Source organism: Cnephaeus nilssonii (assembly GCF_951640355.1).
Source record: "Cnephaeus nilssonii genome assembly, chromosome: 6".
NCBI classification, from domain to species: Eukaryota; Metazoa; Chordata; class Mammalia; order Chiroptera; family Vespertilionidae; genus Cnephaeus; species Cnephaeus nilssonii.
In genome coordinates, this window is record NC_137077.1 from 5,523,761 (window position 1) to 5,594,085 (window position 70,325).

Genomic DNA, 70,325 nt, shown 5'->3' on the forward strand with positions numbered 1-70,325 from the left:
CAAGTCTCCAACCCAGAAGGCCTGAGGCAGGGAAGGGAGGGGAGGACACACCCACCCCTCCTCTGTCCTCAGGGGGCCTCCCCCGGCACAGAGCCACAGAACCAAGCTAAGGCTGGAAAGCTTGGTTCCATGCATTGCGTCCTGGGGCGTCGGGGTGGGGAGCGCCCCCACGCGGAGTGAAGGCAAAGATTGGTTGTCGCGCTCCCATGGACACTTCCCCTTGCGTACCGGGTGGCAGGTGGTGGATACACCTGTGGACTGAGGCCGAGTGTCTGCTGGGGTAAGGGAGACAGAGGGCCAGACCACAGGGAGGGCCGGGGCCTGCACTCTAGCCGGTTTCCGTCCTGCCTGGGACCCTCCGCTGCAAAATGAGGCACAAAGACCTCACTCAAATTGTTCCAACAACCTCAGCTGATGACCGTGACCTGAGCCTGACACCCAGCGACGCTTGGACAACTTCGGGAATTTCCAGCATTCCTCCTTTTGGGCCCCATTAGCGATGTAACCATCCACTCAGCCGCACACCCCAGGAATCCCCCGCCTCGATGACCCCGCACACCTATCACCTAGCCCTGTTGATTCCATGTCCTATACTTTTCAAACCCACCCCCTCCCAGGGCCACTGTCCCATGCTGGCTGCACCAGCATCAGCGCTCACCTGGACAGCACAGCGGCCTCAGCCTCATCCCCTTCAGCCAAGGAACCACCGAATCTGACGCTGCCCCTCCCACCTTGGAACTCATCCCTCAGGATAAAGTCCAAATCCTCCAGGAGGCTAAAGCTGGTGTATAATCTTACACCCCTGTCCCATGCCTGTCTCAGGAGGGGTCAGCTGACCTGCACGTCCTCCAGGGCTCCCTGGACCTGCTTTGGAGACCCTGGCCTGCACCCCCAGCATCCCTCACTGCACACGGAGGCTGCGCTGCCCAAGTTTCCTGGGTTGCCCCAGCCTGACACAAAGGAGGTGTCAACCTGTTTGTTGAATGAATAGATGACTCTCCCCCAAATCCACCCATCTGTACCTTTCAGTATACTGCTGGCCTCTCAGGCCTGGTCTGGGGCTTCGAAAAGTGTGACCTGCAGTGTGACATGGGCTCACACCCTCCAAAGAGCTGGCTCATCTCCATAAATTCCCAAGGTCCCTTCCAGTGTGTGTGTGTGGCGGAGGGGGGGGGGAGAGGGAGAGTGGTGAGGGGAATGAAATGACTCCAGCCTCCAGCCTCCAGCAAGAACTTGACCCCCTCCCAGCATATTTGCTGAGACATAAAGGGAGGCTGGTAAGACCCATCAACAGGGCCCGCAAAGGGATTTGGGGAGGTAACGAGCTGCTTCTGGCCCAGAGCCTGCAGCTCTGGGATCTGGGAACCTGAGCGCCACAATTAACCTTCGGCTGGGAGCGGTCTGGATGGGGCAGGTGCACAGCTGGTTGGCTCTGCACTCTGGGCACCTAGCGAGCCTCCACGGAGCTGGAACAATGACCCCTTTCTCTTTCCCTCCCCAGTTACTTACTCTCTGCCCACCCCGCCTGTGAGGGCAGCAGCCCCCGGGAGTAAGGACCTGACTGTCTCCCCTGGGGACACTCAGTAGGTCCTCACCACGTAGCAGGAACACCACGCAGGGCTCCGGGGCTGGGCCTCTGCTCCTGAATATCATGGGAGCCACCAATGTGCGCTGGCTCCGCTAATTACTTAGTCCTAGCCACCTGCTGCATCCAGTGTTCCCCAACAGGCCCCGATGGCTCAAACGTCCACCGACTGTGGGGAAGGAGAGGGAAAGGAGACGGCAGCGACAAAGCCTCCCACAAGGTGAGGTCCAGGAGTCCGGTGGCCAGGGTCCTAGTCTCAGCGGCCTCCGGGGAGGCCAGGGCTCCAAGAGCAGTGCCCCTTCCCAAGTCTGTGCTCCATCTCAGCTCAGCCCCATGGCCCCACTTCACAGATGAGGAAACCGAGGCTTGGAGCGGGGGCATGACTTGCAAGGTCAGGCACCAGTGGGCCTGGCTCAGTGGAGACCACGAGTGACTGCTGCTCCCCAAAGCTCAGGCCCCGCCCCACTCTGCACGGCTGGTAGACAGAGGTCCATGTTCCAGAAGGCCCCCGTCCAGAAGGCCTCCACTTCGCCCTCCAGTTCTGTATTCCAGCTTCTCTGGTCTGAATCAAGGGGTTCTACTTTCCAGGTGCTGTGTTCTGGTGTCCGGTCCCAGGTTCTTCTTTCATAGGAAGCTCTGCTCCTGGACTCTCCAGCCTGCCCACGGGTTCCGTATTCAGTTCTCCAGCTAATACGCTTCCTCTTCAGGGCACTGCATTCTCCTCCAGCCTCCCCCAGGGCTCACAGCCACTGCTCCGTCAGCTTCAGGGGCGTATCCAGCAGCAAGGAGGGCTGGCCCAGGGTGCCCGGGGTGGGGGGCATAGCCCACAGGATGCTCTTCTCCACTTTTCTCCCCTGTGCCCCCAGGATGCCATTCTGACTACCCCCACCTCTGCTGGCCCTTGCCCTCAACAGTCTGCATTGTAACCGCCTCATGAGATGAGCGCTTCCCAAGAGCAGAGGGTATTTCCTTCAGGGTCAGGGCCTGGCACCTCCTTGGCAGGCAGTGGATTAACACTTGCTGAATGAATTAACCAGGAATGCCCAAGGTACTAGCAGGAATGCACGTGGGCACAGCCTGAGGGACACGCATTTATATGTGATGGAGATGCTCGGCTGTGTTCATGTGCAAGTGAAGTGCACAAAACGCATGCAGGGAAACACAGACAGTCACACCCTGAAGTGGGCAGATCTGTGCCCCTGGCACCTAGCTCGGCCCCTGGCACACAGTGGACACTCAGTGAATAATCACTGAATGAATGAATGAATGAATGAGTGCTCTGTATCAGGCAGAGTCAGGGCCATGGGCAAGACAGAGATTGAGTCCCTCTCCCCCCCACCCCCCAAAATCAGGGCTCAGCTGTGATGACAAACACCATCACCACAGGGAGAGCTTGCCCACGCTGTGGGAGGGCCTCCGGAAAGGCACTTCAAGCTGCGTCAGTAAGAAAGGCAGTCAACAGAGACCCACACCCCCTGGGCACCGGGGTGGGGTGGGTGGGGTGGGGTGAGGTCCAGGAGTCCGGTGGCCAGGGTCCTAGTCTCAGCAGCCTCCTGGGAGGCCCTGGGCTCCAAGAGCAGTGCCCCTTCCCAAGTCCGTGCTCCATCTCAGCTCAGCCTCATGGCCCCACTTCACAGATGAGGAAACCAAGGCTTGGAGAGGGGACATGACTTGCAAGGTCAGGCACCAGTGGGCCTGGCTCAGCGGAGACCACGAGAGTGACTACTGCTCAGCAAAGCTCAGAGCCCTGGGGCCACCGCTGGCTGGGAGGGGCAGGAATGGCTTCCCTGGAGGATGGCAACACCAGGTAGAGGGCTGGCTTTCCAGGTAGAGGGCCTGGCACAGCGAAGGCCAGAGGTGGGCAAAAGAGGACCGTGTGCAGAGAACAGCAACGGTCCCAAGGCTGGAATGTGGGGCGCATGGGGGGAGAGGAGCAAAGGCCAGAGCAGCGCCAGAGAAAGGAGGTCAGAGGTTTGGACTGAATTCAAGCAGAACTGCACCCCAGTAGCCCCAGAGTGGACACTCACTGACCCAATTTCCAGGACGAGAGACATGCAATTGACACGCAAGCTGTTTGCAGCAGGTGCACCCGCTCGGGGGGATGTGCCGGGGGCTAGACAACGCCCACTGGTGAGGCCCAGCACCGGTGGTGACTCCAGAATCGGACGAATGGTGAGCGGGCTGTTCTCAGAGCACCTCTCTTACCTCTCTCCTTTAAAATATAACTTCATCCTTTTGGTTATAAAAGTTTATCAGACATTCTAGAAAATCTGGAAACCACAGTGAAAGAAACAGGACAATATCACGCACCATCCTGCCACCGCTCAGGCTAACATTTTGGTCTAAGCGCTCACAGATTTCCCCCCCAGTGTTACCTTTTGCTGGGATGAATTATCAACATGGATTTCTGCCAGCTTTTGGGCGACATGCACTTTCTCTAAGGAGCCATGTCCACCACACTGGGGACCTGAGCCCTGGGACTTGGCTCTTTCCAGCTCCTTCCATCCCCTCCACAGACCTGACCTGGATCCCGCTGAGAACGGCTGCAGCTTGGGACCGGAGTGGGGGTGGAGCGCAGCCGGGCTCCCCTCCTACACACCACGAAGGGGACCTCGCCACTCCCCGTGACACTCTGGGTCAGTCCCAAGTGCCCCAGACCTCAATGTTTCCTTTGTGGGAGGGGTGGCGTCAGCTGGCCACGTGGCCTCAAGGCTCCCAGCCGGGCCCCTCTCTGAATTGAGGGGATGGTCACCTGGGCTGGGCAGCACCTTACAGCTGCTTCTTAGAACCTCCCAGGAGGCCCTTGGTCTTTCACAGACTCCATCCCTGTGTCACCCAGGCAGAAGGGATGGCACAGTACGCTCTATGGACGGCCTGAGTGACCGCCCGAGTCCCCCCGACCCAGTCCTCTCCCTCACTCCACTGGCATGTCCTACCAGGCCCTCATCACACCGGCCTTGCCCCCAGGTGCTCACATCCCCTTGGGATGAGCCTCAGGCATGGCTCCTGGAAGGACCTTCAAGGACGAGCCAGGAGTGGAGGGAAGGGCATTCCGGACAGAGGAACAGCACCTGCAAAGGCCCCAGGGAAAGCCAGCGCCTGGACTTTGGTCTGGATGAGGGTGCTGGTGCATCGCCCCACCCCACATGCCAGAGCTACAGGCAGCAACCGGGGGTTCAGTCACATGCCGCCTAGTGGAAGCCAAAGGGCCATGGCCTGTGCTCACGTGTGGCCCCAAACACTTCTGACAACCTAGAGGTCCCTGGGCACCCGTAGAAGGGCGTCTGCCTGGGTGCCCTTTAGGGCCAGTCCCATTGGTTAGTGAATCTAACGGTGGTCATTCTGCGGAGCCAAACCCACCTGCCAGGTGTCCCAGACCTCCCGGCGCGGCAGAGCATCACACTCTCTGGTCCTCACCTGGGGCTGGAGGCTGTTACCTCGGACCAGTCACCCACACTCTGTGGGCCTCGGCTTAGACCGCAGACTGTTCTGGGCTCTTCCGAGGACCAGATGGGACCACCCTGTGCGCCAGCCTGAGCTCAGGCCTGGCTCTGCCCCCACTGGCCACGTGATGCCCCCCACCAGCCTGGGCAGAGGCTCTCCTCTCCCCTGCGCCCCTGAAGACGCGGTGTGCCCTCGGGTGCGGGTCTTCTGAGCAGAGACATGGGCAGAGGTGAAAGAGGAGGGTCACGCCTCGAGCCACATGAGGACTGAGGGAGGCGATGGGTGTGAAGGTGCTTTCTGAACTGCAGGTGCCACGCAGGCTCATTCACACTTTAGCCAGCCGGGCAGACTCTGACCTGAAGACCCACCTCCTGACATTGTGACCCTGGCAAGTCACCTTCCCTGTCTGGGACTCAGTTTCCATACGATGGCATGGGGAGTACTCGGGCACCACTGCCCCTAAAACACGGAAATGAAATCACACAAGACAGCGCCCGCATCTCGTGGGGAAGGCGCCTCTTCCACCTTTCACCTAACCCAGCCACCCTGCCTTGTTTCCAGAAGTGGCCCTCACCCGCCACTCTCACAATCACCATTCAGCAAATACCGGAAATGCGGATCGATGCTTTCTGTGTCAGGAATGGTGCCAGCCCCCAGCGCGTGCCCGTGTGCCCAGCCCGGGAGCCCACCCTTCTCGTCATTGGCAGCTCTCCTTGCTCCCCTTCCCTGGCACCATCATTCACCAGCCGCGACCCGCACAGGCAGCACGAGGGCAGCCACTAGGGACTTACCCAGAGCATCAGGCAAGCTCTGGGGGCCCACGGAGCAGCAGGTGCTCCTGGGAAAAGGCAACAGGGGCAGCAGGTGGGGGGTCGTCATGGCGTGTGCAGAGCTAGTGGGTGGGGGGAGCAGGAAGTCTCACAAGGCAGTCTGGACTCCATGGGGCCAGGCAGTGGCTCTTGGAGCCCACAGGCCTCTACATCCCCAGGGCAGCATCTTACAAACGGGGCTCCCACCCTCCCTCCTATGTTGGACCAGTCACCCACACTCTGTGGGCCTCGGCTTAGAGACCGCAGACTGTCCTGGGCTCTTCCGAGGACCAGATGGGACCACACTGTGCGCCGGCCTGGAAAATAGATCCTGTCCCCAAGCCGCCCAGGTGAGGCTGAGCCAGGCTTCCCGAGGCAGGGCCCCGGGACCATGGGGAGACTGGAGTGACACCAGGGCCCGGAGGAGGGTGACCCGGAGGCCAGGACACGGGTGAGGCAGCTGTTTCCTTCTAAGCCTCAGAGCGGTCCCCTCTGGGTGACCCAGGGGACCTAGATAGGCAGCCCTGTCTGGGGTCCTACAGGCTGGTGACAATCCCAGCCCACCACTTCCCAGCCCTGAGCCCTGGGCCCCAGGCCCCCTCAGATTGCCAAAGAGGGATAAATAACAGTACCTCCGTCCCCGGAAACTAGGACAGCTCTATGGGATAATGAAGACAAAGTGCTCGGCCCAGCGACTAGCACATAGTAAGTGCTCACCAAATAGCAGCGTACGATCATGACCGGAACGTCGAGGTGGGAGAACAGCCTGCACAGTCATCTATCGTGGGCCTCTGTCAACCAGAAGCCGGGAGCCTGCCTCTGCCCCCACCTCCCCTCACCCCCACTGCTCAGGCGCTGTGTGCTCCCTCTGGGACGCCTGGGAGGCCTGCCCTAAAGGGCAGCTGGAGGGCAGGCCCTGAGGCCCCAGGGTCAGCCAGCTCCAGCATCCAGGCCTGGCCCTAACCCTGGCCCACCCACACCCCAGGCATTTCCCCTTCAGTGGGAACCAAAGTCTTGAGCCAAAAAGCTCTAAATTCCTAAAATAACAAAGTAATTAGGTGTGTACATGATCCCTATTGTTCCAATTTTATTTTTAGAGAAAAGATCAAAATAAGTGAGGGATTTTGATTTCAGGGACCCTGTTAACTTCTGAAAGTAAGTGAGAAATTTCCATTCCAACAGGGAAATTTCCATTTCAGGGACGCCTTTAACCTCCTGGATTATGGGCAAGGCCTTGGGCCCCCTGCGGGCTCCCTTCTAGGCCACAGGAGGGCGCTCCACTACCCTTCCTCCAGGCCTGCTTCCAGCTGGAGGGAGGCTCTCAGCCCCTCCAGAAACCTCACTTTCCCCTTCTGGGAGGTGGGGACCGGACCAGCAGGGTCCCTGTGACCATCCCGCCATAGCCCTGAGGCCACCCTCGGAAGGGTCAGTCTCCTCCATCAGGGATGGAGAAAGAGGGTAATGGACAGAAGAGCAGGGCTGCTCGTGTGGGCTGAGAATCATTCACCCACTCATTTGAGGTCTGTGGAACTCACAGTGCAAGCATGTCAAACTCACTGCCCACAATGAATATTTTTTGCGGCCCAGCCAATACAACAGTATGTAAAAAAACGTTTTAATAAAAAATTCGTAACTTAATTTTTACAATATCCTGTTATACATAATTATTAATAACGGAACTACAGCGTTCGCTAATGACTGATTACTATAATCGTGCTGCATTCACTTCCCTTACTCGCAGGCGCACCATTTCTCTCCACTAATACCAGCAGCGAATATTTTAGCAGCCGATGGCCACGTCATTAGTCTTATACTGACTTGTTTGGTGTGCACAACAGGAATATTTCGTTTTTGGAGAACAAGAAAAATAGGTTTATTTGTGTCACGCTTATTAATTTGTGCAGTTATTCAGTGTCTGGTAAGTTAATGTCCAAGAAAAAATATTAATTTTTATTAAAATGTTCTATTATTTTATGTTAATGATTCATTTATTTCAGCCCTTTGCATTCAGCATGTCTCTATCGAAATAAACCTACGTTTCTATGAAAATTGAAGCTTTTGTTGTTTTGCGGCCCACATAAACTTAAACCTTGTTTATTCGGCCCGTGTTAGCCTTTGAGTTTGACATGCTTGGTCTAGCGGGAACTGTGTGATAACAAGCAAGTACAGATACAGGGAGGTTGCTCTGTGGGGCCCACAGCAAAGGGATCAGGACTCACATAAGCTTCCCTACACGAGTGATGCTCAATCAAGCTAAGATGTGAAGGACGGGTCAACGCTAACAAGACACACTGCCTCAACTTTCCCATCTGCAAAGAGGATTATCATGGTACCGTTGTCATGGATTGCTGTAGAGATGCAATAAATGTTAGTTATTAACATTTTTAACATATTTTTACTGATTTTAGAGAGGAAGGGAAAGGGAGAGAGATAGAAACATCAATGATGAGAATCTTGATCAGCTACCTCCTGCACGCCCCCTACCAGGCATCCAGCTCACAACCTGAGCATGTGCCCTTGACCGGAATTGAACCTGGGACCCTTCAGTCTGCAGGCTGATGCTCTATCCACTGAGCCAAACTGGCTAGGGCACTTGTTAATATTTTTATGGCCCAGCCGGCATGGCTCAGTGGTTGAGCATCAATTTATGAACCAGGAGGTTGAAGTTTGATTCCTGGTCGGGGCACATGCCCAGGTTGCAGGCTCGATCCCGATCCCCAGTGTGGGGAAGGCAGGCAGCTCCAGTACAGCATGGCCCAGCAGCTCCCCAAAACAAGGAAGGGCTTAGCATAGAAGCAGCAACAGGAGAGCCCAGGCTGGGCTGCTTTGGCTCACTGGGAAGTCAGAGAAAAGGGGGCCTTGGAGACAGGTCCAGGGGGTTAGCTTGATACAAGCTGCCGCTGCCCACTGCTCCCCTAGTTGTGCGGCTTTGGGGTCCCTTAGAGTTTAGGAGATGCGTGTCTGTGGGGGAAGAAGGAAAAGAGAAAGGCATGGGTTTGCTCCCAGGAGGGAGGGAGAGCATGCCCTGGGTCTTCTGGGTCCTTTGTTTTGAAGCTTTTATCTCTCTTTTTTAAGAAAGAATAGTTTATTATTTTGAGAGAGAAAGGAAGGGAGAGGGACAGAGAGAGAAACAGCAATGTGAGAGTGCTGCCTCCTGCATGCCCCCTACCAGAGATCAAGCCCGCAACCCGGGCAAGTGCCCTGACTGGATTCGAAACAGCAACCTCTTGGTGCACAGAAAATGCCCAACTCACTGAGCCACGCTGGCCAGGGCTTTTCTCTCTCTCTTGCAGATGGGAACTTTAGGGGAGGTCTCAGAGGAGGGTTTCAGCAGAATATTCTTCCGTTTTCCAGTTGTGACTTTCAAGATTGTGGTTTCTACTGATTGGTCAGTGCCAGGACAGGGGGTCATTAGTCACGGCAGCTGGTCCTGGCACCCCCCACCTGGCTTTGCTGCTTTTCTGGGCCTGGAGCGGAAATGCAGCTGAGGCCTAGATGTTGTCTCTAGGGAGGCAACCTTCTGTATCTGGCTGTAAATTGCTTGGCCAGTGTCTTCATCTATCTGTCTCCATTTCCCCATTCTACTCGCCAAGAAAAATTTCCCAGCTTCTTACTATCCTGCTCAGATGGAAGAGACACTCAGGTAGAGGGAACAGCAAAAGCAAAGGAAAAGAATTTGAGGCTTGGGACCTCTTTGAGAGAGCTCTGTTAAGCTAAAGCTTGGGGCCCAGCAAGGCCATTCTGTGCAAGCCCCAAGGCCAGGCCAAGCTCAAGGGGAGTTCCTGGGAGAAGGGGTAATGCAAGAGTGAGGCAGGGTTAGAGGTGTGGAGCCCCAGGAAAGGAAGACATCAGCCCTCCATTCCCTCTGCTCTCAGTCCTACTTCGGGTACTTATTCAGGGTGGTCCCTGGCCCCACCCTCCGCCTGTCTAATGCCAACCCCTGAAAGCCCTTCTCCAGTCCAGCATGGCCTGGCAGCTCCCCAAATCCATCTGACCGACGGCGCCTGAGGCCTTTCCTTCTTGTTCAACCATCACTTATTAAGCACCTACTAAATGCCTGGGTGCTGAAGCTAGCATGTCCCTGATTCCATTATGAGATCGTTAAGCTGTTGGCAGCTTGAAATGGACCCTGCCGGGAAGATTTACACCACAGAAATGGGCCAGCACTGCTCATCAGAGAGCCAGCTGCCAGCGTACCCCCGCCCCCTGCCCAAGCCACGGACACAGAAGGGCAGGCCCTGCCTAAGGGGACTCACAGACAGAAGAAGACAACAGGGATGTGGACTACACATGCACTGGGGCAGGCTGGGTAGTCTCTGAGGAGGGAGGGGTGGGAACAGGGAGATGCATTCTAGAAGGAGAGTAGTGAACACCCACCAGAAACTGAACCAAGCTGTTCAAATAGCAATAGTGTGTACCGTCCCCATTTTATAGTGTGTCCCGTCCCCATTCTATAAACAGACAGGAAGAGGCAGGGTTACTTGTCCTCAGTCACAGAACAGTAATGGGAGGCCCAGGACTTGAAGCTGGGCCATTGGACCCGGAAGCCTTTTTCATCTTCCGCATTTGACTGCCCCATGGTGCAATGACTGCGACTCTCTCTGCCCCTCCGCAGACAGCGCGGGGCTGGGTAGACTGTGGGTGCCCAGTGATGTCTGCTGCCCAACTGGATTCTAATCTCCTGAGGGCACAGCCTGCATCCTCCCCACCTGGCCGCCTGGCACCGTGCCCCTCACAGGAGGACATCGTGTTTGTTGACCTGAATGTCTGAAGAAACTTCTGGAAAGGAGCCCTGGTCCCCACGTGGTGGACTAGAGCTGGCTGGGAGGGGTGCACCGTGCAGAAAGGGGAACAAAGAGGCTTTGGCCTTGGAGAGCACAGCAGGGTCCCTGAATGCCGTGGCTGGGGGCCAGAAGGTGGTGCCGGCCCAGAGGGGCAAGAAGAGGCTGTCTGTGAGGGCTCCCCTGCCCCCAGCCGCTCCTCGCTGCTCTCTCCTCTCCTCCTAGAAGGAGGCCGTGGGCACTCAGTCCCCCCAGCCTCTGGCTCCCTCCCAGTCACATCCGCCCTCACATGATCCTCCCTGCCACCCGGTGAAGTGCGCCTGGCCTGCCAGCTGGCATCGATGTCCTCGTTTTACAGGTAAAAATACCAACGCAGCAGCCAGTCACTTCCCAAGTTCCTTCTCAGGTGCCAGGCGCATCACCGCATGCAGTCCTCTCCCCAACCGCGTGGAAGGTTCTCCCCATTTGACAGACGTGGGAAATGAGACTCACTACCACAGAAAAGGGGTCACCAGTGAGGGTCACACAGCCCTGACTGCATCAGGGCAGACCCTCAGATGGGGGGGGGGGGGGTGCGGAGCCAGCCAGCATCACTCCCAGCCCTCAGGACAGAGTTCCAGCCCAGCTATGACCCACCACCTCTCTCCACCTGGCCCTCCTTCCCCGCCTTGGCTCCTTTTGGCCACTGGCAGAGCTTGACCCTCCCCCACCTCCATCTCTCCACACACACCAGGCACTCACATCCCTAAGCCTTTGCTCAAGCCATTCCCTCCACCAGAATGCCCTTCCCACGTTCTCCATCCAGTGAACACCCTCCTCCAGCTTCCTATGAGCATCTCTTCCAGCAAGTTCGCTCTCCCCCTGGGGCTGGCAGCCCCTTTCAAACTTTCCCAGGACCCCGGCTCTGTCCCCAGCACTGGGAAGCATTGATGACTCCACAGAATCGCCAGCTGGGGGTGGGGGAGGAGCTGTCTTGCTCTTCCCTCCATCCTCAGCTTGGCCCCGTGCCCGGATCTTTAGTAACTGCCCCTGGAGGTGACACACCAGAGCCCACAACTCCCCCATCAAGGCAGAGCCTGACTGGTGTCCCAGGAGTGAGGGAGAGTGCTGTGGGGATGCGGAGAGCCAGTTCTGGGGGACCATGGAGGGGTCTCACTGGGGTAGTGCTCCTGCCCGCACCCCTTCTGGCCAGAGCTAGGAGAGTCACCCGACCTCGGGCCACCAAGGCCGGCTGAGACCCACCTCGGCTTCTCCGGGCACCCCAGCTCAGGCACTCCCCACCCCCCATACACCCAGACTCGCTCCCCTCCCCACCCCAGGTTCCAGAACTCACTGTGTGCAGATATTTATAGCGCCCTCCCCCGGCCAGGTTCCCTTCCCAGCCCTGGGCAGCGCAGTGGAAAATGCGGGAGCCCACCCTCAACGGTTGGGGTTCTCTTCCCATTCCCCTCTACTAGGTCCCCACAGTCCCGCCCCCGCCCAGCACCCCGACTGCGCCTGGGCCTCCACCTCCGCTGCCGCAGACCCAGGTTGAGGGGGGGAGACGCGGGGAGGCGGGCGCTAAGGCCTCCCACTCCCCGCCCCGCGCCTCGCCGGAGGTTTGTGGGGGTCGCAGGGCACAAAGCACAGCTCAAGCCCAGAGCCTCGGGGACGCCCCGCGCCAGGAGCGGGGAAGGAGGGGTCGGAGGGATGAGGCTCTGCCCTCGGGGGCTAGGGGAAGCTCCACCGAGCAGCCGGCTGGGAGAGGGGGCGCCAGAGCCTCCGCATCCCACCCCCATCCCGGCCACCCCCCCCCCCGCCCCAGTCCCCCAGCCTGAGGTTCCCGCCCGGCCCCAGAGGTCACGCTCGGGGAGGGGGCGGTGGGAAGCCGCGACAGGGGTGGGGGATCGCGAGCGCAGAGGAGGCGGCGCGGAGATGGAGGCGGAGGGCCGGGGGTGCGGGATGGAGGGGCTGCGGCGCGGGGCCCCAGGACAGCAGGGTCAACTCACCCATCGCCTGCCGGGTCTCAGCAGCGGTGGCGGCGGCTCCGCGGCCCCCGGGGCCCCCGGCGGGGAGATGCTGGCATCCGCCGCAGCCTCTCGCCCCATCCCGGGTTCCGGCGGCGGCGGCTGCGGCGGGCGCCCGGCATCGCAGGCGGCGCGGCCCCGGCCCGGCCCCGATCCCCGCCCCTTGCCCCCACCTCCACCCCGTCTCGCGGGCCCGGCGCGGCCGCCTAGCTGCACCCCGGGGGCGCGGCGGGGACCCGGCGAGCGGAAGGCGCGGGGAGGGCCCCGCGGGAGGCGCGCTGGGGGTGCGGAGGCGAGGCCGAGCGCGGCGCACAGAGGTGCCCGCTCCCGCCGGCTCGGGCGGCTCCGGCCCCCGCCCCGCCCCCACTGAGCCCCCTCCCCTCCGCCGCCCGTCGGGCTGCGAGCCGGGCCGGGCCGGGGCGTCTCTCGGGCCGCAGTCTGGGGCCGCCGCCGCTCCGCGCCTCCCGCGTGTGCGGTTAAATGTGTGAGTGGGAGCGCGCCCCTGCCTGTGGCCGTGCGTGCGCCGGCCCCCCGCCCGGTGCGTCCTGTGGGGCGGTGTGTGCGATGGAGGCGGGGCGGGTCAGAGTGTGCGCGTCTGGCGTGTGCACGGGTCTGTGAGCGGGTCTGTGTCTGCGTGGATGTGTGCGTGTGTGGTTTGCAGTGCATGGGTCTGTGTGACCTACAGTGTCCCCGGCTGCTCCTGTGTGCATGGCTGTGCACACCAGCTTGTACGCGGACCGTGATGCTGTGCACACATTGGCGGCCGTGTGCAGAGGCCTCTGGTGTGGTATTGTGTGCGTGCCCGGCCCTGGGCGGCTGGGATGGGGTGTACGCGCATCGGTGACGTCGTGCAGAGGCCTGGACTTGTACCGTGTCGCGTGCCTAGCGCCAGGCCTGTTATCGTGTCCACACGGGTCTGTGTGCCCTTGGGGGTGACGGCCGCACGCCGCCTGCGGCCCAGCGGCCTCGGCCTGGCTGTGTCCTTCCGACCCCTCCATCGCGCACGCGTCCCAAGGCCCCGTGTGCTGGCTCTCCGCCAGGCCTCGCGGCCTCCCCGGCGCCAATCTTCCCACCCCGCGCCCCTCGGCCGGAGTGGGCGGCCCGCCGGCCCCGCTCACCTCTTGAGCCTCGTCTCCGGCCTCTGGGCCACGGGCTGCTCTCCCAGCGCCCACCATTTCCCACGCGGGCCCATGATGCTCTTGCTGGGCGCGCCAAGGCGGCCTCCTCCCGCTTCCCGCCCTTCCCGCGGTTCCTTCCGCTCTGGAGGCTCCGTGACTTCCGCTCAAGTGTGACTTCCAGCGGTGACTTCCGCCCAAGTGTGCAAGGCACTCTGGGTATGCGCCCAGCACCGCCGCGGGCCGGGGGCGCAGGTGCTTGGGGCCGGGCCGGGCAGGGAGACCTCGAGGCTGGGTCTCCGTCAGCAAACGTCCTCAAGGGCGGTCTGGGCCTTGGCTGGGGCTGGTCTCCCGGCTCCAGGTGCCCATTGCCTACCTCGTCCACCCTTACCGAGCAGCCACAGTGACCCTTCGGCCACATGCCTCGAACAGGGCATTCTCCCTGAACCCGATGGCTCCCACTTCCTTAATTAAGCTCTGCACATGGGCGGGGCAGAGGGCGGCCCTGGCCACCGGGCCCTATCCCCGTCTCCAGCCTCACTGCTCCCCTCTCCCCAGGCTCCCTCTACGCCGAGGGTGGGCAAACTATCGTCTGTAAGGACCAGACTGTGAATATTTCAGGCTTTGCTGCCCATAGGGCCTCTGTCTCAATTACTAAACTCTGCCACCGTAGTATAAAATCAAGACAATATGTAAAGGGAATGGTCATGGCTGTGTTCCAATAAAACTTTATTTATGAACACTAAAATGTGAATTCCACTTAGTTTTCACATGTCACAAAACATTATTCTTTTGCTTTCCCCCAACCGTTTGAAAATGTAAAAACCATTCCCAGCTGGCACTGCTCTGAGCACATCCCTGTACTCTTTGTACCATCCCCACGACTCACCTACTCCAGATACTCAGACACCCCCCATATCCCATCCATTCTACCCCCCCCCGCCCCCCCCCCCCCCCACACACACACACACACACTCCTCCAGCCCACTCTCTGTCCTTCTCTTTCCGTCTGCCACGGAACCCTCACTACGGCTCATGCAAGCTCTCCTCCAATTCCGCCCCTGACTCCCCAGGACAATCTGCTGCCCCTCCCCAGCCTCCTGCAGCCCGGGCAGCCCAGGGACTATGAGAGAAGCGCCTTGTCAGGTCTAGCTCCCCCAGTTTAGAATAAGCCTCCCCAAAATGTGCCGCTTTGGCATGTGGATGATTTTGAGCAATCAAGACCCGGCAGACTCAAGAAAAATGTTTACCTCTTCCTTAATTACCTAAAAATATATAGATGAGGGCCTGGCCTAGGAAGAGAGATGGCTTTTTATTTGGATGATCTTTCTGTACGACAGGACAAATGTCTAAATCTCGAACATCTGCTCTTCTCATCCTGTGAACTACCCTTTTCCTTGGGGTTCATATTCTTATGGGGCCCCCGTATGTGCATAACTAAGTTTGTTTTTCTCCCGTGGATCTCTCCATTGTTAATTTGACCAGCAAGAGAACCTGAAAGAGTAGAACGAAATGTTTTCCTCCCCTGCACCCCCAAGCACTAAGCCAGGTTTAAATGGTCATATTCCTTCATTTTCACAGCTCCCAGCAAAGCAGAGAAGGTGAAGTGACATGCCCAAAGTAACAAGACGGGGGGGTCCTGGAACCGGGGCTCAAACCCAGGTTTGTGGGGCTTTCTCTTTTTCACCCTTTGCCAGGGTGCCAGGGTGGTCTGTACCGTTGGTCTGTCACCCTGTGTGGGCTCTTTCTGCCCCAGGACCAGCTCTGCTCTGCCCAAAACTAGGAGCCCTACAGGTCTGCATCAAGGCCTGAACCACAAATATGCCTTTCTGTCCTTTGAAAATAGCCCATTGATTTGGGTGAAAAGATAATAGCCACGCAGTGCAAATTTGAAAATCATTGAAGGATGTCCAGTAAGATCAGAAAGTAAGCATCCAGCCCCCGCCCTGGCTTTCTGTCCTTTGAAAATATGCCTTTTTGTCCTCTGAAAATAGTTCATTGATTTGGGTGAATAGTTAATAGCCGTACACAAAGCGAATGTGAAATTATTGAAGGGTGTCCAGTAAGACCAGAACGTAAGAAAGTAAGCCATTCGTCCCCCACCTTGGCTTTCTGTCCTTTGAAAATATGCCTTTTTGTCTTTTGGAAATAGTTCATTGATTTGGGTGAATAGTTAATAGCCACACATAATGTAAATGGAAAATTATTGAAGGGGTGTCCAGTAACACCAGAGTGTAAGGATGTAGACTTCCCGGCCACGGCCACGGCCACGGCCACGGCCACCCAGTTTCCCTCTAAGTAAGGATTTTACCCTCGTGACATTTTTGGACGCAGTCTGTTTGATGTGAAGCCACTTTGTTGTGACCTAAAATCCAATCCATTACACGGATAGCTGACTCACTTTTGGTTTTTTCAACTGATGCACATAACAGACATGCTCACCTGTCCTTAGCCCCCAGGCCCTGCCCATGGGCAGAGTGAGAGGTAAGGACTTGCACGGTGGTAACTGGTTTCAGTCTAGGGTTTTGCACACGCTGCTTAACTCTCAGTTTCCTTGCCTGTGAAATGGGAAGAGGGAGGGTTCCCTCACAAGGCCGCTGGGAGGGTGAAATGGGTCCATATGCAGGCGGTGCCCGCCCCGGGCCTGTCCTCCAGTCTGTCTTAGCGGCACCACGACTGCAGGGCCACTGTCTCTTGAGTCCAGAGTACAGGACACACTCCACAAATATTTGGTTGAAAAATGAGTAAATTGCCCTAGCTGGTTTGGTTCAGTGGATAGAGCGTCGGCCTGCGAACTGAAGGGTCCAGGGTTCGATTCCAGTCAAGGGCATATGCCCGGTTGCGGGCTCGATCCCCAGTAGGGGGTGTGCAGGAGGCAGCTAATCAATGATTCTCTCTCATCATTGATGTTTCTATCTCTCCCTCTTCCTTCCTCTCTCTCTAAAAATCAATAAAAATATATTTTTTTAAATGAGTAAATTAATGCCAGCCACATGCATACTACCTGTCATTAGCAAAACATTTCGATCTGCCTAAAAATGGCCACTTTGGGAAAGCTGTGGCCCCAAAGTCCCAAAGCCCTGCTTCAGAGGGCTGTACCCTGCATCCCTCACCAGAGCACCCCCCCCACACACACACATGTGGGTGGAATTAGGCCCATGCAGGGGGGGGGGGGGCGGGGACCCAAAGGCAGCCTCCCCTCCCCCACCCCAGGGCAGTTGTGTGGAGGAGCAAGAGTGGCGGAGCCCTGCCCTGCCCAGAGCTGCCGGGTCAGGAAGTTCCTGTGGGCCCGCTCCCGGGGCTCCATCCTCCCCCTCCTCTGGCCTTTGTTCTGACCTTTGCAGATTCCCAAGCTTCTTGGGAGGCCTCAGGAGAGAAGGCCCGTGGTTGGGGCCATGTCCCAGTCAGCCTCTGTCTGCCCAGGGCGCTCTCGCAGTGTCCAGGGAGCTGTGTGTGACACATGCTTGCCCTCCCAGCCCGACAGAGATGACAAGTGACGTGCTCAGTCACACACAAGCTGCCCTGGCGGAGCCCGGCACACCCGGCCACCTTCCCTCTCCCGCCCAGGCCTGCAGCCCCAGGACCCACCTCTGAAAGAGCTGGCGGCAGTGGGGACAGCTCCCACAGGCTTCCCTCTCAGCTTCCTCCGCCCCAGCATTTCTACAGGTCAGGCACACAGAGGCATTGACGGGTGGAGAAGCTAAAATCATTGTGATTAAGACCTGGGTTCGAGGCCCTGGCCGGTCAGCTCAGTTGGTTAGAGCATCGTTCTGATATATCAAAGTTGCACGTTCCATCTCCGGTCAGGGCACATACAAGAAACAACCAATGAGTACATAAATACAATGTATTTGTTTCTCTCTCTCTCTCTCTCTCTCTCTCTCTCTCTCTCATTAATAATTTTTTTTAAAAGACCTACGTTCGAATTCAGCTCCACTGCATGTTCCAGTCATTTCTGGGCCCTAAGCTTCCGTTTTTTCATCTGGAAATGGGATAATCACTGCCCGGACATGACAGGGCCATCAGTGGAATCGGACCTCGCCATCCTCTCCCTCCCTCCCCATCCTATTCCAGCCCTTCAAGGGGGTGTGGGGAAGGCCTGGGCTCTGTAGGTGGTCCTCCCTCCCTCCCCTTCTCTGGGGCCAGGCTGCCTGGCAAGGAGGCTGCAGGAGCCGGGAACTGAGAGGAGATACAAGATTAGCCAGCCCAAGGTGGTGTCACCTTACAGCTCTGCTGTCCCCTTTCACCTGGACCCATTTGGCTCTGGGAACAATTGCTCGGTCTGTTATCTCTTTCCGGAACTGCTGCCTGGCCCGCAGGGAATACATTCACATTCCACGCTCCCTGCGTCATCTGGTGCCCGCAGGGCCCTGCTCTCCAGGTGAGGAGTCCCCGGACCTGTGCTGCGGGCAGGGCAGCGTGAGCTGGCCCACGGCTTTGGCTCTTCGCCTGCAGAACGGGCATGACAACTGGCATAGTGGTATTCAATTAATGTCGGTCCCCTTCCTTCCTCATCACCTGGGTGAAGTCACTAGACTTGGCATCCTCTCCTACCCTCCCCCTCATTCATTCGTTCACTCACTCACTCATTCATGCATTGCCGAGCCCCTCCCTAAAGCACACAGCATGCAGCCCTCTGAAATGCTTGCAGTTTCTTCAGCTTTTCTCTGCCTCCCCTCCCCCGGCATGTATTAGTCCTTCTGTTCAGAGAGCCTTTCTGGAAAAACTCCTACTCATCCTTCAAGACCCAATCCAAGTGTTCCCTCCCCTTGGAGGCTGCTCTGACTTCTGTTCCCAGAGGCCTTGCTCATGCCCCATTTGGAGAGTTCCCACCTCAAGGCCTTTGCTGCTACCGGGCTCTGCCTGCGAAGCCTCCCCCAGCCCACCTCTAAGTATTCATTCCACCATCTCAGCCTCAGGGTGCGGCTCAAATGCCGCATCTCACAGTCTCCTCCGACTTCCTCTTCCTGAATTTCACCTTCCTGAGCCACCGCAGGTGTCTGGACCCTCTTAGGGCCCTGAGCACTTCCTGTCTGGCCTCCCAGCCTCCCTGTGAGCCCTTTGGGCACAAGGATGAGAGGGGTTCCCCTGGCACCTAGCTCAGTGCTAAGGGATGAGGCCCTAAGGCAGCCGGCTCCTGACGCTCCAGGTTGGGTGCTGGTTAGACCCTCTGTCTGGGGGACCCTGGACAAGTCCCTTTCAGCAAGCCTGAAAGTAGGGGGTGATTCTACGGGGTTCATTACCTAGGGGTAGCAAGGTGTGTTTGTGAGCATGTGAATGTGCACGCCCATGCGTAAACATGGGTGTGAGTATACTCGTGTGAGTGTGTGTGCATGCGTGTGTACTGAGTGTGTGTGTGCCTGTCTGTGTGTGTGGATGTGTGCACACACGTGTGTGCGTTTTCCTGGGAGAGGGTCCATGGCCATTTTTGGATTCTCAAAGTGTTCAGGACCCAGGTGAGGGGCTCCTGGCTCTCCCCTCTTTCAGAGGCCCCTCGCCCACTCCTCCTTGCTCCCCTCACAGCAGGGAATCCTGGGGGCTCCAGCATGGCACTCTCACCCCTCTATGGCTCTCTCCTGGTTCCTGCCACAGCTTCTGCTCCTGCCCCACAGAGCAGCCAGGAGGATCCTGGAATGCGGGTCACCTCCCTCCTCTGCTCAGACCCTGCTGTGGCCCCATTCTTACCCACAGTAGGGCCAGGTGCTTCAGGGGCCACAAGGCCCTCCCTCCCAGCCTGGCCTGGTGCCTCCCCGGTCCCCTCCCTCCACACTCCCTGCTCATCCACCTCCTTTGCACCGGCTGTTCCCTGTCTGGATGGCTGTTCCCTGTCTGGATGGCTGTTCCCTGTCTGAACCGCTCTTGCCCCAGTCTTAGCACAAATGCCTCACCTCCCCACCCGCCCCGTCCTGATCCCTCGCGTCTCCGCCTTTCTTCCCAGCACTCTTCATCTTCTAGTACTCGGCGATGTCCCTGTTGCTGTTCCTTCGCCTGTCTCCCTGAAGAACAAAACCACTAGCAGGGCAGGGTCTTTGCCCCGACTTTGCTGTGGGCTCCCCAGCCCCTTCACAGCCTGGCACACAACCGGCAGTAAACGCTGTTCCCCAGAAAGGGAGCCTGGAGAACCCCCTGTGTTGGCCTCTGTGAGTGTGTTTGGGGGGACACCCCTCGTCTGTAAGTTCTCCTGTGGGGGCTGGCAGGAGCCCAGAGAGGAAAGTACCAGCCTTCCCGGCAGGGAAGACGGCTGGACGAGGAAAGTCCTCCCGTTGGGCCAGGGCTGCTGTGGTTGCAGATGGATGTGAGCCAGGACGCAAATGGCCTTTTACACCGGGAGCTGCACCCTTGGCTGGGCCCTGGCACCCGCCCCTAGAAACTCGGAGCCTGCTGTCCCCACCCTCTGCCTTCCTGGGCAGCCCCCACAGCCTCACAACCCCACCCCCAGGGGAAACTGAGGCACAGCACGAAGAGACTGGCCCGCACGGAGGGACTCATTCATCCCGAGGACCCCACGAGTTCCAAGGATGCCACAGATGCTGAGCGTGAGCCTGAGTCACCAGGTGGAGGCTAAGCAAGCGACACCCTGGCCTGCAGGAGCGAGTGAGGGTTGGGGGCTGGATCCCCTAGGGCCGTGGTTAGCAAACTGCGGCTCGCGAGCCACATGCGGCTCTTTGGCCCCTTGAGTGTGGCTCTTCCACAAAATACCACGGCCTGGGCGAGTCTATTTTGAAGAAGTGGCATTAGAAGAAGTTTAAGTTTAAAAAATTTGGCTCTCAAAAGAAATTTCAATCGTTGTACTGCTGATATTTGGCTCTGTAGACTAATGAGTTTGCCGACCACGGGTCTAGGGGACCGGGCTGGACCACACCAGGAGTCAAGCCCGCGGAGAAGAACAAACACCCAGACCTGCGTGCGCCTGCCTGGTGCACCTGTGGAGCCAGCCCCCTACCTGCCGGCAGGTGCACCCACTGGGAGACTCCTCACCCTAGTGTCACGCACACACACTCGCGCACACTCTCACACATACACACCAAGCCTTGTACACACTGACGCACAGGCACACCCATGTGCACACACATAGGGCACACCTCCCCGCACCCACAAAGCCCGGCTGGGCACTCCCCACGAGCTCACATGGCAACATTCCACAGGCCACCACGGGGCGGGCAGGGCTGGGCACGGCCACCCAGAGACCCCTCTCCCGACTCCTGCCCCTGCTCTCATCCCACAGCCAGCACCTGCTCTGGCAAAGGTGCCACCCACGGAGGTGGGGCACAGCCCAGTGATGCCAACTCACAGCCTGTCCATCGACAGCAGCTTCAGGCCCTGGGGCCCGTCAGCGAGCTTCCATCCTCACAGCTGCCAAGTCCGTGCCCGCGGCCCGGCCACATCTCCAGGCCTGGACGGCCGTCTTTGGAGCATCCGGCCTGTTTCCCTGGTCTGAGCCTGAAGGCCACGGGCCCAGGGGGGAGGGGGGGGGGCTGCTAGGGGTCTCCGAGGTCCTTTGGGTCGGCAGGACCTCTGGTCCTTTTGATGACCAGAAATGTAATGACCCGCTGCCTCGGGGAGCCCTGGTCAGGGGGCCTGGCTGTTGGGCTGGAGTCAGGCTGATGGGTGAAACTGGAAGGAGAGAGACAGTCACCCACGACAGTGGGGTAGGCACCAGGGAAGGGCTGGCTCTCGGCCTGGCTGGGCTGGCAGCACACCCTGAGACGGACGGGACGGCCCAAATGTGGCTCCATTGACCCTCCAACCCGCAAAGTGGGAGAGGGACCTCAAAGTCATCTTCCCCCCACCCCCATGCCCCGCCCCATGCAGCTCTGATCACACGCCTCTCCTGAGGTGACACTCACTCTCTCCCACGACAGCCCTTGTCCTGGGACAGCTTTGGATGCTAGAAATCCAGGCCCCGAGGCGGGAACGGTCAGAGCGCGTCAGTGTCCGCCTGGGCGCTAAGGTCCTTCAGAAATGTGGTGACAGTCCCTCCACCACCTCTCCCCCCAGGCTCTTTACTGGCTCCTGCTAGGACGGGGTTTCCAGACCTTGCCACCCAGTGCCTGTCCCATGTGCCACCGCCCTCCCCCAGGCCCGGCCCGGCCAGCGCCCCGCAGAGGGCCCTCAGCTCCGCCTGGGCCTGCTTTTGCCCTAAGGTCTGGGCCATTCTTGTCCGCGTCCTGCGAGCTGCTGCAGGAAGGCGGGGACCTAGCACTTGGAAAGGCTCAGGAGCTCAAAGGAAGGGCTGTTTGAGGAAGCCTCGGCCTCATGCTGGCGTAGAACCTGGACGAGGACCTGGACCCAGGAGGCAGGGCTGGGTCCCGCCATCGTTGAGGCTGTGAGCTGCTCATTTAACTTTCTGCGCCTCAGTTTCCCTGCTGCACGGTGCTGCCGCCAGGATTGAGTCGGTGTATGCCTGTCAAGAGCTTAGACACAGTGAGGGCGCCATGACTGACAGCTGGTGGTCGCTGCCCAGGATCCCTCGGCTCAGTCCCTCTCGGCGACTCCTCCCCCTTCTGGAAGGTTAGGGTCATGGACTCTTCTAGTTGCAGGGACTTTGAAGGCTGCTAAGTTCCCCCCGCCTACCCCCACTACACCCGTGAGGAAATCGTGCTCAGAATGGGGGTGCCCAGAGCCTGGGGAAGCTGCTGGGACAAGACCCCGTAGCCATGGCCTTCAAGCCATGGGAGTGCTTGTGCCCCCCCCCCCCAGGCCGAGGCCAGACCCCTCCCCAGGGTCCCGCACTGCGCCTTCAGGATGCTTGGCCCCTGCCCCAGCCAGGTGGGGGGCTGCACAGGTCAGGGCCCTGGATCTGCAGACCTGATGGGAGGCAGGGGGCCTGCACCCCAGGGCCTGTGCTGGAGGTCACTGTGCAGTTCCCCGGTCTTGAGGGGGCGGGTAGAGGTGGGGGAAGGATTTGCGTTGTTTCCCCCCCAACCCCCATGAACATCATTATCTGGGGACACCGTTTTCTCAGAACCTGAGAGGCTGGGGTAGGGCTGGGGTGGAGCTGTTGGGAGGAAGTTTCTCAGTACCGGGAGGTGCAGGAGGTGCAGGAGGAGGACAAGGTCCAGCCACAGCCTGCTCCCCGCCAGCAGCACCCCCGGCAAAGCCAAGGCAGGGCCATAGAATGCTGTCCCCAGCAGGAGGAGCAGGCCCGGCCTCATTCCCCACTGGGGCTCGGCCGCCTCTCCCTCAGAGGCATGGGCTGAGGGGTAAGACCGGCCTGAGGAGAGAGGCTCCGAGGCCTCTGGTCCCTGGGCCTGGCCGGGGCCAGCCTATCCTGGCCCCACTGCAGCCGGGCCCGGCGTCCTGGCCTCCCTCCTCCGTAGTCTGGGTCACCATCCACTCTCCACCCCTGACACACAGGCAACCGTCTACCCTAAGGCGGGATCCGTGGGTGGAAGAATGTCCGCCAAGACGGCTAACAATTCCTCACAACCGGTACCTCCCGCCCCACGGCCCACTGTCTCCCCTCCCCAGGAGTCTGGGTGGCCTGTGTTGGACGTGCTTTGACCAGGAGGATGAGGTGCACGTGACTGAGAGAATCCAGGCCTGCAGCATCCCTCATCTCCAGCTTGGAAGCCAGGGGCCACAAGAGGAAATCAGATTAGCCTGCTAGAGAGGGGCCACAGAGCGCAGAAGCCGAGAGATCATGAAGGGAGAAGACAGCCTCTTGCTGGCAAACCACCCCTGCTAGAGACTCAGACTGTGGGAGGCCAGTCGTCCACCCCGGCCCACACAGCCCACAGCAGAGACGAGCGGTCCAGCGGTCCTGCCCAACTCTGTCCGAACTGCAGAACTGTGAGCAAATCCACACCAGGGGATGCTTGTTACTCAGCAATAGCTAACCAATACACTTCGAGTCCTGACATCTCAAGGACCTGAAATCTCAGGCTCACAGCACATGACAGTCAGCGCTTCCTCTGGTGGCCTGGGCAAGTCACACCCCCTCTCTGGGACTTGGTTTCCCCCAAACAGGGATGACAACAGCACGACGTGGCCGGAGGTGAGGGAGGCACAGTGCGTGAGGGTGGGAGCGGAGCACCGGCTGGCCCAGAGGTTGCGCTTGAGAAATGGGAGCGAGGCGTGGAGGCCCAGCTGCTCCGGCTCCCTGGGCCACAGCCCTGCCCCGCAGGAGGATGGCTTCTCTCTTCCTGACAGACAGACAGTACCCGGCTGGCACTGCTGCTTCCACCCACCTGCTGAGGTGGGTGGAGTGGGGGGCAGAGAGGGCCATTCTCCGAGTCCACCTCAGGGGAGTCATCAGGCTCCTGGAATTTGGGTCTTTTGAGTTAAAAAGTCCTCCAGGACCGAGTCAGGTGGGCGCCTCCCAGCTGACCCGTCTCCAGGGACCTGGACTGGGTCCTTGGGTGACAGCAGGATCCTCTCGAGGGACCTGCTGGGCGCCCCGCCTGCACAGGAATGACACCTGAGCCTCCCCCCGTGGTGGGCCTGCAGTGTGACAGACAGACAGAGTGGCTTCCTCAGAGTCACGGTACTTGTGACTCAACCCGGACGGGTGGCTTCTCACCTGCCCTTCCACCCAGCTGGTCCTTGCCTGTTCTGAGAAAGATAGAGACGAGTCTGTGGCCACCAGCCAATTTGAGGGGCAGCACCCACCGTTCAGCACCCTGAGCCGGGAGGTCGGCACGCGGAGAAGATGGGAAGGGCTCGGCTGAGAGGCCCCGGGAGAGCGCTGAGTCCCAGGACCAGGGGAGCCAGCCGCCCAGGCCACTCAGCAGGAGGCGGCCACCCGCCCACACGCCGTCCCTCCGCTGCATCCCTGCCCCTTCTCCCCCAGCTCATTGCCGGTCCCCTGTTGGAGAACCCCCAGAAACAGGGGCGCTCACCCCCCACAGAGGAACTGTGGGACCAAGTTTCTCTGCAGGAGGGGCTTGTGCAAGAAGAGGTGTTAAAGAGAGGTGTCAGGAACTGCTCTGGACAGCAAGCGTGCTCCTTTTAAAACCTAAATGGTGTACCTTCTCGGGGCTGGGGGAGCTTGGGGGTTACCAAGACCCCCTGAGGACCACCCTGCTGCTGCCAGGACTGCTGTCCACAGGTGTCTGTCCACACTGACCCACGTGCCCAGCTTGCCCTCCCCGCCCTTCACCCCTTTCCTGTGGCCCGGACACACCGCCCCCCAAAAGCCCTGTCCCCACACTCTGGCCCCAGGGAGGGGTGGTTCAAAGCAGCTGGTTCCTGGGGTGCCCGTTCCTGAACTGTTTTCAAGACCAGACCCCAAAGAGGAAGCAGAGGCCCAGAGAGGGGGAGTGACCTGCTCGTACACACAGCGGGCGGCTGAGCTGAGCCTGAAACTGACCCCCCCTTTTCTCAGCTTCCTGATCGCCTCTCAGCAGCTCACAGGAAACAGCTTCCCTAGGGCTGAAGGGAGGATGTGAGGTGGCCCCAGCCAGCCCACCCCTTCCAGGGACCACCAAGATGGTCGCCAACTTAAAGCCCCTGATTTTAGCAGAGGGCCAGCTGCCTTACCTCCGCCTGCTGCTCCAGGTCAGGAGGGGCCTTCTCCACGCAGGAGGGACCATCTCCACTTTACAGATGTGGAAACTGAGGCCGGGAGAGGCTTGGAAGTCCCAGGGCTCGCCAGTGTGGCGCCAGCCTGAACCCAGGCCGGCCGGGAGCTTCAGAGCTCCTGCTTTCCGACGCCGTGTCCTCCAGCGCCAGGGAGTTTGCCCCGCCTGCCCCCTTCACCCACGGTCCCAGGGCTGCTGGCACCTAGGCCCTGAGGGCAGGAAGAGGCACGGCTGATCACATGGCAGACCCTGGGGCTGCAGGAGGGGCATCTGCCACCGGGGCGCACCAGCCAGGCCTCTGCATTTATGTTTGCAAACGACACTGAGCTTCTGCCGTCTCCGGCCCTGGAGCCGGGAGAGGGGCCGCTTCGAAGTCAGGGCCGGACGACGGTCACTCCGCGGCCCCGAGCTGCCCCCTGGGGCTCCGCGGGAGAGTCTAGGCCCTGCTGGTTCCTGCTGTGTTCCTGCCCCAACCCTGAGCCCATCCTCAGGGACAGAAGCTCAGACCTGGACGGTGACCTGCCCACGATCACACAGCCATGCCCTGTAATGTGATGGCCAAGAGGGGTCAGAGACCTGGGCCCCTGCCCCAGCGCGGGCAGCACCCCGAGGCTCCCCACCCTGAGGTGTGGGGGCTCCAGTTGGGTCCGGGTTGTGCCATCGCAGGCCAGAGCCGAGCTTGGTCAGCCTCACCCTAAGAGGCCCACCAACACCCAATCTCCTCAAACTTCCTCTTGCAGGCCAGGATGCACCCCCCCCCCCCCAAGCCTCCCCTGCTCCCCCCTCCACACCCAGCCCCACAATGAACTCCCCCTTCCTCTTGTGGACGAAAGGGGCCACATGCTGACCTGACAGCTCAGGGGAGGCCTGCATGGCGGTCTTGAAAACTCAGAGACCTAAAGTCACCACAAAGGATGGTCTGAAATTAAACTTTAACTAAAAGCAGTGATGGTGGGCAGTTACGTCCTAGGCCAGTATCTTCACTGACAAGGTCAACCTTTACCTTCGCTGAGCCTATCTGTCTTTTTGCATCTATGATAACATACCCTTGAAATGTCTGGGTAACTGGTAACTTCCCTTTTCTGGACTCCTTGGGGCACAACTTAATGTGCCTGAGCGCCAGGCTGTCCTACAAATTCCTTCATTATCATGTTAATTGTTCCTGCACCCACCTAAGTATGTGTCCATCATTTCACTTTTTATCCAATCCCAGGGGTTTCCCCCTTCTTTGCTTTATCCCACTTCCTTAATCTATCACCAGTGGATTTCATGTAACCCACCTATGTCCCTCCTTTGATTGCAATGTATAAATACAAATGTAACCCGCCAATCTCCGGAGCATTATCTCAATTGGTTGAGGTTCTGCTTCCCGGCATATGTCGACAGTTTGGCTCAAATAAACTCACCACAATTCTTTACAGGTTTCAATGTTTTGTTTTGTTTTTACTTGCATTCATGTACTCCTCACTCACACACTCAGGAAACAACCCTGAGACTGGCCCTAGTGCCAAGCCCGTGGGGACACCGAGATGACCCTGCCTCCGGGCAGACAGACCCAGAAGCCAGACCACACATTAGCCCAAACCAGCCATGCACGCAGGCTCTTACAGAGCGTTTCCCGTGGCCCCCGGCGTTGTCTGCAGTCATTTTTATTGCAGTGTTTCCTAACTGCACTGAGCCGCTGTAACCCTCCTCCTGTGCGCGCCTCCAACATGAAAACCAGAGCAAACGACAAAACAAGGGAAGAAAGATTAGCAGAAGCAATAAGATTTGCTCCAAGGGGCTGGTTCTCTGGGGCCTTCCTCCTTCCTTCTCCGTTCTCCCCCCACCCACGCACCTGCGAGGCCCTGGCCGGGTGGGAACCTGGACGGCACGTACGTCTCCCCCATCGGCTCTCACCAGCCACCAGTGACCGTAAGTCTCAGCAGCCCCAGGCCACACAAATCCAAACATGCTGGCGGCAGGACTTGGTATTTGATTTCGGTAAAACACACGTAACATTTCATTTACCATCTTAACCATTTTAACGTGTGCAGCTCAGTGGCATTGAGGACATGGGCATCGTGTGCAGCCGTGAGTCACCTCCATCCATCTCCAGAACCTTCCCGTCTTCCCACATGGAAACTGTCCCCGTTCATCACCCACTCCCCGCCCTCAGCCCAGCAGCCACCGCTCCACTCAGTCCCTCTGCTTTGCCGCCTCTAGGGACGGCACAGGAGTGGGTCACTCGGTGCTTGTCCTTTGTGATTGGCTTATGTCGCTTAGTGCCACGTCCTCCGGCTTCACCTGCTGCAGCGCGTGTCCGAATTTCCTTTCTTTTCATGAATAATATCCCATTGTATGGACGGACCACATTTTGTTTATCCATTCATCCGCGATGGGCATTTCACCCACCAGCAGCTGGTTTTCGCCTTTCCGCTGCTGTGAATAACGCTGCTATGACATTGCTGTGTAAATATCTGCTCGAGCCCCTGGTTTCAGTGTTTTGGGGTATACGCTCAGAGGTGGGTCCTATGACGATTCTACATTTAATTTAGGACTTATTTTCTATCTTTATTTTTTTTAATCACAGTTTACATTCAATACTATTTTGTATTAGTTTCAGGTGTACAGCACAGTGGTCAGATAATCAGACACTTCACAAAGTGCTCCCCGACATTCCCAGTACCCATCAGTACCCCATTATTGACTAATCCCCGTGAGTATTTTGTAACCACCAGTTTGTATTTCTTAATCCCCTCACTTTTTTCACCCAGTGCCTCAACCCACCTTCCCTCTGGCAACCGGCAGTAGGACTTATTGTTAAAGCGATTGTTCGATAATCCTAAACACAATTACAGCCAATTTGTTTTTAATTCATGGACTCCAAACCCACTAAAGTTTAACACCCTCGTCCACTGCAGGTGAGGTCCTGAGACTCCAGTTTGAGGGCCCGCAGAGCCATATCTGGGGGGGGGGGGGGGGGGGGCGGGGGGCGGGGGGCGGGGCGGGAGCTGGCTCTGAAGCCGGGAACGCGGCCAGCCCAGGTGGAGGTGTTCACCCTTATTTCAAAGACTTATATGAAGGAGAGATCTCATTAGTAATTTTTATATGTTGATTAGTAATTAGTAATTAATAATGTTGCTATGTTGAAATGACAATATCTTGGCTATATTGAGTCGAAGAAACTATCGCATCAAAATTAATTGCACTTGTTTCTTTTTCCTTCGTAAAAAGTAACCACTGGCGCTCTGGCTGGAGTGTCACCCCAGGCACTGAAACTTGTGGGTTCGATTCCTGGTGAGGGCACACACCTCGACTGTGGGTTCCATCCCTGGTCGGGAGGCAATTGATGGATGTTTCTCCCTCACATTGATGTCTCTCTCCTTCCCTCCCCCCCTAAAAAAAAATCAGTGAGCACGTCCTGGAGTAAGGATTAGAAGTAATGATAATAAAACATAAGATTCCGTAGGACAAATATGTGATACCTTAATCAATAAAGTAATTTAAAAAAAAGAAAAAATAATGTAAATTTATGCACCGAATATATAAAAATCACTACTAATTAAAAAAAAACACACAAACAAAACAAACAAACAAACAAAAAACACCAAATAAAACCCCATAAGATGCCGTGTGACCACTGGAGAGAACATGGAGTGTGTGGCTCGAATGACCTGTCTTGGAGCAGAGCCTCGTGGTTAACCCAGGTGTTCTCTGCATCGAGAGGAGTCACCTGAAACCTGGCTCTGTGCCTGGTGCTTCTGTGACTTCCTTTGATTGGAGCTGAAGTCCGTATAACATACAATTAGCCATTCTGAAGTGTGCAATCCTGAGTGGCATTTAGGACATTCACAGTGTCGTAGGACCACCAGTCCTCTCTCGTTTGACCCTTCCTCATCACCCCAGAAAGACACCGGTACCCGTAGGTACTCACGCCCCGTCCTCCCTTCCTCTGGCCCTGACGACCGCTAACCTGCTTTCTGTCTCGGTGGATTTGCCTATCCCAGGCATTTCGCTTAAAAGGAACAACAACGTGACCTTGGGGGTCTGGCTTCTTTCACTGAGAAGAATGTCCTCAAGGGTCATCCTCCTTGTAGCAAGTGTCAGCACTCCATCCCTTTTCATGGCCCAGTAATATTCCATTGCATGGCTCACAGCAGTTCATCCATTCACCCGAGGCTGGGCATTTGGGTTGTCTCTGTCTCTTAGCTGTTCAGAGCAATGCTGCTGTAAACATCGGTGTATAATTTCTGTGTGGACATATCTCTTCATTTCCTGGGAGTGGAATTGCTGGGTCATAAGGTAATGGCTGGTGCTGTTTGTCTTTTTTAACTTTCACCTTACTTACTTGTTTTTCCAAGTTCAAGATATACATGGTCAGAGTCGACTTGTTCCTCGGGGTGTGTTGGGATAGACCCTTGTACTCCACTGAAGGGAGATCTGGGGGTGCTGGTTTGGGACCCCACCCCCCCATGTCAGTGTTTTTAGGAATTTGTTCTTGGAGGACCAGATTCTCCAGAGAGGATGCTTCAGTGTCCTGCCTGGGCAGTGAGGGGGCGGGGGGGGGGGGGGGGCGGTGTTAAAGACCTCACTGCCCCGGGAGCAGGGCAGGGGCTCCAGCACTCAGAAGCCCCAGGTTCTGGGCTGTTTTTGGTGTGCCTGCCCTCTCCCTAGGCCAGGGACCCCTGGCTCACCATCACCAGAGAACAGCCAGTCTTCTGATGGTTCCGGGGTGACTGCCTGGCAGATCTGGGAGGGATCTGAGGGTCTGACTGATCGTTATTTTGCCTCCACCCACTACCCCCGCCTTAGGTTCCAGCTGGGGCCGAACCCTTGGCAATTCTGTGGGGTAAGTCACGCTGGTGCGGAGCCCTGTGCATCTGGAGGTGGCTTTTTGGAATCCCTAAGTCAGTTGCCATCCTCCATCTACTTTCCGGCTTCAAAAATGCCGATTTGCACCACATCACCACCACCCCCACCGAGAAAAATAAAGGAAGAAAAAGAAACGGTGCAGGTTTGGTCTCCTGTCCTGCTTGCCCGTCCTTGTGGGCTTCTACCTGAAAGAGAACAGAAGAAATCCCCTCTGTCGTCTGCACGGGGTTTCGAGGGGGAGACATTGGGTGCACGGGTGTAATCTGCATCTTTAGCCAAGCTTTCAGGTGAAGACTAGCCTGGCAGTCGCAGGGTGCCTCTACCCTCCAGAAATATTCCAGGGCCCGGCGCCAAGCCCCCCACTCTGGGAGGCTTCCCAGAACCGTCAGGGGGAGAGCCTCCCTTGGCCTGCGGCTCAGGGCCCATTCGGTCTGGAGTTCCAGGTGCTGGTTTATCTCCTGGGAGACGGGAGCCCCTCCAGGGCAGGCTGTTAATGACTCATGGATGACTCCCTCCTCTTTGTCCTCCTAACCACAGTCCCGGCTTGGGCTGCACCCGCGGTGCTCAGCCTGCTTTGTTGCTAGGCAGAGGAGGGAGGGAAGGGCAGCGGGAAGGAGATAGAGCCTGGGCGAGGAGCATCCGCTCCCGGTGTTCTTTACCTGCTCTCGAACCCTTCTCGGATCTTCATCCTGTGTCTGGGACCCCCGGGGCCCTGAGTGCAGGAAAGCTGGGTCTGGGACCTCAGCTGCAGACCATCCCCTAGACCCATGGTCGGCAAACTGCGGCTCGTGAGCCACATGCAGCTCTTTGGCCCCTTGAGTGTGGCTCTTCCACAAAATACCACGGCCTGGGCGAGTCTATTTTGAAGTGCCGTTAGAAGTTTAAGTTTAAAAAATTTGGCTCTCAAGAGAAATCTCAATCGTTGTACTGTTGATATGTGGCTCTGTTGACGAATGAGTTTGCCGACCGCTGCACTAAGGGAACAGGCTGAGGGCCTGCTGGTTCCCGAGTGGCAGCACAGCAGACACGGAGCCTCGGGCTCACCGTACTTTTATGGGCCCACAGACACTGTTTACTTTCTCTTAAATAAAAATAAAAAAAATTAGCTTTTAGTTCAAAATGTTTTAATGATAAATATATTTGTCTTTATACCAAATGCAGTGGTAAAATATCATTTTTTTAAACTGATGTAGAGATTTTTTTATTATTGATTTCAGAGAGAAAGGGAGAGATAGAAACACTAATGATGAGAGAGAATCATTGATCAGCTGCCTCCTGCATGCCCCACACTGGGGATCAAACCCATAACCCAGGCATGTGCCCCTGACCGGAATCGAACCTGGGACCTTTCAGTCCGCAGGCCGACGCTCTATCCACTGAACCACACCAGGCAGGGCTAAAACATCGTTTTTAATCCATTTGTGTGGAAGAAGAGGCCACGAATGTCACCATGTGTCCTTGCCCCTCCCCAGGGTCTGAGAGGGATCCTATTCCTTCCCTCAGAACATCTGGGCCCAGCTCAGTTCACGGCCACAGCCCGGCTGTGTGCTGGGCACTGGGGGTCCTCACCAGGAGCCCCAGGTTCATGGCAGCCATGCCCTGTGCCCACAGCAGCCAAGGAGCCTGGGGGAGGGTTGAGCAGGGGAGGGGTTCCCGCAGGGGCTATTAGCTGGGGCCTGAGGCTGGACAGTTCTCACCCTGTGAAAAGGCCTCCAGGCAGCAGGGAGAGCATCAGCAAAGGTACAGACGCACAGGCTGAGCCCGTCCCAGCAGCGTGGGGGGCCTTGCAAGCTAGGCTGGGCCGCAGCTCAACCCTCGCCCACCCCAGCAAGCGGCAGGCCGGTGCACCAGCCTCTGCTCACACCCCGTGATGACCGGTACTCCCACCTCCCACAGGCAGCCCCCGCCACGCTCAACAACTCGTGTGCCACTCGAAAGCTCCGGCTGATTCTGAGCAGAAATCTGCCTCCTGATCACTCTGCCTAAACTGCTTAGCCCATCTGTGCTGTACTTCCTCCTCTCTGAAGTGGGGGCCAGCAACGGGACCCAGTGGACCTTCAAAGTCCCCGCCTGGCGGCCACCGGGAGGCCTCCCTTAGGAGTTTAATGCCTTGCAAGTTCCCACCTGGGGCGGGGGCGTTCTCAGGGCTGGGGGAGAGCAGTGGACACCGATGACTCCGGGAGGCAGGAGGCTGGCACCAGGCAGGTCGCTGAGCTCAGCACTGTCAGGACCACAGGACGGCTTTGCTGAAGTGACCAGTGTGGGAGCTTGATCGTGGAGGACGTGCAAACAGCCGAGGGGCTCTGGCCTTGAGGCAATGAGTGGGCTCTGAAACCCACCCTGCCCCCACCCCACCCCCACCCCCTCTAACTGGGAGAACAGGGCAAGGGGCTGCACGAGGCCACTGGTCCACACGGCCTGGGGCCCTCTGACCCCTCCGGGTCTCAGGCAGGAATGGAGTTTGTGACCTGGTGTCAGTCTCCCTAAGGCCAGCGGCCAGACACTGTCTGCCCCGGAGGAGGCCGCCCAGGCTCCGGGAAATGTCAAGTGCCTGACTTTGCTCCGGGCTGACATGCCTCTGCGTGGGAACAAAGCGGGAACAAAGCACGGGCTCATGCTGAGCCGCTGGAATGGCAGTGATGTGTCCTTGTTTGGTTTCAAAACAGGGGCCCGGAACGAAGAAGCATGAAAGATGTCCTTGTTGGAAAAAATGTTTGGGGGCCCATCGGAGAGCCTCCTTCTGGGCTTCCAAGAGGCAAGAGCCTCAGCCACTCTTCAACGTCTGGCTCCACGGGAAGCTGCAAGGGCACCTGCTGCATTCAAGGCGCAGGGGGAGCCTTCCCCACACGGGACTTGACTGCGCACCGGGGCTGGCGGTGGCGGTGGCGATGGCGGAAATCTCAGCTCTAGCACCGTCCCAGTCCTCCTCTCGCACATCTGCGGGTCAGGGCCATTCTTACCTCCAGGCGGCTCAGACATGTCAGGCCTTCTTATTAAGAAGTGGGTCAGATCCTCATTTATAGATGAGGAAACCTAGACTCAGCATGGTCAAGCAGCTCACACAGCTATCCACTCATTCATTCATTCAACACCTATTAAAGGGCTGCTACACAGCTGACACCACATGGACCTTGGAGCCAGGACCCAATCGATTAAGTAGACGAAGACCCCTCTCATGAGCGAGCAAACATTTTAGTGAGTTAAGAGACAAACAGAAAAATGAGCAAGAAATGTCAGAGGACACAGATTAAACAGGGAGATGGGGCCGGTGAGGCTGGGGTGGGACACGGCAGGCCTGAGAAGGTGGCTTTGTGCTGAGGCCTGAGTGACAGGAAGGAACCAGTCGCAGAAAGGGCACATCAGAGTGACAGGAAGGAACCAGTCGCAGAAAGGGCACATCAGTGACAGGAAGGAACCAGTCGCAGAAAGGGCACGATCAGTCGCCTTTCCCTGGAGGTCAATGTCACAGCGGCCAAGTGGCTCCTGATGGGTCTCGCGGCCACCGCACCAGCGGTGGGGACACGCCACCAAGCCCAAGGGCTGGGTTGTGAGAATCAGAGGACCAGACAAGGACCGAGACACCAGCACAAACCCTGGTGAAGATGGCCCCCGGCATCCACGGAGCTCCTGGCGCGGCCGGGGGTCCCGGACAAGCAGTGGCTCCCAAAGGCCTGGCCCCACCTGGTCGGATCCAGGCCGGGGCCTCAATCAAGCCTGAGACGGAGTCCTGTCCTGGGAGGGAGCCAGATGTCCTCAAGGGATAAGTGGGCACAGGCAGCAGTGGTGGGGGGCTCCCTGGTCTACCTGACCTGGCCGTGGGAGGGGTCACAGGCTGGAGAGGCCCGGCTGGCTCCTGGCTCGGTGTCAGTGTCAGAGGGGGGCGGGACTAGCCCACGGGAGGGTCGTTTCGCCTGGCTGCCTTGGTTCTTCTTGTCCTGACCCTTGCCACTTCTTAAATCTTAGAACAAAGCTCCCCCTCTTACTCCACCGAAGGGAACCCAGAGGTTGACACAGCGCCCCTCTCGCCCTCACTCAGGAGGCAGGCTTAGGGGACAGGGGACAGCCAGCAGGGCAGGGCTCCACCCCCGCATGCCTGGGGCAAAGCAGGTGGGAGAGGTCCTTTGGCCCACTGGACTAGACAGGGCCATTTGTGCTGGGACCATGCCCATATGTCTGCGCCCCAGCCACCCATCTGGGACATGGCCCGCCCACCACCTCCCTCTCAGGGTGCTAGGCTGACATTGACTCAGGTGGTAAGGCCAAGGGGGCAGGTCCTGAAAGGCAGTTCTGCCAGCACCCCCCCCCCCCCCCCCCGCCCAGCAGAGGGAGGGCGGGAAGTATCTGGGCGCCCATCACCCAAACGCCGAGCTTGGCTTTGTCCCCCAGCCACGCAGTGTTTCAGTTTTTAGCTGCAGACGCTGTTGTGCGTAGCTGAGTTCTTAAGTCTCCCAAAACAGGAAGAGGCACTTTATGGACTGGTATTTATAGACTATCCTCCACCCAAACAAAACCAAAATAAAGCAAAGAACTCCTGAGCATCCACTAGCATGCCTGTCCTGGTGCCTGAAGCTCCGACGGCCACACCACCAGCCCCCCCTCCACCACCGGTAGGAAGAGTGCCCACAGTAGCCACTGACGGAGGGAGAGCCGCCACCCTCTCCCTGCCACCCCGGGTTCACAGCCCCGCTCCGCCACCCCGCCCGGGAGCTGGAAGACAGGAGGCACCCACCCACGCTGGCCACCCGAATTACAGGAGACAAGAGTGAAGCACCATGAACACCACGACGTAGAACACCACCATTTATTACTTCCTCACTGTGGCAAAAAGGGATTCATTTCTAGAGACCAAACAGCATCACCGAGAGGTTCTTGGAAGAGAATTCCCTTTGTTCCCAGCCTCTGTGACTAACTTTAAACCTGTCCACCTGACAGCAGGTGGCTTTGTGGTGGGGGGTGGGCGCTCTGTCGAGAGGCACTTCCTCTGCTTCCCTCGGGAACCACATTCCGGGACCACAGACCGAGCAGGGCCTCGAGTCGGCCTTCGACTTTTCTGAGTCCAAGTACATGGAGGCCACACACAGTGCCAGGCGCTGCTGGGCTGGGGAGGGGCGGAATCCACGGGCCTCGGGGACTGGCAGGCCTGATTTCTGCTCCACCGCAGACCATGTGACGGGCACGTTGTGGGTCTCCTGGGCTTGCCTCTCCTGTGGAAACAGGAGTGCAGTCCCCTCCCCAGAGGGCAGCGAGCGCGGAGGTGGTCCCTCTCCGGCCTGAGCCCGCCCGCCCTGTAAAAGCAGTGCGCACCTGGGCCCTCCCCACGGAGCAGCAGGGCTCGCAGACCCGCTTCCCTTCAGAACCATTTCCCACGCTCCCTCTCGCATGCGTCTGTTCTACTGCAGAGCGCAGGGACCGTGGTCAGCGGTCAAGATCGCTGGTCTTCACGGCTCCTCAACCAGGGCCTTCCCAGCTCCAGGAAGGGAAGAGCAAAGTGGAGTCGCTCACCCTGATTTGGGGCCTCCCCTCCTGGAGGGGCCTGACAAGCGGCCGCAGTCCTCGCTCGGTCCGGGCACTTCTGCTCCCCTGCACCCCATCTCTGGGGACGCCCACCAGCCCCGCCTACCCTTTGGAGGACTCCAGGGCCAGTGCTCCTCTTGGACAGTTACCTCCGGTTCCTTTCCCGCTGACCTGCCCCGCTGTAGCCATCCCAGGCCCCAACACCTCCCTGGTCTTCCTGAACGTTCACCACCGAACACAGCCCGGCTGGTCCAGGGAAGGGGCCCAAGGACGGCGCAGGCTCCGAGGATGCAGACGTCAACCGGGATTCACTGTGGAGGCCGGAGAAGAAAGGGGCGAACCAGCAGCCACTGGTGAGGGGACGCCATCACCGGCCACAGGCTCTTCAGGGGGAGGTGGTGGCGGGAAGGGTGGCCTTGAGAAAGCAGTGGCTGCCGGGCCTGTGACGTGCGGGGTCACAGAACCTCTGCACGTGCTGCCCCACGGGGGCTCACAGCCAGCCAGGCTCCCGTACTAGCACCTCTTGTTCTGAGAAACGGCCACGGTCCTGGCTGAGGCTGCCTGGGGGAGTGGCCTCCAGCCCCGTGCAGTGACATGGCATATCCGAGGGGTTCGTCGGCACTGGCGCTCTGAGGGCCTTCTCCACAGCACCGAGCTGGGGGAGAGGACGGTCAGGCTGAGGACTGGGCTCCCACTGGCCCCCACGGCACAGGCAACTGGTGGGGAAAAGCCCATCCTGCCCCAGCGGTGGCCCCTGGTCCTCACGAAGGTCCTGCTCAGACTGCACTCCGCAGCCGAGGCTACGGCGCCGTCATCACACTCTGTTCGCCATGGTCCACGCTCCAGAGGCGGTAAAACTCAGCGAAGTCCACGTAGGGCTCAACACGGCCATCCTCGCCAGGCGGGAGCGAGTGGGCGGGCCGGGAGCGGAAGAGCCCCCCGTCCGAGCTGGAGCTGCTGCTCTGGGTGTGCGTGTTGGTGGACTGCAGGGTCAGGGTCGGGCTCTGGCTACAGGGACAACAGAGTCAGCCAGCAGCCTTGGCTTCCAGGCCGGGACAGAGGCCCTGCCTCAGGCCACAGGCCTCTAACAAAGGTGACCCAAGAGTCAGCCCGACCACGTGGTCTTTGGGAGATGCAAAGTCAAATGGGCTTTTCAAGCTCTAACTACACGTGGCTTTTTAAATGAACTAGAACTAAATGGGTGGCCCCATTCCAGTGCTCAGTGACCACGCATGGCTGTGACCACTGTACACAGCAATGAGCTGGAGGTCGTGCACTCCAATCTCTCTGGATCCACCCTGACCCAAACCCCACAGATCGCAGGCCAGCAAGGACTTTTCTCCCAGAAAGCCCTCCTTCCTCCCTCCCTGTCATCCCCTTCACCAGCTGGGAGACGGGTCCCCCCATGTCCTCAGAGCTCCCTGGCACCCACCCTCTGTCACAGAGCATGTAACAGCTGGAAGTCACCTGCTGGCCCACCATCTTGCAAACCCTTAGCACTGCCCAGCACCCAGCACCAGGCCGGCCCAGGGTGGAGCCAAAGTAATGCTCAGATGCAAAAGGGAAGGAAGGGGCTGTTTAGGGGCCCCCAGGGAGTTAGGGTGCAGAAGGACAGCTGGTTCTCCTGCCTGGCCTGGGACCACTGCTGATATTCTCTGCCTTGGTGGACACAGCTAGTGGCTTCCTCTCGGCAGCCCGGGGTGGGGAGGCCACCCCAACTGCACTAGGGATGCCCATCACTCAGCGGCCTGCCAGGCCCCTCTAGCCTCCGTGGCGGCAGCATGGGGGCAGGGAGAGGGAAGGCCCCCTCTAGGCAGAGGGAAGCAGCGCCACTCCCTTCCTGATGGCCCTTCCAATTGGCCACTTCCTCTGAGAGGGCTGGGTGTGGCAGCCCTATTATTCTGGGCCGCCGGAATGTGGAAACCAGACCCGGTCTCCCGGTGGGTGGGAGGGGAAGGGGATACATTCCACAGAAGTGAGGGGGTGGGGTGGACACCGGACCTATAGGCAGGTCCGCAGTAAGGAAGTGGCCTGCCCACCCTCCTCAGGCTCCAGACCTCCTGCTGCCTCTGCCCCTCCCCCGCTCAGACTAGAGAACTCACTTCAAAGCTCCTCAGACGTTTCAGTGGGAGAGCACTGGCTCTGACAAGCCAGTGCAGGCCAGCACGGCCCCAAGCACGATGCCGCTGGGAGGCCACCCTACCTCCCACCCTTCAGGACCGAGAAGAGAGGACCAGAGGACCTTCCCATTCAGTGAAAACTCGTACACGGACCCACAGGAAATGTGACCAGCAGGCTGTCAACTGTAGTTGCCTGTCCCTTCCCGCAGCCTCAGCCACTCTGCCCAGGGAACCTGCCCCCTCCCAGGTCCCACTTCAATGAGCTGCTGGAGCCTGCAGCGCTGCCTCTTCCGACCTCAGCGCCTAAAAACAACTCCCAGGCAGGGAGGTGGGCATGTGAGAAGTGCAAGACCCCAGGGCATCTCAGCCAGGATCACTTAGCTACAGGGCCTGGCCCCTGGCATTCCTGCTCAGAGACCCAGGGCCATCCCCAGGAAGCAGGCCTGAGAGTGGAGATGGTGAGGGCTTACTTGGTGAGGGTGGGAGTGGCTTCGTCCAGGGTGGAAGCGCTGTGGGCCCCGTTGACCAGCTGGCCCTGTGAGGGCATGACGAGGGAGAGGGTCACGCTGGTCTTGCTGGTGCTCTGGGCGCTGGAGTAAGGCACGGATACGGGGTATACACGACCTCCTGCGGCTTTGGAAGGAAGAGAGAGGTGGGCCCCAGGGAGCGGCTGGCATGGTGGGAACAGGGCCACTCCAGGACCTGACGGGAGTGGGGTCTGAGGGCTGAGAGAAGGTGGTGACCTGGCCTGGCTTCCTGAGCTGCAGCTTGGCCCTCTGCCCCTTGGGACAGAGAAGGGGAGTCCAGGGGCAAAGATTGCCGGCCAGGCAGGGGCTGGCGCTCAGCAGCTCCTGTGCTCAAAGCAGGAGGAGGATCAAGTGCTGAGCTGCTTGATGAAAGGGTTACTGCCTGGCTTCCCGCAACGATGTTCTAATCCGAGGGGATAAGCGTGCTCCTAGTTGAGGCTGGCCCAACAAAAATATGGTTGCAATAACAGCAAGCTAGAGAAACTCCAGTAACACTGGTGTCCGCTGGAGAACAAACCCATCCGGGCAGCCTGAGCGCTAAGGCTTGTTGGACAAAAGAAGAAAAAGTGCAGCCCAGGAGCCAACAGCCTGCACACTGAGCAGCGCGGGAGGAGGTGCAGAGAGAACGATTGCCTGGCCTCCTGAGCAACTTGACTCCAAGACTCAAAAAGCAGAAAGTTAAGCGCATTACTCTCACCCCAACATGGCCCAGGAACAGAGCCAGGCTTCGGGGACCTTCTGTCCACATGCCTCGCCTCCCCTAAGTCTCTTCCTCCCAGAGCCTCAGTTTCCCTTTCTGTAAAAGGGGGTGCTATCTCCTTGAGGGCTGTCAATGAGGACTACAGGAAACACTCGGGTCAAGTGCCAGGCACAGAGTAGGCCTTCAGTTGGGGAGCCATCGTCCCTATCACGTGACCTGGTGTCTCTGAAGCTCTCTGCTCTCGGGTCATTAGGAGGTCAACCAGGGCAGATGGTATTTCTTCATTTCACAGACAAACAGGAAAACCAATCAAAGGCAGCTCGGAGCCCCAGACTGAAACTGCTCACAGCCAGGCCTCCCCCTCTACCTGCTGTGCTCCAGGAGCAAGGCGTCGCCTCAGCCACTCTGCAGCCCAGCCCGGCCCACGGCCTCGTCAGGTGGCTTCCTGTCCGCACTGCACTCACCTGGAGCTGGGGATGCTGTGGGCTGGCTCATCTCGCCCAGCGGGTAGCCAAAGTTCCTCACCAGCAGAGTCATGTCCTCGTGCCTTGGGCAGAACTTGGCACGCTCGCCGCCACTAGCAAAGGTGTCCCCGTGGATCCGCTTCACCCGGTCTACCACGGCCTGGGCCACCGCGTCCAGGGAAGTCTGCTTGGCGAACTCAGTGTCGATCATAGCAGCGATTTCCTGGGAAGGAGGGGCAGAGATCTGGTGAGGAACGGGGGGCCCAGGGGCTGTGGGCCCTGACTCCAGAGCCTCACCAGGACGCTTAGGGGTCCCTGGTTAAGCAGGCGAAGGAAGTCCCCACCAGCCACACCTGCAATCCGAGCTTTTCAAGGGATTCAGGATAATCCTTCTGGGACTTTCTCATTAGAAAAGGTGTGGCCTTGTGATCCCTCAGGGAGAATATCCACCTCACTGGGTTACTACGAGGAGGAAGTAACATAATGGATGTGAGGGCACTGTGGGAACTGCTAGAAAGCCCTGCATAAATAGGTGCCCACCACACCGGGCACGTATCCCCTAACCTCTAAGGGACCCAGGAGACTGGCAACCAGAGGAGCAATTGTGATTATTAAGCTTTTTTTCCCTGGAACAAACTCATTATAGGCCATGATATGCCAATTTTGTCGGAAAATGGGGACACAGAATGAAGGCAGAGAAGTCCACTGACCAGTGTATCCTAGAACCCAGTAAGAGGCCACTGGATAATTCTATCTTAAAGACCAAAGAAAAGAAAAACAAAATCACATTGATGATAAGATCAAAAACACAAAATCCTCTACATGCGGGCTGGCCAGTCTCGTGGAGGTAGGGGGGCAGAGGCAGGCAACAGGAAATGACCTGGGGCCAGTCAGGTGGGCTCAGCTCCCTCGCTGATCACCTAGGTCACCTCAGGCGAGACCCTGAACTCTGCACCCCAGGCTCCCTAAGTGGAAGTGATGGTGAGCTGCTGCCCGTTACAGGGCTACTAGAAGGAGTAAGATAAAAAGATGAAAAACCTTGAACACAGGCATCAGGAGAGAGGGTGGCATATAAGACTTGCCCTCATAATTTTTAATTAGAAAGGACAAAGCAGGCGGTCTCCCTCCAGGGAGCACGCCCATGCCATTCCCTTCCCGCTCTCCGTCCCCCACAGGCACGCATCCCCTAACCTCTAAGGGACCCCAGGAGACTTGCAACCAGGGGAGCAGCGGCAGCTCATCCCGGGCTCACCCCCTGAGCCTGTCTCCAAGGCCCCCTTTTCTCCCAGTGAGCCAAAGCAGTCCCGCCTAAGTATATATTTTTGCTGCAGTCAATAAATTCTTGCTTTTCTAAAAATAATAATAATAAAGAAAAGAAAGGAAAAAGGCAGAAAAGTTATCTTCCTACGAGACTCACAGATGGAAGGAAAAACACGACCTGCACTTATCTGACCAATCCAGCCATCCAAGGTCAGGTAGAGGCAGCTTCCCTTCAAAACCATCCCTGAAGCGGCTGCTTTACCACAACCCCACAAAGGTGGGTGCTGTCACCCCGTCTTAGACATGAGAACAAACTGTAAATGACCCGCAGCTCAGAGAGGAAGGGGAGGGTGGCGCGGACTTGGACATGGCCGCACTTCTGCTCTCCTCCTCGGCCCAGGACCTTTCCCGGACCATCTCCAAAGCAGCCCGAGCCCACGGCAATTCGCGTCCATCTCGCCCACGTCCCTTCAGGCTTTGCTCAAGGCTCTGGGCTGCGTGGAGCCCAGATCGAGGAAGGCTTGGGAGGGATGGGTGTTCTTGGAGCTTGGGCTTTTTCTTCCCCAGCTCTGGGCCCAGAGAAGAGACCCGGCAATGGCACCTGAGAATCAGAGCTCTGGGCCCTGAGCACTCTGGTGGGAGCAGGAGGGCGGCCAGGTCCCCAGGGGAGCATGCCTCCTGCAGGCGGGCCAGCTGTGCTCTGTGTAGGCCCAGCTCACCTGGTTGGCCTGCCCAGGCCCATGGGCTGCCTCCAGGGCCTTGTACAGCCCCTCGGACATCAGCACCAGGAAGCCAGTCACCCCGTCCAGGGGCTGTGCGCCGTGGATTTCAGGCTCCGCGATGATCGGCTTGGACTTGGCAGCGCTGGGGGGAGAGAGGAGAGGGGACAGCTGTACTTGGCGTGGCCCCCAGGGGCATTTATTTTGCTAAGGGGAAGAATCTACCCCAGAATGTAAAATAAAACACACATCTGGCAAGAAGAGAAAAAAGGAAAACCAGAAAAACAGACCTGCCTCTGAGCACAGCTACTAAAAGCAAGTTCTGAGGGCCAGAAAGCTGGAGGCGGCTGGGCTCAGGGCGGCAAAGGTCCAACGCCCAATCCCGGCCCCACTCAGCAGCTCCTGCCCACAGAGTCTGGGCAGTGCCAGGGGCAGGGTGGGCAGTGAGGGTGGGGTTCTCTTTTGAAAGCCCACTCCTCCTGGGCTCCTCCAAAGCAAGTGTCAGGCTCACTCAGACCCCACCGACACTCCACTGCACAGGGTCATCTCTGATGCACTATCGACCAGCAGTGCCCGAGAGTTCTTGCCCAGTACACGCACACACGCAACTAGGTGATGTTCTGGCAACAGGATCTGGAAGAGCGGAGTCTGCAAACACCCCGAGAGTCCTTCCATAGGGGCCAGTAGCGAGCGCTGACACAGCGCACACTGAGTTCCAGCAGCTATTACCCAGAACACACCAGCCTCAATGCTAAGTGTGCAGAATGGAGGAATGGACCAGCCTCAATGCTAAGTGTGTAGAATGGAGGAATGGACACCTAGTGGAAAGTGAGCTACAGAATGCTGGAAAAGAGTGTGCTAGCATTTAGTGCATGATTTGAAAAGGATGCCTACCCCTGCCCACTCCCACCAAACACACACACACACACACACACACACACACACACACACACACACGCAGGAACTCTGGGCAGGGCACACAGGAAACCAGCAGCTTCCGGGGAGAAGGAGAAAAACGCACTTTGCACAGTATATCTTTGGCGCTGTTTGAACTGTTTGAAACCACATCTGTACTTCCCAACAAAGCAACAGAAACCGCACAAATTAGAGAAAAAAGGTTCCAAACTCAACTGCCTAAATGCTGTGGGAGGAAGGAGTTCTAACTCTTGCTTCTGATGATGGGTCTTTGCATGGTTCCTCCAGGGCTCCGATTGTGACATTAAACGCCATGACCATACACACACCCATTTTTCCAATCAATGTGCTCAGAATGCAGGCTGCCTGGGTTCAAGTCCTGCCTCTGCCCATGGCTAGCCCCATGACCAGAGAAGCTACCTACTGTCCCCATGTCAGCTTCCTCATATGAAAATGCCTTTGGATAACAACAGTACCTACCTCCTAGGGCCCGAGGGCGGACTGAATAAGAGAATGTATGTACAGAGCTGTGCCCATTTGCTGCTATGATCACTGGGTGGTAGCCGGAAGGGAAATATCCTTGGAGGGAAATGCACAACTCATCTCACACGTCTGCCCTGGCCCTAGCCATAAATAGCACTGACCAACAAGGCCGTTTGTCTGTCCCTACCCACCCCAGGCAGCTCAGGCTAACCTTGGCCTCTCCTGCTAGCCCTATGGCACTAGTTGCTGCCCTTGGCTTTGACCCTTTGCCAGCCTAGCTCTATATGATTCTGACCCCTGACCTCACACCAACCTCTGGGAGGAAGGAAGAGTCTCCTTGGGCTCTGAGCTACTGCAACTGCATCTCTGTTCCTAGAGCCTATCGGGGTGGGGGGAGCACAGCTGGCTGGCCACCTACCTGAGCAGGTCGATGTCAGTGTAGCCATATTTGACCTTGTAATCTCCAATGCGCCTGGTGCTCTCCTGCCCACAGATGATCCCCACTTGCTTGATCTTTCCTGCGTCCAAACCTACCAGGGGGAGAACACCACAAGCCAGACTTTGTTCATAATGATGAACAAAAAGAAGGGGACAGACACATCCAGGGAACAGGAAATAGTCACACCAGGCGCCCTGGAGAGCGGCTAATCCAATAGCCCCCAGTGTCCCCAATCCCCATCTCCATCAGAATACCCCCTCCCTGGGAACGCTTCCTCCACAGCCCATCACATCCAGCACCACCCAGCATAGCTGCCTGGGAAGGGGGGAGGCTGTGGCAGTGGCTGAAATCTCAGGACATCTTTGGCCTGAGTCTCCACCAATAACAGTGAACATATGCCAGGTACGCTTGGAAGCATTTTACATGCGTTAACTCTTAATCCCACCACACCCAGAGTCAGGTGTTACTATCATCTCATTACACAGATGGGAAAACTGAGGCACAGAAAACAAGTAAGTTCCAACCATCACCAACTAGTAAGCAACAGAGCTGGGCTTCAACCCCGGGCAGGCTGGTCACAGCCCATCTACTTCACACTCGGCACATGACCACCAAAGAGGGCAAGGGTGAGCCACGAGGCTGCCCTCCCAACACTGACCCGCGGCCCACGTCCCCACGCACCCAGCTGTGAGAGGCGGAACAGCTCATCCTCGTTCTCTGTGGTGTGGTCCACGTTCAGCTGTGTCACCTGCAGCCCGTCCACCGTGGATTTGCATAGAAGAGCACGGTTCGTACCTGCAGCAGAATTTGAGCAGCTGAACAGACTGAGCATAGGGAGGAAAGGCCACGTTAGAGAGAGAGAGAGAGAGATGAGAGAGAGAGAGAGAGAGAGGAAGAGAGAGAGGGAGAGGAGGGGGGAGAATGGAAATCCTTGAAACAAGCAAAGAAAATAGGCTCAGACCCTGGGTGAGCCAGCAGTCATAAGAGCTGACAATATTAAGGAATTAGGTTAAACTCTTCCATCCTAGCATGATTATGATTATGATTTTAATAAGAGAGCTTTTGTCTAGGGAGATACACTGACATATTTACAGATACCAGGCCACGATGTCTGGTGTCTGCTTCACAACAATGCAGGGACCCAGGGCTGCGGATGAAAGGAGACTGGCCGTGAGGAGAGGACTCCGGGGCTGGGGATAGGCACAGAGGGCTCATTAAATGAGCCACTCTATTTTTTTACATTTCTAAGTTTTGTTCTATCATGAAATCTTAAGGAAAGGAGGAAGAGAAGAGGGACATTATCAGTGGGGTCTCTCTAGCGCCCCCACAGTAATTGGCACCCTGGGGTATGGCCTTCTCAGCGTCCCAGATGGCCTCTTCTTTGCCCACAAATCCTACAGAAGGTCCCTGTGACCCCTCACTCTCCAGCCCACACCCAGCCCACCTCGCCACCCTCCAGAAGAGGAAGCCACTGAGGTGACCAGACAAGGACTCAACTCCCCAAAGCCACAAGTTAGGGACAGCATGGGGACGAAAGCTGGGCCGCCCGCTTCCCGCTGCTGCTTCCAACTCTACTCACTGGACTGAGACACTCTTCTTCTTTTTTGGAAGATAACTCAAATCAATTTTTTTTAAATGTTTTTATTGATTTTAGAAAGAGGAAGGGAGAGGGAGAGAGAGTTAGAAACATTGGTAAGAGAGAAACATCAATGAGAGAGAAACACCGATCGGTTGCCTCCTGCACACCCCCAACTGCGGATCAAATCCACAACCCGGGCATGTGCCTGACTGGGAATTGAACCAGTGACCTCTTGGTTCATGGGCTGACACTCAACCACTGAGCCACACCGGCCAGGCAGGATGAAACACTCAAAGAGTAACAGGGAAACCCACCCAAAGGCCTCGACAAACGGGCTGGAGATCCCATGTATCCAGAAAGCAGCTGCCCGAAGAACGCACAGTCCCCCAAGCCGGCCTTCTCTCCCAGCCCTCCCCGGGGACAGACAGGCGGCTCACCGACATTGGCGACGTAGAGCTTGTTGTTGAGAAGGACAGCCACGACAGCCATGGCTCCTCCTGAAATCTCCCTCTCCAACACCTTGAGTCTTTCAAGGATCTTCTGATACTGAGGAGGGAGCTGGTGCTGGGGGACACCCTGCAAGCCACCATTAGGGGTCAGAGCAGGCCGGGTCCTCAGAGACCGTTTCCCCCTCCCCCCTAGAGAGCAGGGGCTGGAGGCCCGGCCAGGACAGAAGCTGCACTTCCCGGCGGGCTTCTCTAGGAAAGCCAGAGGTGAGCTCACGTGTCCTGCCGGCTCTGGAAGTGCTGGTGGCTGATAGGAGTGGGAGGTGACAAGGCTGTGGGCAGACTCCAGGCGAGGACTGACCTGAAAGGGCCTTTCCTCACACCCTCACTGCCCGCCCTATGCTCAGCTTGAGCAAAGCTGCCCACAGCAACCGAGGAGGCCCTTGGAGGGTCCACCCATCGACCCCGTGTCCCCCCCGCGGGAACTGTCCCTAACTCGTGCTGCTCTGGCCCAGTGCTGTCAATGGCTTGGGCGTGATGTGGCAGATGAATCAGTGCTCCTAGCAAAGCCAGCCTGGCGGGCCCCTTCTCGGGGGAGGCTAGGGAAGTACCTCTGGCAGCTGGGACTGCAGGCTCGCCTTCTCCGCCAGAGCATCGTCGATGGACTCCAGGAAGCTCCTCTCCACCACGTCGAAGGCCTAGAGGCACAGAGAGGACAGGGACAGGTGTCAGGCATCACGGGGTGGGGCTCCGCACATGCACTGCAGAGCGACAGAGGCTGAGGCTAAAGACAGAGGTTAAGGCACGGGCTTGGGGTCAGGCCACCTGGGAGTGAACTCCAGCTCTGCCCCTTGCCAGCTGGCAGCCTCGGTCCCCTCATCTCGACAGAGGTCAGTGTTGTTCTGAGTGACTGGGCACTCGGTACCTGGCTCAGAGCAAGTCTAGATCAATGACAGCCAGTGTCATGACCACATCCTGCTGGCCCTGAACTCTGGCCACGCTGCTGCCCCTCCTGGGGGGCAGCTAGAGTCACCGGCACAGGGCCCCGAGGCCGGAGGGTGCTTTGGGCCTCAGGTGCTGAGGCAGGGAAAGGGCTGGGAATGCTGTTTTCGAGGAACAGGAATCCATCCTCCTCATCCACACTAAGTGCCTCCAGATGTGCTTCCAAAAGGAGGTGCCGGGAAGAAATCTCCCAAGCAGCAGCCGGAAGCAATGCAGAGCGGGCAGGGGAGCCCCAAGCAGCCGGAAGTGAGGAGGCGAGGCCCAGGCTGCTGGCGGTGACTGGAGGCTGAGCACCTGAGCCACGCCGGAAGGAAAGGAACCTTCCTGAATCACGCCCCCCACTGCACCCCTTCGCCCAAGGTCCCATCCCTACTTCCCGTTCCCCAAGATGATCTCCTCCAGAGCCAACCCTGCCAGCTGTGGGCAAGGACCGTGATGGCTGCCTGCTCCTGGACTCCCCGAAATAGGGAGCCCCTGCCGCTGGGAGAGGCTCCCAGAGCGGGCCCCCCGCAGGAGGAGTGGCAGGGTCTTCAGACCAGCCCCGGAGAACCCACACTTTCCAGCCGCAGGGCCACGCTCCTGGGGGACATGTCCACCGGCTGCGGTCAGCGCCGAGCACATACCTGTAGCAGCACACGGCGCACATCGGCCTCCGTGTGCTCGGCGTTGAGCTGGCCCAGCAGGAGCTCTGCGGACAGTCGCTGGGCCACGAAGTTGGTCACCCGGTTGCCATCATAGCCGTTGAAGACCCCATACAGGAAGCAGTTGTTCTCACTTCTGGAACAGAGAGGTAAGAGGTGGTGGAAACCAGGGCTCACAGAAGAACGCCAGTTCCAGCGTGGAGGGGGAGGAGGAGCAAAAACTGGGGGAGACCAAAGATACAGCAGCTGTGGCTTCAGGTGCCCACTTACGTCCCCCACTTTGACCATCATTTTACTCAGGCCATGACCTTCAGGGATGCTCCCCACCCCACTGTCGCAAGCCTAGGCTGGTCTAAGGTCCAGATGTGGAAGGGACAGCAGCACACGCCACCTCCATGGGCCCCATCTCACTGGCAAGGCCCGTGCAAGACAGTTGGAAAACAGACACCTGCAGCGGCTTTGCAATGCCCAGGAGCACCCCGCATCACCTGAACTTGAGCCAGTTGTCCTCGGGCGGGTGGCTCTCAGTGCCCTTGCCATCAGCCGAATAGCTTCGGTTGGAGGCTGAGCCCACCCCTGAGAGGTGGCAGAGCGGCAGGTCGTCTGTCCAGCTTGGCTGCTGCTCCTGGAAGGACACCAGGAAGTTAAGAAGTGTTACCTTCTCCAGGGCAGACCCCACCTCACCTTTTTCTTCCCCAACAAAAGCCCCGCAGGCCTGAACCCCCCCCCTCCCCCCCGCCTTCCAGAGGCCTCTACTTCCTTCTGGAAAATAACGACCCCGGGTGAACAGTCACCTGCAGAGGGTTGGCATTTTTTTATGGCTAGCCCACAAACCCATTCCCTGAAAAAGAACAGCGTTCCCAAATGCAAGGCTCAGCAGTGGGCTGCAGGTGTGAGCTACGTTACGAAACACGAATGAGACACAATGAAGCGAACTCTTGGTAGAAAATACTTCGGTGGCTCCTCACCTCTCACTGCAGTGGCTCTGACTCCAATGCCCTGGGCACTGGTTAAAACTGCAGACCCCAGGCCCGAACCCAGAACGTCTACTCCTGGTGGGCCCAGAGCACCTGCGCATAGGCAGCTCCTCCCAGGCGACTGCGAAACTGACGTACACGCTAGCCTTAGTCACAGCCCCTACCCTGGCATTGGGGCCTCCACTCCCTGGTCCCCATCTTCTCCCGCCTGCTCCCTGCCACACCTTCCTCACCTGTGCCAAATGCTTGCAGTGCCCTGTCCATACATACCCACTTTCCCTCCACGTGGATCACCCTCCTTGTCCTTGCCGAGCAACTCTCCACATCCTTTGGGACTCTGACACAGGATCACCACCTCCAGGAAGTCTTCTTTCAGAAAGACCCTCCCAGGCTTGACTGACAGCCCTCTTTTGTATTCCTACCACCTGTCTCCCTTGCTCCTGCCTGCCTGTGTCTGACTCCCATTCTAGCCCACTGATCTCAAACCAGGCTGCTCAGTGCTTTACACACACACACACACACACGCACGCACGCACACACATCCAAGCCCCAGCCCAAACACAGATTTTGAATTTCCTAAATCTCCTTAGGGGGCACTCTGAGCACCTACATTTTTTTAAGCCCCAGAAATGACTCCCACGTCGGGAGGCTTTCACTGAGGTAGTGGATCATGCAAGGCCCCAGCATGGGCCCCCACTCGACCCCCACCTGAGAACTGTGCCTGCTTCCCAAGGGCATTCCCAGGACCACTGTGCTGAACTGGAGCTAACAAAAACAAGTGGGAGAATCCACGTTCAATTGCAAGGAGAATAAAAGTGGGACTGAGCCCGGCCAGTGTGGCTCAGTGGTTGACACTGCCCTAAGAACCAGGAGGTCACGGTTAGATTTCCAGTCAGGGCATATGCCTGGGTTACAGGCTCGATTCCCCAATGGGGGGCGTGCAGGAGACAGCCGATCAATGATTCTCTCTCATCACTGACGTTTCTAGTTCTCTCTCCCTTCCTCTCTGAAATCAATAAGAAATATATATATTTTAAAGTGGGATCGAAGCTTTACTGAAATTTTAAATAAGCACAAGCACTGTGCACAACTTCTTACAAGTGAACAGTAAAGCTTCAAAAAAGGATGTGAAAGCCACTTCAACAGGCTTTGGCAATCAAACGTATAAAAAGCCTGTGGTTAGCTTTTGTGGCAAGTTTCATCTTCTGTCTATTTACATATTGACAGGAAGTGACTTTATGGCTTTCACACTTTCTATTCCATTTTAATTGCTTTAATGCTGCATGTATTCTAGCGCCTCAATTCTGTGCTTTGCCCCCTGGAGCTACTTCTATAGAGTGTGGGAGTTTGCTTTTATTTGTAAACTGACATACAATAAGATGGACTTTTTTGGGTGCACAGGTCTGTGGATTTAACATGCGTAGCGATTTCTGTAACCGCCACCACAGTGAGATACAGAACTGCCCCATGATCCCAAACACTCCCTGGTCTTGCCCCTTTGCAGCCAGCCATGCCCTCCCCAGACCTCTAGCAACCACTGACCTAGGTCAGGGCACATGGCTAGGGTGCAGGCCCGATCCCCGGTGCGGAGGCATGCAGAAGGCAGCCAATTGATGTTTCTATCGCGCTATCCCTCTCCCTTCCTCTCCAAAGTCAATAAAAAACATATTTAAAAAAAGAAATAAGAAAAAATTACCCAAAGAGCACATTAAGAAGTATCCATGGTGAGGCAAGGCCTCCCTCCTCTTTTCTGTCTTCCCAAGCCCCATCCACCCACACAGGCCCTGCTCGAACCCAGAGGCCCGTGTTTCCCAAACTTCAACTATCTTCAACAAATTATCCACTTCATATGTTTTCTTTAAACTGCCACATTTTCTTTTACTCTAAGACTTCATTTAGAATGTAAACTTTTTCAGTATAAGTGGCAAACCAGTATTACTTGCCATATCTTGAAAATAATAAAAAACGAAAACAAAATAAGGTTATTAAACTCTAGTTGAACCTATTGCCTGCTGCAGCTTCTGAGCCGGACCCTGTTCTCTCTGTTAACAAAGAAGAGAGATTACCAAGAATCAGAAAGGTGTAAGGACATACTAAGAGCAAATCAAGTCTTTCTCTTGGTATCATCAGAGAGTTTAAAGAGAACTGAAAAGCAAATACCTCCTCTATATGCAACGATGAGTTTTACACCGGCAAACACCAAACCACCTCAATGTACGTGTCCCAGACTCTGGGAAAATACTGACCAAGGCCACGGGGCCCCTTTCCTGAGAAATCCATCCCTGTGGCCTCATCATGCATTTCGGGCACCCCACGTAACCATCTGGCGTTGTGGCAACTCTCATGCTCTAGGCTGGTACTGCTGATTAGCTACCTTATTTCACTGATGCAAATACATATGTTTTCTTTTTTATATATATAAAGTTTTTAAAAAATAATTTTTTTATTGATTTCAGAGAGAAAGGGAGAGGGGGAGAGATAGAAACATCAATGATAAGAGAGAATCATTGATTGGCTGCCTCCTGCATGCCACACTGGGGATTGAGCGCGCAACCCAGGCATATGCCCTGACTGGGAATCGAACCGTGTCCTGGTGGTTCATAGGTGGATGCTCAACCACTGAGCCACACTGGCTGGGTCAAATACATATATTTTTAACATTTAATATTAATCTCTGAAGTTGGTGTGTTAGTTATTTAGCAGTGTGTTTTCTTTCTAGGTAGTATGTAAAATAATGATGTGTCCTCACAATTAATGACATCTTAGATCCAATGACATATGGGCAACTTCTCAGACACATATAAGCACTCCTTCCATAGAATGCAGTCTCCCCAGCACCCCAAATATTCCGTAACAACTGGCCGGAGAATTACAGGTTCTACCCATGTAGGGGTGGGAGAGCATGTGTCTTCCCTGAGTTCAGCGGTGGCCCGGACATCGCTGCTGTGGCCGAGGGGGCTGTGATCACGTTCTCCCACGTCTGTCCGCCTCCACGGGGATTTTCCACACCAAGCAGCCATGGCTGATTCTGCCACCACACACCAGACTCCCAAGTCTGTTGCTTCCCTTCTCCATATTTCTGAACAATTTTTGGAAAGGTCACGTTTTTCTATTCACACAAACCACCCACCTCTCCACCCCAACACACACTGATGCATACTTTCTCCCACGCCCAAATGCCAGGCCTGCCAGCACCCACAGCAAGTGGTGCTTCTACACCCGGCATGGGAGTCGTGAGTCGCTGGGAAGCTGAGAAGGGGGCATCTCACGCTCACACAGCCTCGTCACAGTGCCAAGCAAATGCAACAGCGAGCATGGACCACTTTAACTCTTCGATGGTTTACAAATTAGTTTCCCACAAGAAATGTAACAGAAAGTATGGTAAGAAAGAATGCTGTTTCAAACATCCTAATTCTAATTTGATTGTGTAAACAGGAGTTTCCAATATCCATATTTTGGTATGAAAAGGTTCTACAGTGATCCAATTGTAGATAACCTATTAAGGGCATTATAAATGCCTTGTATAAATATATGTATAAATTAGTTCCTCATAACATATGTAATAGACATAAAAACAGTCCATTACAGCCCTGGCCAGGTAGCTCAGTTGGTTAGTGTCATCCTGATATGCCAAGGTTGTGGGTTCGATCCCTGGTCAGGACACATGCAATAATCAACCAACCAAATGGATGCAAAAATTGGTGGAACAACAAATCAAATTTTTCTCTCTCTCTCTCAAATCAATAAATAAAAAAATAAATTGAAAAAATCCATTTCAATCCTCATAGAGACATCTCAAACTCCTAGGCAGCATTAGTGGATAAAGCACAGTTCCAAGTTCAGGCCACAGCTTGAATATCAAATTATAGTATGAAAAGGCCGAGTGTTTTTGTGGTGAAAGCACCCGAATTCCTTAGAGGCAAAAAGGAAGCTCAGAAAGGGAGAATAATGCCCCCAGGAAGATGGCTCGGGGGGGGGGGGCGCGGGGGGGGCAGCAGGGCTTTCTCTCCAGAAAGCTTCACACACCCGATGCCATCTCCATCTTTCTGAATGACCCCCTTTTGCTTCCCTGCTCCTCTGGGACCAACTCCATTCTAGCGCCTCCACCTCTCTCACCAGGGTTTTCATCAAAGGTTCTCTATGTTTTCATCACAAATATAGTCCTAATACACTCTTAAAGGGGCCACTAATAATGGTGGAGCACTTACTGTGCTAGAGCAGCTGGACCGAATTCTGCCAGCATAAGAGATGGCTGTAGGTGAAGGCCTAACAGATGTTTTTATTTTAATGGATACATATTTATTTTCATGTACATTAGAAAAATATATAGCTAGCCCCCGTGATTGTATAGATAGCTCAAGACATATCTACGTTAAAAAATTTGGTTTCAAGTTGATTTTTAAAATATTAAATACCTAATAGTATAGGCAAAATCACACACCTGCTTCTCCCTGACCCCAATGCACTCCTGCATTCCCCACCTCAGTAAAGGGCACCACTGTTGTTCCAACTGAAACCCTGTAGCCCTTCTTAACTTGTCTTCCTTTGCCATGCACCCCACATCCGATCTGCCAGCCAATTATATCAGCCCTTCCTCCAAAATACAGCCAGAACCCAATACTTCTCACCACTCCTCTGCCATCGCTCTGGCCAAGCCTCTGTCATCTCACATCTGGACAACTGAGTACCACTTAGCAGGTCCCAGGCTTCTACTTTTGCCACTCAGAGTCTTCTCAAATCACAAATCAGGTCACATCATGCCCTGAAACCACACGAGAGTTTCACGTCACACTTAGAAAAGAGTCCACAGTCCACCTGAGGGTCCACAAGGCTCCCTGGAACGTTGGCTACTCCCTTCCCCATCACGCTCCACTCCAGCCACACCGGCCTCCTTGCTGTTTCCCAAGGAGCATCTTTGTTCCCTCGGGCAGGAACACTCCTTCCCATGTCCCCACTTCACCTCATCAAATACTGAGAGGTCCTCCCTGCCACCTGGTGGGAAATGGCCCCTCCACCATTCTGTGTGTGAATCCAGACTATTCTTCCTCACAGCACCCCCTGATGTCCTGTTACAGATATCACTGTATCATACGTAACCTGTACTTGTCCACTGTTTAATGTCTCCCTTCTAGAAGAGAACGTAAGTTTCATGAAGGCAGTGTCCCCCGCACCTACACGGTGCCTGCCGCACGGTGACAATTGAGGGAATGAACCGTGGGCACTCACTCGTGGCAGAACTGAAGGTGGAACTTCCCGTCGCAGTTTACAGGCTAGGAGTGTAAACATGGCAATTCCTTTACTACTAACACAACTTCTAGAAGAAAGTCCTCTTCGGTGGGGAAACCAAGGTTCAGGAATGTTAAGTGACTTGCCCAAGGCCATACAAGACTCAGACTGTTTTATCAGGCGGCTAGGTTCTTTTGAACACATCAAGCTGTCCTCAAAAGCTCTTCTTTTCCTCAAAAGACCTCTGAAGGCCCCACACTGCCTGGGGAAGCAAGGGAGACTCCTTGGGAAGTCGTTCCACCAAGCACTGTGCCACCTGGCCTAGCACACCCTCCGTGTCCGCAGTCCGCAGCCCTCCCGCAGGCCTCCGCTGGCCCGGTCAGATGAGGCCATCCATAGCCTCTCAACACACTGACACGGGAGTAACGTGCACACTGTTTAGTGGTATGTGGCTCCTTCTCAAACGGATCTGCAAATGCAGTGAGGGTGCGCAGATGTCTTTATCTTTGTATCCCCAGGCCCAGTCTAGCAGACCTCCCAGCCATCTGCCGAATGATGGTACTTGAGCTCCTCTCACCAGACTCAGGACAGCGGAGGGCAGGACAGCAAGCCCCGCACACCACCCGCACACTCTGACACCTTGTGAGCAGAAGTGTCTTGATCATTATTAGGGTGGGAAGGGACTTGTGTAAACATATCAGGCATCCCTTTGCCTTTCATTGAGATGCGATGTGCTTAAAGCTAACTAGCCTATCTTTCAAAGATTCTGCCACCACCCAGGAACACATTCTGGAGCTAGTAAAGCTCACCTTCCCTCTAACCTGAGTCCCGTGGGCTCCAGCACACCCAGAGGGAAGGGAGCTGGCAGCCAGTCTCCTCTGCAAGCCACGTCAGCCTACAGCGATGACCACTTCCAGCGTTTGCCCCTCTCCAGCCAGTGTTTCTGAAATGTGCATTACAACGGGGACATTTACACCACCCTCTGGGAGCTTACAAAGCAGAGGGCCAGCCAGGTCTACCTAACTCAATGACAAGGCTGACCTGCCTGAAGTATGGTAGCAACCATACTTAGGTAAAAACTGAGTAATGAATCTAAGGTTTAGATTCATTCCCAAAAGACCAGTAGGGAATGAAATAAGGCTTTAAGGACATTCATACATTCATCTCAGGTAAAAACTGCTGTTTAAATTTTAACCCTGCTCTTTTGGCGTCTGCATGCACTTACTTGCTTAAACAATAGGGTAGTTACCTCAGCCCCCAGATTGAAACCTGAAAACTCACATTAATCCATACCACATCACAAAGGTCATTTTCCTGTGCCTGTGGACCAGAACCACAGGAGATTGATTCCCACTGACTCAGTGGCTCCAGGAGTTGACTACCTTTAGATATTATTAACCCTGCTCAGTCCTGCTTTTTGTACAATCTGCTTTCGCGAGATAAGTCCGCATTCCAATGTCTAGAATTTAGAATTTAGCATTTAGAACAATGGGAAATTCTTGTGGTTTAGACCTTTAAAAGGACTGCCTACACCTGGGACGACAGGGTGGCCACCTGCGTGTGGTGCCCTCGCGGCCGTCCTGGCCAGTTCAATAAATCCTTGCCTGCTTTTTTTTAATCAATCAGCAGCCTCCGGTGGTCTTATTTTTGACTCCAGGGTTCGACCCCACAACACTGCCTAGTAGTGGGAAAAAAAGGGGGAGGGGGTGGAGCCAAAGGTGTGGAGAGGAAGAGGTCTACACTCCTCCTTTCCCCCATTGGGAGTTGCTGTCCTGGAAGAGGAATTTCAGAGTCTACACAAAGCCTGTCATTAATATGCAGCAGTAAAGGTCTCTCTCTCTCTCTCTCTCTCTCACACACACACACACACACAACACACACATAAACACACACTCCAATTCTGATGCTTCAAGACCCTCAAGGGTAGGAGGGCCAATGTTGAGCACTGGATCTGGCTACAAATGCTCTACTCATTATTTTACAAATATTTATTAAATGCCTGGCACCTAGTGGTGGTAGGTACTAGTGACACTATTCATTGCAAAGCACAGGTGCGTCTTCCATGAGTTCACTTTCCCACACAGGAGGCAGACAAGTCCACAGGCAATTACAACAGGCTGCTATGTCTGGGGAGGACCCAAGGGAAAGGCAACCTGCTCGCAGGTTAAGAATTAAGCCCAAGGTGCCAACATGTGTGTGCACCTACATGCACATGTGTCAGGAGGATGCAGGGGCTGGAAGACACCAGCGACAAACCCATGAGGGTCCGGACTGCAGGTAGAGATGAGTCTCAAGAAAATCCTCCCACTGCCTGCTCTCACGTTACAGATAAGGAAACCGAGGCCGACTGAGGCATAGGGAGTTACAACCAGGACCAGAACCCCGGCTCCCAACTGCAGTCATTCCTCTAGCACAGGTGAGAGGTGAAGAGGAACGGCTGCCTGATTTTAACTCTGCCTCTGCCACTCACCAGCTGTGTGGCCTTGAGCAAACGATGCCTCTCTGTGCCTGTTTCCTCATCTGTAAAACAGGAATAATCACAGTACCCATCTCATGGGGCTGTCATGAAAATTAAACTTACAAACGTGAAGCAACCGGCACAGCGCCTGGGATGTGGTAAGTGGTACACAAGTGGCTACGGCTGCTATGGTTGTTGCCATCCCACGACAGCTCAGTGCCAGGCTCGGCACCCCTGCTCTCTCCGCTGCCGGGCGCCACGTTCCCTTCCTGCTCTAGAACTGCCCCCGCCAACGTGCCCTCCACGCTCGGACAGTCCAAGACCGGGAATCCCAGCCCCGGACGGCCAGGCCCGCAGTGCGCACGCGCCCCCGTCCGGGAAATGGGGCGGGCCGGCCCGGGACAGGGGAAGGCGGCGGTCGCCCTCCGCCAGGGAGAGGTAGGCGGCCCGAAGCGAGGAGAGAGCCGCGCCTGCAACAGACAGCCCCCCCAACCTCCCCCCGATTCCCAACCCCCGGCCCGGAGAGCGGGTCGGTTCCTCACACTCTGCAACAGGCTCCTCCTCTGCGCCGCCATCTTGGAGGGACCCCGAGGGCGCGCCCGCCTCCCGCCAGAGCAGGCGAGAAGGGTGGCTAGAGCGGCCCGGAGCGGCCCGGAGGACCGCGCTGCCAGGGAGCATGCGCACAGTGCCACCCGCTGGCCAAAGCGGGACAGGGCATAGCGGAGCGTGTGCGCAGGCGCGCTCTTCCACCTGGAAGGTACAGACTTTCTTCTGGGACCGCTTTGCGCCCTTTCCCCAGTGTGTTTTTCAGGTGGGGCCCCAAAGCGCCGGATTAAGGTTCTTTATGAACGCGATGGGGGTGGCAGAGGGTGAACTATTCATTCACTCAGTAAGAAGTCATTGGGTGACCATGCCTGGCCCTTTAGGGGTGAAGCAGCAAGCAAGACAGGGCCTCAAAAAACTGACATTTTAACTGGGGAGGACAGTATTTGCATACGTAAGTCTTTCAGGTGGTGCTAAATGCTAGGAAGAGGAGTTCATGGACGTGGCATGGGAGTGCGGTGTGACAGGTAAGGAAAGGCCAGGCCCAGTGGAAGGGACAGCGAGTAGTGACGTGCGCGTTCTAGAAGCATCTTCCACCATCCTGCGCTGTATGTTAATGAGATGACTGGTGGCTGGAAGCCCCCAGATGACTTCAGGGTGGGGGGAGGGGCTGTTTGTCAGAGGAACCAACCCTGTGATTAGAGGGTTGGAACTTTTCAACCCCCCAACTCCCACTTCTGGGGAGAAGAGAGGAGCTGGGAATGGAGTTAATCACTGGTGGCCACTGATTTAATCAATCCTGTCTACGTAATGGAACCTCTAAGAAAACCCAATGAAGGGGTTTTGAACGCATCCACATGCCTGGAGGGTGGCACACCCCAAACTCTGCAGGGACAGAAGCTTTTGTACTCTATGGACCCTACCAGATTGTACCCTATTACCTCTTCATCTGACTGTTTGTGTCCTTTATAATGAACAGGCAATAGTAAGTAAAGTGTTTCCCTGAGTTCTGTGAACTATTATAGCATACTAGAGGCCCGATGCACGAAAATTCGTGCAAGAGTAGGCCTTCCTTCCCCCTGCTGCCGGCACCAGCTTCCTTCCTGCACCTGGAACCCAGGCTTCCCTCCTCTGGCCGCCCACAGGCACCCGGGACCGGGCTGGCTTCCCTCTGGCTTGGCTTCGTCAGGAATGATGTCCGGAAGATGTCCTGTCTAATTAGCATATTACCCTTTTATTATTATAGATTATGGAATCTGAGGAGGAGGTCATGGGAACCCCTGATTTGTAGCCAAATTGAACAGAGTGTGGGTAACCTGGGGATCCACTACTTGCGACTGGTGTCTGAAGAGAGGGGCATCCGCCCTTAACCTGTGGGGTCTGTACTCACTCTTGGGAGTTAGTGTTAAAATGATTTAAATTACAGGGCACCAGTAGGTGTCTGCAGAGAGCTGGAGGATTGGTTGCTGTGGGAACCCACACATTTGGTGTCAGAAGGGTTTTCTGCCTTGTAGGTAACAGCCCCTTAGCTGAAAACTCCCAGGCCTTTCCTGGCAACCCTGGGAGGGAAGCCGACCCTCCAGGCACTTCACCCCTCAGCCTTGGGTTTCCTGCCTCTGTCTTTGTACCTGTTGTTCCCACACTTGACTACCTGGTGAATTTCTACTCCATCTCCAAGGCTCTTAGCAGATGAAAACCCTTCCCAGAAATTCCTCTTGATTCCCACCCCAAGAATTACTCCCTCAGTCATTTTTGATCATGTGAAGCCATAGTTAGGAGCAGTGTCCTCCCCAAGTGCAGGAACTGTGGCAGTCAGCTCTGGTCCTCACAGGCCCAGGGAGCTGCTCAGCGAATGTGTGTGGCGTCAGATTGGTTGAGAGTCAGGCGGAGGCGAATGGACATGTTGGTAGATGAGGTCAGTTGCAAGGTCCCCAAGTGACTTAAGAGGGGAGCTGGGACTTCAACTTGGGGCTTCCAGACACCCCCACCCCTCTTCCCATACCTGATTCCCTAAACAGTGCACTATGGCCGCTCCTCCTTCCAAAATTTCTCAGGTCTCATTTTCGTTTTCTTTCTTCTTTTTTTTTGTTTTGTTTGTTAATCCTCATCTGAGGATATTTTTCCATTGATTTTTAGAGAGAGGAAGGGAGCGGGGAGAGACAGAGAGAAATACCAACGTGAGCGAGACACATCGATTGGTTGTTTTCCCCACCTCCCAACCAGGGCCAGGGATGGAGCCTGCAACCGAGGTAAGTGCCCTTGACTGGAATCGAACCCGGGACCCTCAGTCTGCAGGCCGACACTCTATCCACTAGGCCAAACTGGCTAGGACTTAGGTCTCATTTTCAAGGTAGTAAGAAGACACTGGGCTCAGGCTGGCACTTGGGAGAACAAGCACTAAGTTGGCGCCTCCTGTTTGCAGGGCACTGAGCTCCCAGGAGATGGGGGTGCATACAGGGAACTGCTGTGGACAGGCCCCCTTCTCCTCTAGGAATAGGTGCCTGGGAAACAAGCTGGGCAGTGGATCCTGTTTTCCCAGGACTAGCCCCTGGGTCACATGGGTTTGTAATCAATCCAAGACTAGCTTCTGCCAGGGGGACGAAGATACCACAACCATTGACCTTGAAAACCACGTAGAGCCTGAGTGAGCTCCGGGCCCTATCATAGGCGCCCAGATGTGTGAGGTGCACACGAAGCCGGGAACATCAGATAACTCCCTGCCACTGCACCGCGGCCTTTCCAAACCCCAGGCCCCAGAAGAATCCACAGCCACCTTCCGGGAGCTGCGAAGGCCTGCAGCCAGGCTTTCTGTGCCTCCAGCCAGCTCCCCCATGGAGCCAGCACATTCCTTCAGGCCTTTGTTCGGCCTCACAGCCGCTGCAGCAACTCTGGTTAGCTACTAACAGCTTGGAAAGATGACGGAAGAATATTCTGAAGGGAGAATAACACATTCCCCTGTCACCCACCATCCTTACCCTCGCCTTCCTTTTTTTGCTTTCTCCTCTGGCCAAAAAGCCAGGCAGGGCTGTGGTAACCAATGAGAGCGCAGAGAACACCGTGGACCGGCTCTTTGCCTCTCTGTGTTTTCTTGGCCACAAGCATTTTGCCACGTGGCTGTGTGGTCTTCTTGTTGATTCTCTTAATGGGTGTGTCATTGTCCTTTGACTGGGTACATCCTCATTCTCACATGTTAGCTAACAAGCTTGTTTCCAGTTGGGGCTTTTATAAATAGCTCTGAACACACAGTGATTCATGGGTTTAAAAACTACTTACTGAATTTCTTAGCGAAACACGATGAGATACATAGGGGGGAAATGACTTGCTTTCCAATGCTTTAGCAAAGAAAAAAATAAAAAGGGGAGCGATGGAACCAGTGAGACAAAATCTGTAATGGGAGGTTGGGGAGGGAGGTGGCGGGTGTATGGGGTTTCATGATGCCGCTCTCTCTCTTTATGTATATGTTTGAAGTTTTTCATAATAAAAAATTAAAATAGAAATGTGAACACAGCCCCTGCCCTCAGGGAGCTCACAGTCCAGTGGGGACACAGAGCAGTGTAACAGGTGCTGGGATGGGATTAAATGCATAAAATAATATCCATAAGAAAGGAAACCAATTATATTGAAACACATTTATCAAAACATATATTTAAGTTGTGCTGCCGTGGCCCTAAGAAGGTGTGAGATGCATAGAGCAGAGCAGCCCCATGGCCTGGAGCACCCAGCCGCACTCAGCTGAACCCCACGTCACTCACAGGTGCGTGACCATTTTTTTAAGCGGCTGAGTTTTGGAATAGGATGCTACACACAGAGGCTGTCTGATTCCATGAGGGAGGAGGTCTGCTGACAGAAGCTTACAGTTAAACCTGGAGCAGAAATGGTACGTAAGCACATGAAAAGAGGCTCCACATCCTATGTCATTAGGGAATTGAAGTTTAACAAAAATGAGACACCACTACATACCTATTGGGGTGGCTAAAATCCCAAGCACTGACACCACCAAGTGCTGGCGAGGATGTGGAGTAGCAGTAGTATATCCATTGCTGGTGGGAATGCCAAATGGTACAGCCAGTTTGGAAGACTGTTGCTAGTTTCTTAAGGAGCTAAACATAATTTTACTGTTTTACCCAGCAATTGTGCTCCTGAGTATTTATCCAAATGAGTTGCAAATTACATCCACACAAAAACATGCACACAGATGTGTGTAGCCGTTTTATTCATAATTGCCACAACCGAAGCAACCAAGATGTCCTTCACAGGTGAATGGGTAAACAACTGTGGTCCATCCAGACATTGGAATATTATCAGAAATAAGAAGGAGTGAGCTATTAAGCCAAAAAGACACGGAGAACCTTCAATGCATAGTACCAAGTGGAAGAAGAAAATCTGAAAAGGACACGTACTGTATGACATTCCTGAAAAGGCAAAACTAGAGACATAAAGAATCAGTGATTCCAGGGGTTCAGGAAGAGAGAGGAAGGGATGGATGGGTGAAGTGCAGGGGACTCTTAGGGCAGCGAGATTCTCTGTATGATACTGTAACAGTGGATGCATGAGGTGCCTTTGTCAAAACCCATAGAGCTGGACCACATGATGAGCGAACCCTGATGTAAACTCTGGACATTACTGGTTTATCAATGAGAACAAATGTACCACACTCCTGTCGGATGTTAATAAATAGGGTAAACTCTGGGGGCAGGGAGACAGGAAGTATGTGGGAACTCTGTTTATCCTGTTGGATGTTTATGTAAACCTAAAACTACTCTGAAAAATAAGGTCTATTTTAAAACCAAAAAAAAAAAAATAGGGCTATAGTTATAGACGTGCTTATTAATGTGTTTAACAGCAAGATCTCATAGCGAGCGGGCTAACGAGGACAGACTTCGCCGTGGTGATGAGTGGCCCAGAGCTCTGCCGCGCCACGGGCGTTGCCCATTCTGCTGTGCTTTGCTGCCTTCCATTCATGAGCGAGGGAAGAGCTAAATTTCACTGAAAATAAACATGTAATGTTTTTGTTCCCCATCAAGGCTCACAGATCCTTGTTTCACAATAACCTTTCTTTGACCTTGGGATATATTCCGAGAAACAGTTTTATTGGGTCATAGAGTGTGCATATTTTTAAGGGTTTTGTTAGCAGTTGGAAAGTTGTCATCCAGTTTGGAGCTACAATTTCCACTCACCCGGCAAATAAAAGAGCTTTCCTATTTCCTACCTGTAGCCAGGGGTCCTCAAATTCCGCATCCCCAGGGCCACTCTGCTCTTTATTTTTACAGAGAGGAAGGGAGAGGGAGAGAGAGTTAGAAACTTCGATGAGAGAAACATCAATCAGCTGCCTCCTGCACACCCCCCACTGGGGATGTGCCCACAACCAAGGTACATGCCCTTGACCGGAATTGAACCTGGGACCCTTGAGTCCACAGGCCAATGCTCTATCCACTGAGCCAAACCGGTTAGGGCTCTGCTCTTTCTTTACTACTGACATGCAAACAGCCTGTGTCAGCCCATGAGACCAAAGCCTTCGCAGGTTCGCTTCCAAGCAATGCTGCCTGGTCCTTGCTCTGACCAGCCTGCCCGTCACTTCAGCCACCTCCCTTCCTCTGGAAACCGCCGTGCTCCCCAGAAATGAGTCACCTCCTGCCATCTGTGACACCTCCAGGCTTCAGCTCCCAGGCCGGCTTCTCTGGGCTCAGCGCCCTCCCTGAGCTCCCTGACACTACCACCAGCCTAACTAACCCGCATGCAGGTCTGGGGAGAACAGAAGGTAGAGTTACTAGGAAACTGGAGGGCTCCGCTACCAGAGCCCGCAGCCTGAGATTCCCCATCCAGCCGCGCGGGCTGCTTCCTTCTCAGCCCCCATCAGCCTCCGTGCAGACTGCTGACCTTCCAGCGTGAATGCCCTTGGCTGGGTCCCTGTTGCAGACCTCCACAGCCCCCCCCCCCCCCCCCCGCAGGGAGCAGCCATCTGGGCATCCTGTCCAAAGCGTGCTTCAGCTCCTGATCCTCCACACTGACAGGGGATATTCCTTCTCTTGGGGGAACCCCCGCCTTCACCATGGGGCCTGGTAAAGCCAGCCGATCACAGCATATGGCTGCATGTTCCGAGGTCAGGCTGGCTCCACCGCCTACAGCCTGACAGCCCAGGGCAGTGGCTCCTTGTTAAACCTGGGCAGGTCCCTCCAGTGGCCTGCCTCCCTCGGCCATCCCCGTTCGCAGATGGACACACACACACACACACACACACACACACACACACACTCTTCTCCTGCATAGAGCGGTCCAAAATCCAGATTAGAAAAAAAAGTTCTTCCTTGGCCAGTAGTTCGGTTGGTTAGAGCGTCATCCCAATATGCCAAGGTTGTGGGTTTGACCGCCAGCCAGGGCACGGACGAGAATCAACCAATGAATGCATATATAAGTGGAGCAACAAACCGATGTTCCTCTCCCTCAAAGCAATGTTTTAAAAAAGTTCTTTAATCAACAGACCCAGTTTATATAACTGAACGGAATGGTAACATCTTAGTCTAAAGCCCCTGGCTTTGGGCGTCCCCAAGAGCTGCCTGCCAAGAGGGCCCCCAAGGTGGTCTTTTCAGAATAATCCAGAACGAGGGGAGGGTCTTCTTTGCAAACAGATTCCCTCTTCTGCCCTAGAATGCAAACGCTGTGTCTAACCGTTAAAACGGCAGTTTCTAGCATCAGCAGTTTTAAGATAGCATCCCATGACGTCATCATTTTTTTTATGAAACGAAGTCTGATGATTTGGCAGATTAAAAATGGTACCTCGCCCTAACCGGTTTGGCTCAGTGGATAGACCGTTGGCATGTGGACTCAAGGGTCCCAGGTCCAATTCCGGTCAAGGGCATGTACCTTGGTTGCGGGCACATCCCCAGTAGGCGGTGTGCAGGAGGCAGCTGATCGATGTTTCTCTCTCATCGATGTTTCTAACTCTCTCTCCCTCTCCCTTCCTCTCTGTAAAAAATCAATGAAATATATTTTAAAAAATGGTACGTCAATTTGATTCAATTTGTATTTCTGGGATTACTAGGAAAATTGAACTTCATTCCCCCGTGAGTTGTCTGTTTAGATCATGAAGCTATATTTCTCTCTGCTAACATGCGGGACATAGTTTCCCCAGCTTTCCATTTTCATTTCACTTCATTAACTTATTTTTGGCATGCTAAACATTTACGTTTTTACGTAGACAGATCTCTCAGTATTTCCTCTATAGTCTCTGCACTCTGTGTTCTGCAGAGAAAAGCCTTCCTGACCCCAGATTCATATAAATATTCATTTAAGTGACTGTATTTACTCCATTTGGAGTTCTAATGCTCTGTAAGGGGTCCAGCTTGACTGTTTCCATATACGTGGCCAATTGCGTAGTAAAGCCTTTTCTTGAATAATCTCTTCTTTCCTCCGCTGCTTTGAAATGCTGCCTTTCTCCGTTTTGTAAATCTGACACACCAGTTCCTTTGTTTTTGAAATCCCTACCTCCCAGGCATGTTCTGACGATTAAATGAAGCGGTATTTTCAAAGCCTCTAACACGGGAACATAGAGTCTGCTCCAGACACGCTGGTCCTCTCCCCTTCTCCTTCTCAGTTCCAGACCCCTGTCCCACTCCTCTGCCATATGCTTCTACCATTTGATTTGACCTTGGGGTTCTGGGAACAGATCCAGATCCACAGAAGGTGCTTACCAAGGCCTCACCGTTGGGCTCCCAAACCGCCTTTTGGCCAGTTATTGCCTCAGCCAAGGTGACCTTGCTGGGTGAGCACCCCCCCCCCCCCCCCGCCTGCCCAAGATGGTAATTACTCAGTGTTGGCAGTCAAGGAAGACTTCACAGGGGAGGTGACCTTGGAGCTGGGCCTAAGAGGGGAGAGGAGTTGGGCAGGCAGAAAAGGGAGAGAGGGCACCCCAGGCCAAGGGAACAGCGTGATCAGAGAGCGTGGTGGTGTGGGGAGGGAGGCAGAGGCAGATCCCGAGGCAGCCATGTAGGCCATTGTAAAGACTCTGGATTTTATGCCGAGAAAGACGGGAACTTTCTGAATAGTTTTGAGCAGAGGAGGGCCATGAGCTGACTTGTATTTTAAAAGCTCGGTGGTTAAGAATTCCTTGGTCTTTAGATCCCAATTACACCACTTTCTAGCTGTATGACCTTGGATAAGTTATTTAATTTCTCTGTGCCTCAGTTTCATTAGCTGTAACATGGGGATAATAATAGCCCTCACTTTGTATGGTTAGTGTAAAGAAGAGTATCTGGCACATCCTACGCACTCCATAGTGGGAGCAGTTGCTATGGTGATCATTATTACCGTGGCTGCTGGTGTCGAGGACACGCTGGACGGGCCAGGGTGGAAGCAGGATGTCACTTGGGAAGCTCCTGCAATGGTCCAGGAGAACGATGAGAGAGGCTTGGACTAGATTGGCCACAGTGGAGGTACAGAGAACTGCTCAGAATTAGGAAGAGCTGACAGGATTTGCCAATGGATCAGGTGTGAAATATGAGAGAAAGAGGAGCCGGGATGGCTCCAAGGATTTATATATATGGTACCTCAATTTGATTTAATTTGTATTTCTGGGATTACTAGGAAAATTGAACTTCATCCCCCCGTGAGTTGTCTGTATATAAATTTATATATATAAATCCTTGGAGCCATCCAGGCTCCTCTTTCTCTCATATTTCACACAAATCCTGTCAGCTCTTCCTAATTCTAAGCAGTTCTCTCTACCTCCACTGTGGCCAATCTAGTCCAAGCCTCTCTCTCTCTCTCTCTCTCTCTCTCTCTCTCTCTCTCTCTATATATATATATATATATATATATATATATATATATATATATATATATATGGTTCCCCCCCACACACACTGATTTCAGAGAGGAAAGGAGAGGGAAAGAGAGATAGAAACATCAATGATGAGAGACAATCATTGATCGGCTGCCTCCTGCATGCCCCACACCGGGGATCGAGCCTGCAACCTGGGCCTGTGCCCTTGGCCGGAATCGATCCCGGGGCCCTTCAGTCCACAGGCCGACACTCTATCCACTGAGCCAAACCAGCTAGGGCTGGCTCCAAGGATTTTGCCGGAAGTACTTGGAGGATGAAGTTGCCATCTGCTGAGACGGGGAGGCTGGGAGGAGCAGTTTGGGGGAGGAACGTGAGGCATTCAGCTTTGAGCACGTTACAGGAGAGATGTCAGCTAGATGGCTCAGTGGGAAGGCAGTTGGATATACCAGTGGCCCAAGCTGGGAATGCAAGGTTGGGAATGGCCAGTACACAGTGAATATTTGAAACCAAGAGACCAGATGGCGTCACCAAGGATGGGCCTGGGAGTCTGCCATGTTGACAGCGAGTGCTCGACCAGTGCCACCACCCAACTGATGTCACTTTTGATCAGCCTGCAGACTTTTGAAAAAGCTGAAGGACAAGCTTTGGGTTTTGTGGCAGCCCCCTCAAAGGTCGGAAGTAGCATTTCCAGTACATGTGAGAGGGACAGGCTTCGGAAGACACGGAGATGGGCAAGCGCCGAGGAGGGTGGGTGGGTAACCAAAGCCGGGGTCTCTGCTGATCCACAGACATGCAGAACCAGGGAATTTTTGCATAAATCAGGCTGTAAGGATATGAGTTACCAAAACAGTATGAAGATACTTTAACAAAAGGCAGTGCAGCGGCTAAGAGCATGGGTTTGGAAGGCGGATGCCCCCGGTGTGACCCTCGCTGTACCACTTACTCCTCTCTGGCCCAGCTCCTCGTCGGTAGGATGGGGTCGGCTTAGTGCCTCTACAACAGGCGTTAAAAGAAGGGAACTAGATGATGCTGACAAGTGCTTAGCATAGCTGGCCCTACAGGAAAACACCCTGTTGTCTTGATTATTATTTTCACCAACACTTCTGACACCAAATGTGTGATGTTTCCCCCCATCAACCAGTTCTCAGATACAGGCCGGGTGTCCTACAGTTCAGTTCTGTTCTGACTGTACTTGGAGTTGGTGTTGGGTTCCACAGGTTTAGGGCTCAGTCCCACTAGATGTCCTCACTTCTGATACTTATCCTGAGTCCTTATTGGTCTACCAACTGTCAATCAGGGGTTCCAACGCCCCCTCCCCAGGCTCAATGATTCACTAGAATGGGTCACAGAACCCAGGAAAATGCTTTATTTATTATTACCTATTTATTTTTCTAATCTTCACCCGAGGATATTTTTCCATTGATTTTTAGGGAGAGTGGAAGAAAGAGGGAAAGACAGAAATATCGATGTGAGAGAAGCACATTGATTGGTTTCCTCCTGCACTCGCCCTGACCAGAGCCCAGGCCGGGGAGGAGCCTGCAACCGAGGTACGTGCCCTTGACCTGAATTGAACCCAGGACCTTTCGGTCTTTGGGCCAACGCTCGTCCACTGAGCCGAACCGGGAGGGCTACCTGTTTATTTTAAAAGGATTTGACTTAGGAACAGCCAGTGGAAGAAATGCACAGCCCCGGGTATGCAGAGGGGACACAGCCCCCCTGTGCCCGCTGGCGCACCACCCTCCCATCGCCCCGACGTGTTCACCAGCCTAGCCGCTCTGTGAGCCCCTTTGGTCGGGATTGTTATGGAGGCTTCATCACAGGCATAATTGATGAAGTCATTGGCCGTCGGTGCTTGAACTCAGTCACCAGCCTCTCGCCCCTCTCCAGAGGTCACGGGGTAGGGCTAAAAGTTCAGACTCTCTAATTATAAGGGTTGGTTCCCCTGGCAACCAAGCCCCCATCCTTAGGGGCTTTCCAAAAGTCACCTCCTTGCCCTGGCTGGCTTGGCTCAGTGGATGGAGCATCGGTCCTGGGACTGAAGGGTTGAGGGTTCAATTCTTTTTAAAAAATATATATTTTTATTGATTTCAGAGAGGAAGGGAGAGGGAGAAAGAGATAGCAACATTGATCGGCTGCCTCCTGCACGCCCCCTACTGGGGAGCGAGCCCCGCAACCCAGGCATGTGCCCTTGACTGGAACTGAACCGAAGACCCTTCAGTCCTCATGGTGATGCTCTATCCACTGAGCCAAACTGGCTAGGGCTCGAGGGTTCAATTCTGGTTAAGGGCTCGTACCTCAGCTGCAGGCTCGATCCCCAGCCTGGGTTTGGGTGCGTGCAGGAGGCAACCAATTGATGTGTCTCTTGCACATCAGTGTTTCTCTCTCTTTGTCTCTCCCCATCCGTTCCTCCTTCTCTAAAACTCAATGGAAAAATAACCTCAGGTGAGGATTAGTAAAAAAACACAAACAAAAAACAACAAAAGTCACCTCATTAAAATACACTCAGCTGTAGTTTAAAGGGTTTTGTTATAAGTAACAAAAATGCTCCTCTTAACCCTATCACTCAGAAATTCCAAACATGTTAGGAGCTCTGTGCCAGGAACTGGGACCAGATGAAGACCAGATATATTTTTCTTATCATAGCACAACTGGAGGCCCACTGCATGAATTTGTGCACACGTGGGGTCCCTCGGCGTGGCCTGTGGGGATTGGGCCAAAACCCACAGTCCAACGCTGCCTGCAGCTCCTACCTGCTGCTCCTGCTCATCCCGGCCCCACTGCACCTGCCACAGGCTTGCGCCCAATCAGTCCCGACTGGGAGAGACTTGAGCCACCGCAGCAGTGCTTGCCAGCCATGAGCCCTGCATCTAGCGCCCTCCCAAGGGGAGTGGCCTGAGGGATCTGGATTAAACCGGCTCTCTGATATCCCCCAAGGGGTCCCAGATTGCAAGAGGGTGCAGGCCAGGCCGAGGGACCCCACCGGTGCATGATAGGGGCCGGGGAGGGACCACAGGAGGTCTCCAGGGTGTGTCCAGCCCATCTCACTCAGTCCCTATTGGCCAGACCTCAGCAGCAAGCTAATCTACTGGTCAGAGTGTCTGCTCCCTGGTGGTGAGTACACATCATTGTGAGCAGTTGAACAGTCTTACCATATTATTAGCATATTACACTTTGATTGGTTGAAAATCAACCGACCGGACAACCGGACACTTAGCATATTAGGCTTTTATTATATAGGACTAGAGGCCCGGTGCATGAAATTCGTGCAGGGGGGGGCGGTTCCCTCAACCCAAACTGCACTCTCTCCAATTCAGGACCCCTTGGAGGATGTCCAACTGCTGGTTTAGGCCTGACTAAACTGGCAATCGGACATCCCTCTCACAATCCGGACCACTGGCTCCTAGCTGCTTGCCTGCCAGCTTGCCTGATCGCCCCTAACCACCTCTGCCTGCCAACCTGATCACCTCTAACAGCCTCTGCCTGCCGGCCTGATTGCTCCCTAACTGCTCCCCTGCCGGCCTGATCACCCCCTAACTGCTCCCCCCTGCTGGCCTGATTGTCCCTAACCGCCTCTGCCTCAGCCCCTGCCACCATGACTTTGTCCGGAAGGACGTCTGGAAGATGTCCAGAAGGTGCCCAGTCTAATTAACATATTACTCTTTTATTAGTATAGATATTATAGGCCCACAAGTGCAGCTGTCTGATTGACTAGGAGACCAAAAGCAGAGGGAAAAGGCACACAATAGGATAAAGGGGAAATGGGTAGGGGGCTGGAGTCAGTGTTCTGGGCAAGTCTGAACTCATGGGCATGTGACCGGTGCAATCACACAGCACACCGCTCTCAGAATGGACTCAGCTCTGGGTTTAATGCTCTGCCTTCCCGTCTTGAAATACTCAATACTTTTTCGTTGAACTGTGTTTTGTAAGAGAAGCCCAATTCAGCACTAAAGCATGTGTGTGAACAAGAAGATACACCAGGTGGCAGCAAGCAGGCTCCAGCCAGCAGGAGTGGCAGGGCAGCGGGCAGCATGGGTGCTGAGCAGTTGGCCTGGCCACCCGGCGTGTGCCCACATGGCTGGGCAGTCTGGGACACCGTGGGGCTGCAAGGGGGCAGCCAGGCCAGGATCTGTGCCCAGATTGGCAGTCGCAGCAGATGGCTGCAGTCCACCAGGCCGTGGTGGGAGAAGGGACCCCACATGGAAGCGTCTGTCCTGCAGCATCTTCACAGACACACGCCCTGCAGCCTAAGTCTGCACTCAGGCGGTAAGCCCAGCAAGTATTACAAAACCAGAGCGTACACGTGGATGTTGCAATAAAGCATATCAGAGAGTTAGAATTCTTCAGTGTTTAGCATATCTGATTTTGAAAACTGCTGCAAGATTGATTGCAAAGCAAAAAAAAAAAAAGTCACAGGCTTTGAAATAAAAATTAAATTTAAAGATCATATTTTACAGAAAATAATTCTATTTTTACATGAAGTTTCATTATTAATGAGGAAGGCAATGTTAAATCTAAGTTTTCCTTGTTATCAAAGATACAGCAATCAAATGATAAAGAGGTTATTTAAACTATATATAATTCATGAAATCACTTTCTTTTTAACAATTTTTAAATTGATTTTTAGAGAGAGAGGGAGGTAGAGAGAGAGAGAGAGAGATGAGAGAGAAACATCGGTCGGCTGCCTCCTTCACGTGCCCCAACTGGGGATGGAACCCATAACTTGGCTATGTGCCCTGACTGGGAATCAAACCTGCCACCCTTTGGTGTATGGGATGGCACTCCAACCAACTAAGCCACACCGGCCGGGCGTGAAGTCACTTTCAGTTTCTTGTACCACCTCCCAAGTTACAGAAAATGTTAGAGGAAATGTTACAGTGTCACCATATACATTTACATATAAAATTAAAGTCAGATTTATATGAAATTGATTTGTATGGCGAGTTAAATCTATCTATCTATTTATTTATTTATTTATTTATTTATTTATTTATTTATTTATTTTTAAATTCTCACCCAAAGAGTGAGGATATTTTTCCATTGGTTTTTAGAGAGAATGAAAGGGAGAGGAGAGGGGGAAAGAAAGAGAAGAGAGAGTGAGGAATACCAATGTGACAGAGACACATTGATTGGTTGTCTCCCACATGCACCCCGACTGAGGGCGGGGATGGGACCTGAAACCCCGTATGTGCCTTTGACCGGGAATCAAACCTGCAACCCTCCGGTGTGCAGGGTGAGAGTTAAATCTTTTTAGAAAAAATAGTTCCACAAGAATCATCAGCTAAATTTATATTTTGAAATAATTTATCAGAAATTTCTCCTAATGTGACAGCCTAAGAAATATTCTTAACAACTCCAGTAAGTTTCATCTGCAAAAAGATCTTTCTCCAAATTAAAAATTACAAAAAATTACGAACTTG

General features: G+C 55.2%; 2 protein-coding genes across 3 annotated transcripts in view; both read right to left on the minus strand.

Annotated features, from left to right (window-relative positions):
• Positions 1-12,766, minus strand: part of MGAT3 (beta-1,4-mannosyl-glycoprotein 4-beta-N-acetylglucosaminyltransferase) — a 32,875-nt gene extending 20,109 nt beyond the window's left edge. The window contains exon 1 of the mRNA XM_079774589.1: positions 12,608-12,766. The gene's annotated coding sequence lies outside the window, so the exon portion shown is untranslated. The remainder of the gene's footprint in view (positions 1-12,607) is intronic.
• Positions 12,767-34,818: 22,052 nt separating this feature from the next.
• On the minus strand, positions 34,819-56,190 carry TAB1 (TGF-beta activated kinase 1 (MAP3K7) binding protein 1). 2 transcript variants are annotated; one of them, XM_079773692.1, is made up of 11 exons: positions 56,129-56,190; positions 47,414-47,550; positions 46,908-47,061; positions 45,894-45,980; positions 45,274-45,412; positions 43,939-44,052; positions 43,237-43,348; positions 41,421-41,565; positions 39,442-39,664; positions 38,221-38,383; positions 34,819-36,638 (listed from the first exon to the last, which is right to left on the minus strand). In XM_079773692.1, exons 1-11 carry the CDS (start codon positions 56,159-56,161, stop codon positions 36,431-36,433), a joined length of 1,515 nt encoding a protein of 504 aa, XP_079629818.1. In that variant the 5' UTR covers positions 56,162-56,190; the 3' UTR covers positions 34,819-36,430. The 2 variants fall into 2 exon arrangements, with proteins under 2 accessions (XP_079629818.1, XP_079629819.1); XM_079773693.1 differs by having other exon boundaries at positions 36,487-36,634.
• Positions 56,191-70,325: the final 14,135 nt, after the last annotated feature.

Bases quoted from the DNA above. Each gene is read 5' to 3' on its own strand.
- TAB1 (XM_079773692.1), bottom strand. From the start codon at position 56,161: ATGGCGGCGCAGAGGAGGAGCCTGTTGCAGAGT. The intron at 45,981-46,907 runs GTATGTGCTCGG...CTGTGCCTCTAG, and splicing joins TGCGCCGTGTGCTGCTACAG to GCCTTCGACGTGGTGGAGAG. The intron at 43,349-43,938 runs GTGCGTGGGGAC...TCCCCCTGGTAG, and splicing joins GTTCCGCCTCTCACAGCTGG to GTTTGGACGCAGGAAAGATC.